Here is a 72089-nt window from a genome sequence, read left to right as displayed (position 1 = left end):
TGTGTGCAGATGAGTCTGCCCTCTTGGTTTCACAGTCACTGCTGTTGAAAAGAGCTTAAGCAGCAAGTGGTTATTATGAGCATCTGAGGAATTAATATAAGAACACTTATTTCACTCCATGCATCAACCATTGGTTGGGGAGCATGCTCTCGCTGCACAAATGTCAAACAATCTCCACAAGGAGAAGTGGGCGTGGAGTCAGGCGCAGGAGAGAGTAAATTTCGAAAAGGGTGTTTTATTAACAAGTCCCAAGAACAGGAAACTGGACTACAACAGTAGCCTCAAAACAACCGGACACCGTCCAGGAAAAAAACACCTGAACACAAGAAAACGCAACCCAAACTAAATGACAGCAACGTAACAATCCCGCACAAAACCCAGAGGGTATGGCGAGATAAAATACTCCCCCCTAATTACCCTAAATCGAACACAGGTGAAACATAAGACAGACATAACCAATTGAAAAGGAAAAAGGATCGGTGGCAGCTAGTAGACCTGCGACGATGATCGCCGAGCGCCGCCCGAACAGGGAGAGGAGCCAGCTTCGGTGGAAGTCGAGATAGCAACAGGTGACAGTCCGCCAAACTCTGTATGTCATTGCTCCCCAACCTTGTTCCTGCAGCTACCCCGTGCTTATTTTGGGAAACCAAGTGAAATCTGTTCGGGAACATCAATAGCAGCATGTTTTCGCAAGGAAACATATTTCACTAAATTGTTAACAGGAATTAACGAGGAAGAGGAGAAGGTGGAAACGCATGGTGGTGAGATATTCTGTATAGTTAATTACAGAGTAGTTGATGACAATTCTCCCGGATCCGGGATGGGTAGATCCAAGAATTAAAGGTAATGTGTCAACTATTTAATTTTGAAAGGTTTTATTTTATTTGAACTATTACTAGGCTTTTCATAATCGTCCTCCACAATCAATGAACCAACTGCATCACCTAGGGCTATACGTTCTCTCCCAGACTGGATATACATTTTGGAGCGTAGCATAAGGTAACCAGTCCACCTAGTATGCAGTCAACACTGGAATTAGTTTGATTTTGGAGTATAGGCGCACTAGACCAATAATGTACCAAATACATCTTAAATCAGTTTTGTTTTATGTTTCTCTGCCATGCGTGATATAGTATATTGTATCAAGGCATTAAGAACATTTTAATACCACGTTTTTTTTTCAGGCTTGGGTTCATAATTCATACATATGCATAAGGTCTAATATGCGTATGGGTGTTTTGAATTAATTATCACCTTAGAAAGAAAGCCCTGTCCATTTCGTTATGTTAGGTTTTGAAACAACATCCACAATGACCATGTATTACATTCAGTTTCAACCTGCTGTGAAACTTCCTTCAAATTGATCATCACAGTTTTAAAAGCATGATACTGTTTTGATGATGTGTTTGATGTGATGTTTTATTGCATTTGCAATGATGTCAGAGTGGTTAGAGGGACAATAGAGCCCTGAGTACTAGAGGTCGACCGATTAATCAAAATGGCCGATTAATTAGGGACGATTAATTAATTGTTTTCAACAATCGGAAATCTGGATTTTTGGCCAATTTTTTTACACCTTTATTTCTCCTTTATTTAACTAGGCAAGTCAGTTAAGCACACATTCTTATTTTCAATGACGGCCTAGTGGGTTAACTGCCTTGTTCAGAGGCAGAATGACAGATTTTTACCTTGTCAGCTCGGGGATTGAATCTTGCAAACTTACAGTTAACTAGTCCAACGCTCTAACCACCTGATTACATTGCACTCCACGAGCAGCCTGCCTGTTACGCGAATGCAGTAAGCCAAGGTGAGTTGCTAGCTAGCATTAAACTTATCTTATAAAAACAATCAATCAATCATAATCACTAGTTAACGACACATGGTTGATGATATTACTAGTTTATCTAGCGTGTCCTGCGTTGCATATAATCGATGCGGTGTGCATTCGCGAAAAAGGACTGTCTTGCTCCAATGTGTACCTAACCATAAACATCAATGCCTTTCTTAAAATCAATACACAAGTATACATTTTTAAACCTGCATATTTAGTTAATATTGTCTGCTAACCTGGCTCGTTGCGAACTCTGTGAAGACTATTTCTTCCGAACAAAGACAGCCAACTTCGCCAAATGGGGGATGATTTAACAAAAGCGCATTTGCGAAAAAAGCACAATCGTTGCACATTGTTTATCATCAATGCCTTTCTTAAAATCAATACACAGAAGTATATATTTTTAAACCTGCATATTTTGCAAAAATAAATGCAGGTTAGCAGGCAATATTAACCAGGTGAAATTGTGTCACTTCTCTTGTGTTCATTGCACGCAGAGTCAGTGTATATGCAACAGTTTGGGTCGCCTAATTTGCCAGAATTTTACGTAATTATGACTTAACATTGAAGGTTGTGCAATATAACAGGAATATTTAGACTTATGGATGCCACCCGTTAGATAAAATACGGAACGGTTCTGTATTTCACTGGGGCGGCAGGGTAGCCTAGTGGTCAGAGTGTTGGACTAGTAACTGGAAGGTTGCAAGTTCAAATCCCTGAGCTGACAAGGTACAAATCTGTTGTTCTGCCCCTGAACCCACTGTTCCTAGGCTTTCATTGAAAATAAGAATTTGTTCTTAACTGACAAGGCTGAGTCAAAGGTTCTTTGGTTGAAAAAAAGAATAAACATTTTGTTTTCGAGATGATAGTTTCCGGATTCCACCATATTAATGACCTAAGGCTCGTATTTCTGTGTGTTATGTTATAATTAGTCTATGATTTGATAGAGCAGTCTGACTGAGCGATGGTAGGCACCAGCAGGCTCGTAAGCATGAATTCAAACAGCACTTTCGTGCGTTTGCCAGCAGCTCGTTGCTGTGCTTCAAACATTGAGCTGTTTATGACCTCAAGCCTATCAACTCCCGAGATTAGGCTGGTGTAACCGATGTAATATGGCTAGCTAGTTAGCGGGGTGCGCGCTAATAGCGTTTCAAACGTCACTCGCTCTGAGACTTGGAGTGGTTGTTCCCCTTCCTCTCCCGAGGAGTGGGACGGAAGCTATACTGTTACACTGGCAATACTAAAGTGCCTATAAGAGCATCCAATAGTCAAAGGTATATGAAATACAAATTGTATAGAGAGAAATTGTCCTATAATTCCTATAATAACTACAACCTAAAACTTCTTACCTGGGAATATTGAAGAGTCATGTTCTGAGCAAGGAACTTAAACGTTAGCTTTATTACATGGCACATATTGCACTTTTACTTTCTTCTCCAACACTTTTTTTTTTGCATTATTTAAACCAAATACATTTTATTTGAGGCTAAATTGATTTTATTGATGTATTATATTAAGTTAAAATAAGTGTTCATTCAGTATTGTTGTAATTGTCATTATTAATAATTAATTAATTATTACAAATAAATGTAAAAAATAAATAAAAAATTGTCTGATTAATCTGTATTTTTTTCATTATAATCGGTCGACCGCTACTGAGTACCAGGCCATTAGGACCTGATGGAGGGACAATAGAGCAAATTCTCTGTCAAGTATAATGGTGTAGCGGTGAAGGAGAAATTCTCTGTTACATACTTGAGATGTGAACTGGACCACACATGACAGGTGAACTTTCTGAAGGTCATCAGGACCCTGGCAACATCTCTGATACAGTGCCACTGTGACTATGCCTCTATCTCATGGTTCAGTGGCATAACAAAAAATCTTTAGGACCAAGGCCCTAAACAAATTGATGAGAATTATACTCAAGCTCAGCCCTAGGATGCACATTGGTCCTAAGAATTGTAGGTAACTTAATTGGCTTCCAGTTGATCTCTGGGTGGTGCAGATTAACTATTGATGTTTTTTCAAGTTATACATTACCTTATCTGGTTATTTCAATTTCATTATAGACTCTCATAGCCATCACACCAGAGATAGTGTTGCCAGTATCCAACCGCTGTACTATAGGAGCATTGCTGGAAAAAGCTCTTTCCTTACACCGGTACAGAGGAATGGAATGGTGTACCAAACCATATAAAATCCATCACTATGCTAGGGAGTTTTAAGATAAACCTGAAGAAATGGGTTATGGGCTAAATGCTTTAAAACTGCATCAAGAAAGTATAATTGTATCAATGAACATTACTGGGTCATCTGCTTTATTCCTTCACCCGTTTCCTCCCTATTGATGACATGTATTTTAGATGTATTTTGTTTTCATGTTATAATCTTGTCTATATTTTGTTTTCATGTCTTTTCAAGAGGACCACAATGGAAATATGTTATAAAACTTTTTTTGTGTCATCTTTGATTATTTGAATGGCATTATACAGTATCCACCCATGTGGTTGTATTGTGTTTAAAATTGTCAAATACATCAAATACCTTTTTGTTTAACAATCACTATATTTTGTTATTTTGATACAGTAAAGGTACAGATTACCTAATTGAATACCATGTATCAAAAATACTATCCTGAACAAAGACCTTACTGTCTAAATATAAAAACAGAAGTGTGTGCCTAGGTTTTGATATTCAGCTTCAAATTGCAGCTTGTGAAATATAGTAAATTGGTTTCCTTCCCTCTGAATTCGATGTAGCACAAGGTACACGAGAGGGGGGTTTGGTAGTAAATTACAGCACTTTCCTCCCCTGAAGGTAGTGGACTTGTGTTGGTAAATTATTGGTCCAGTAGCTGACATAAAACATTATTCAAATCATGCTTATCCCCGGACCGCTAAAATCTGTTATTTAGCTGCAACATGAGCCAGTTCAAAGAGTAATAACACACAGGAACACAGAGGGTTTGGCCAATGTTTGTGTTGTCATATCAAGACTCTCTGGTGGAAGTTCCCTCCAGACCCTTGCAAGGTGCTCTTATTGCTGTCCGCTTATTAATCAAATATTTGACATGGAGCTGGTCCAGATTTGAGACAATGAAAAATGACTTTCTCTAGCTAATAACACACACACACACACACACACACACACACACACACACACACACACACACACACACACACACACACACACACACACATCATTTTCTCTACTCTTCCTGTGTACACTTTGGAGAAGAGTTGGGTTCGACATCAGCTGAGGGGTATCTTACGAAGCAGGTTTGAGGCGTCAGCGAGGTAACTCTGGTCAACTATGAGTTCAACTCGGGATAACAGTTCCCACGAAAATGGCTCACCTTTTAGCCAGGTACATTTCTATGGCAATGAATCTTTCAGAAGTAACTCCACTTACCCTGAATGAAATGACTGAGCCGCAAGTTGAGCACCAACGAAATCAGATTCCCTCCCCTTCATTTGAGGAAGACGACTGATTAAAAATTGTTTTAATCAAATGTTTTTTTGTGTTAAATAGTAGTAATGTCCAAAATATATTGATAGATGTGGGAAAAATAGGAGCTCGTGCATTGATAAGCACACATTAACGATACGTAATAAAATGAAGACGGCACTTCTAAAAATCCTCTTTCACACCATAGCCTGCTGAATTTGCAAGCTTTCTTTTCTTTCATTTTGATTTCGGCACAAAGGAAAATGTGGCATTGACTTAACCCATGGATTGATGGTTCAGCATTGTCGCAATGAATATTTTGGCGTCCCACTAGCCACGTGCGAAACATGCACACACAGTTACAAGCCTGCTCGAGTTAGCGGTAGGTGGACGAGCAATATCCACCGTTAGTAGTATGGATGAAGCCCGAGCTGGAATGTGAAGCTAAATGAAACTGGTTAGCTTTAGAAAACCCTGAGTAGATATAGCTTGCTTCACAGGATGCCCCTCTGGTGTCTAAGCCTACGGATTTCTCAAGATGACAAAACATATGAATTACCATACTGCTTCTTCTACTTTCTCTCTAAATAATAAGGTCAACTGAAGTTAATGTCAACAAGAAAAAGGCTCATGTATAGAATGGGGTATGGTCCTCAACAATGCACATGGTACTTGCACATGGTACTGTAAGTACTGAAGGGATCAGAGTCAAATCCCCAACAGATGACAATCTCTAAATGCTGATTCCCCAGCTGCCTGTAAAATGCTCTGGAATGTCTGAGTAGTGTGGTTCTGCCATAGCCTAATATGTCATCATCACAGGACATTCACATCCAACAGTCAGAACCAATGGTTTGTTTATGTTCAAAAGCACCTCTGTTATTCAAGTTACCCTTTCCAAATGTAATATGATTTTTTTTAAATGGTTGAATGTAGGATTGTATTTTGGTTTATTAAGGACCGCAGCGCTACAAGAGTAAGAAAAAAAATGAATTTTATGTCAGAATAAAGAAAATGGGAGGCCAAGTGTAACGACTTTCCACTGTTGCAAAAAAATAAAATCTGAAACAAAGCACATACTCCACAACCTCTAGGTTTTCCAAAGTTCAATACCCCACACACTGTACTACACTGTACTACACTGTACTACACTGCATTTCAGTACTCATAAAGAATGCTGCTATCTGTTCACACGTCTCTTCCTTTGTGGGCTGCTTCTATGAATAAGACAGAGGGGCTTTGGGTCAAGTTTGAAGGATTCCCCCATGTGTCATCCTCCCTTGCAGTTCGGGACAGAAGGAGAAAACAATAGCATTGTGACTGTAAACAGGTTGGTCGCATTCCAAACAGTACACTATTCCCTTTATAGTGCACTACAGGCCCAGGTCAAAAGTAGTACACTATATAGGGAATGGGGTGTCATTAGGGATGCAACCGCTGTCCACGAATCTGTCATCAGCCATCTGGGAGAAAAAAAGGCTTTGTTGCCATTGCAGTAAAGAACCAGTGTCTCAGTACTGAGTGAATATTTATTGATAACTATTGGAATGTATGTTCCAGCTGCATCCCAGCCATGCTTGTAAACATGGTCTCTAGAGGTACCCCCCCCTCTCTTTCTTTCGTTCTCTTCTATGAACATACTTTAGAGAAACCCCCTTTATTGCCCTTTCGATCTCTCGCACTTCTATTTTCTCTCTTTTTCTCACTCTCAGCCTCTACACCTCCACATCAACACTAGATTTTAAATGTGAAGAAGAAAGAAGCGGCCTCACACTGCCTCTCTGCTGTACACTCTTAGAAAAAATGGTTACAAAAGGGTTCTTTGGCTGCACCCATTGGAGAACCCTTCGAAGAACCCTTATTGGTTCCAGGTAGAACCATTGTTGGTTCAGGTAGAACCCTTTTGGTTCCAAGTATAACCATTTTAGGTTCCATGTAGAACTCTACGTGGAAAGGGTTCTACCTGGAACCAACAAGGGTTCTTCAAAGGGTTATCCTATGGGGACAGCCAAATAACCATTTTAGGTTCTAGACAGTGTAGATTATATAATTCATGGGGATGAATGGAAGTATTCAAAAACTACTAACCCTCTTGCCACACATACACACACACACACACACACACACACACACACACACACACACACACACACACACACACACACACACACACACACACACACACACACACACACACACACACACACACACACACACACACACACACACCTGATTAAGCTGGGCAAAGGGTGCAGCCAATGGATGTCTGCACTCTGCATGCTGGCTAGGGCCTAACCCCAGAGGGATGTTTCATGGATGAGATCACTGCCTTTTTTTTTTAGAATGACCCCCTTTGTACTGGTGCTGTTAGGGGGCAATGAATAAATCAAATGTGGGAAATACAATCCAGTCAACAATAAACTGGAGCCAATTATTATCTTTGTCTCTCCCTTGGGCTGCTGACAGGGCAGGGATGGATGGGGGCTGGGCTAGCACAGTGCAATGACCGTCCTGGGAAAGCCCATTCACCTATACGTCCGTGGCTCACTTGCTCTACTATAAACAACATGCAAGGGTTACTCCATACCAAATGTATTTCCATAACAGCAGCTTACTAATAACTATTAAGGGCGATCCACGTCTGCCATTGACCAAGCCTGCCGTTGTCATAGAAACGTCCAATAAAGGAGGCTGTGATTGTGGATCTGTGGAGAATTCAGCCTGAACCTGGGGGTCATAGTTGCAATATATTTATGTCTCTATTGGTTGTTTGTGTTGACCTTCACATTAATGAGACAGAAACAGAAAAGGCAACAGCACTATCATACAACTGCCCTGATTCATGTGCCACGTCTGTAAACTGACTGTCTAGCTATACCGAGGCTTGATATATTTCAATGGAATTGCTCAAGTTTAGGGCATTATCTGAAGTTTTCAATTTAGTTACCTGTTAGAATGTAACACATTTTGTTGTGTTACAGCCTGGATTCAAAATGGATTAAATATATTGTGTCTCACCCATCTACACACAGTACCCCATAATGACGAAGTGATGACATGTTTTTAGACAATTGTGCACGTGTTGAAAATAAAATACAGAAATATCAAATTTACGTAAGTATTCACAACCCTGAATCAATACTTTGTAGAAGCACCTTTGGCAGTGATTACAGCTGGGAGTCTTTATGGGTGGGTCTCTAAGAGCTTTCCACACCTGGATTGTGCAACATTTGCCCATTATTATTTTCAAAATTCTTCAAGCTCTGTAAAATTGGTTGTTGATCATTGCTAGACAACCATTTTTAGGTCTTGTCATAGATTTTCAAGTAGATTTAAGTCAAAACTAACTCGGCCACTCAGGAACATCCACTGTAGATTTGGCCTTGTGTTTTAGGTCACTGTCTTGCTGAAAGGTGAGTTAATCTCCCAGTGTCTGGTGGAAAGCAGGCTGAATCAGGTTTCCTCTAGGATTTTGCCTGTGTTGACCTCCCCAGTGCCTAATGATTACAACCATACCGATAACATGATGCAGCCACCACTATGCTTGAAAATATGAAGAGTGGTACTCAGTAATGTTTTGTATAGGATTTGCCCCAAACATAACACTTTGTAATCAGGACAAAAAGTTCATTGCTTAGCCACATGTTTTGCAGTTTTGCTTTAAGGCCTTGTTGCAAACAGGATGCATGTTTTGGAATATTTGTATTCTGTACAGCCTTCCTTCTTTTAACTCTAACTTAGTATTGTGGAGTAACTACAATGTTGTTGATCCATCCTCAGGTTTCTCCTATCACAGCCATTAAACTCTGTAATTGTTTTATAATCACCACTGGCCTCATGGTGACATTCCTGAGCGGTTTCTTTTCTCTCCGGCAAGTTAGGAAGGACGCATGTATATTTGTAGTGACCGTCCAAAGTGTAATTCATAACGTCACCGTGCTCAAAGGGATATTCAATGTCTGCTTTTTATTTATTTGTACCAATCTACCAATAGGTGCCCTCCTTTGCGAGGCATTGTAAACCCTCCCTCCTCTTTGTGGTTGAATCTGTGTTTGAAATTCACTACCCGACTCGAGGGAACTTACAGATGTTTGGGGCCAAGAGATGAGGTAGTCATTCAAAAATCATGTTAAGCACTATTATTCCACAGTCTGTGCAACTTATTTTTGCTCCTGAACTTATTTAGGCTTGCCATAACAAAGGGGTTGATTACCTATTGTTTCAAGACATTTCAGCATTTCATTTTTAATTAATCTGTAAACATTTCGAAAACATAATTCCACTTTGACATTGTGGGGTATTGTGTGTAGGCCAGTGGCCAATTATTTTTACATTTAATAAAACATTTATTCAGACTGTAACACAACAAATTGTGGGAAAAGTTAAGGAGTGAATACTTTCTGAAGGCAATTACATTTGACATGTTTAGCTTTTTATTGTATTAGTTATTGTATTGTACTATTGTATATATTTTTGCTGGATACAGTATGTTTTTTTGCAGTTTGTTTGCTCCCATGATTCTCTGTTCTGTTTCATTTCAGTTAAACATCGAGTCTGTTATTTGTCAATACTTCCGAATTAAGTTATTTGTCTCGGGCCTACAACACCTGTGCAAATATTATATCCTCCAAACCACGGTTTCTCTGGCATTATCACTTAATTAATACACAGCTTCAACTGCATGTCTTCTGTGTTGTCTTTGCTCTTCAATCCTCCCTGCTAGCTATCTGTTTGTCTCACCAAGCTATCTTAAGATGAAGGCACTAATTGTAAGTTGCTCTGGATAAGAGCGTCTGCTGAAAGACTAAAATGTAGAATGTAATTACCCCTGAGGTTCTACACAGTAGGGTCTCTGCCGGGTGGAATCAAGCATGAGTGCATCCCATTGTTGCCATAGAAACCCTGTAAGCCACCAACAGCTATGGGACCGGGGAACTTAGGCTTGCTGTATATGGATACATAGTTAAAACTCTAGCTCAAACGGCAGCATAACATGGTTGACAATAAATCAATTATTGAAATAGTGTTTTGCGTCTCCATGTATAAATGATTAATTCACTTAAGATTCTATTACTCAATATATGCCATTTAGCAGATACTTTTATCCAACCCAACCTACAGGTGTGCATACATTTTTTAAGTATGGTTGGTCCCATCGGGAATTGATCCTACGACCCTTGGCGTTAAAGTTGTCTTTGATTGGTATGTCACCTGGGTTTTGACGATAGCTACACTTCATGGCCCAAGTAGGTTGGACACGTGCTCGTCAAACATCTCATTCCATAATCATGGGCATCAATATGGAGTTGGTCCCCCCTTTGCTGCTACAACAGCCTCCACTCTTCTGGGAAGGCTTTCCACTAGATACTAGAACATTGCTGCAGGGACTTGCTTCCATTCCACCACAAGATAATTAGTGAGGTTGGGTACCGATGTTGGGCAATTAGGCCAGGCTCGCAGTCGGTGTTCCAATTCATCCCAAAGGTGTTTGATGGGGTTGAGGTCAGGGCTCTGTGCAGGCCAGTCAAGTTCGTCCACACTGATCTTGACAAATCATTTCTGTATGGACCTCGCTTTGTGAACAGGGGTATTGTCATGCTGAAACAGGAAAGGGCCTTCCCCAAACTGTTGCCACAAAGTTGGAAGCACAGAATCGTCTAGAATGTCATTGTGTGCTGTAGTGTTAAGATTTCCCTTCACTGGAACTAAAGGGCCTAGCCCAAATCATTTAAAACAGTCCCAGACCATAATACCTACAACACCAACCTTCACAGTTGGCACTCTGCATTGGGGCAATTCAACGTCCTGGACTTTGACGGGCCGCCCCAGGTGGTGAACGTAGAAAACAACACCTCCCCTACACTGATCCTCAACACAGGGGCCCCACAAGGGTGGGTGCTCAGCCCCCTCCTGTACTCCCTGTTCACCCATGACTGCGTGGCCACGTACGCCTCCAACTGAATCATCAAGTTTGCAGACAACACAAGAGTCATTGGCCTGATTACCAACATTGATAAGACAGCCTACAGGGAGGAGGTGAGGGCCCTGGCGGAGTGGTGCCAGGAAAATAACCTCTCCCTCAACGTCGACCAAACGAAAGAGCTTTTCATGGACTTCAGGAGACAGCAGAGGGAGCACGCCCCCATCCACATCAACGGGACTGCAGTGGAGCAGGTGAAAAGCCTCAAGTTCCTTAGCGTACACATCACTGACAATCTTAAATGGTCCATCCACACAGACAGTGTGGTAAAAAAGGTGCAACAGCGCCTCTTCAACCTCAGGAGGCTGAAGAAATTCGGCTTGTCACCAAAAACCCTCACAGACTTTTACAGATGCACAATCGAGAGCATCCTGTCGGTCTCTTGACCGTAAGGCTCTCCAGAGGGTAGTGAGGTCTTCACAACATATCATCGGGGGCAAACTACCTGTCCTCCAGGACACCTACACCATCCGATGTCACAGGAAGGCCAAAAGATCATCAATGACAACAACCACCCGAGCCACTGCCTGTTCACCCCACTATCATCCAGAAGGCGAGGTCTGTTACGGTTTTCTTCCGTCGAAGGAGAGTCGGACCAAAATGCAGCGTGGTAATTTTCATACATGTTTAATAATGATGAAAAGCGAACAATACAAAAACAACAAACGGAATGTGAAAACCTATACAGCCTATCTTGTGACAACAAACACAGAGACAGGAACAATCACCCACGAAACACTCAAAGAATATGGCTGCCTAAATATGGTTCCCAATCAGAGACAACGATAATCACCTGCCTCTGATTGAGAACCACCTCAGGCAACCATCGACTTTTCTAGACAACCCTACTAAGCCACAATCCCAATACCTACTAAAACCCCAATACAAAAACACACCACAAAATAAACCCATGTCACACCCTGGCCTGACCAAATAAATAAAGAAAACACAAAATACTAAGACCAGGGCGTGACAAGGTCAGTACAGGCGCATCAAAGCGGGGACCTAGAGACTGAAAAACAGCTTCTATCTGAAGGCCATCTGACTGTTAAACAGCCATCACTAACATTGAGTGGCTGCTGCCAACATACTGACTCATCTCTAGCCACTTTAGTAATGAAAAATTGATGTAATAAATGTATCACTGGTCACTTTAAACAATGTCACTTTATATAATGTTTACATGCCCTACATTACTCATCTCATGTGTATATACTGTACTCTATACCATCTACTGCATCTTGCCTATGCCGTTCGGCCATCGCTCATTCATATATTTTTATGTACATATTCTTATTCATTCCTTTACACTTGTGTCTATAAGGTAGTTGTTGTGAAATTGTTAGGTTAGATTACTTGTTAGATACCAAAAACCCTCACAGACTTTTACAGATGCACAATCGAGAGCATCCTGTCGGGCTCTTGACCGTAAGGCTCTCCAGAGGGTAGTGAGGTCTGCACAACATATCATCGGGGGCAAACTACCTGTCCTCCAGGACACCTGCACCACCCGATGTCACAGGACGGACAAAAAGATCATTAAGGAAATTAACCACCCGATCCACGGACTGTTCACCCCGCTATCATCCAGAAGGCGAGGTCAGTACAGGTGCATCAAAGCTGGGACCGAGAGACTGAAAAACAGCTTCTATCTCAAGGCCATCAGACTGTTTAATAGCCATCACTAGCCGGCCTCCACCCAGTACTCTGCCCTGAACTTAGTCACTCTCACTCGCCGGCTAACACCCGGTTACTCAACCCTGCACCTTAGAGGCTGCTGCCCTACGGTGCCTTCGGAAAGTATTCAGACCCCTTGACTTTTTCCACATTTTGTTAGGTTAAAGCCTTATTCTAAAATTTATTAAATTGTTTTTTTCCCCCTCATCGATCTACACACAATACCCCATAATGACAAAGCAAAAATAGGTTTTTAGAATAAAAAAACAACAGAAATATGACATTTACATAAGTATTCAGATCCTTTACTCAGTACTTTGTTGAAGCACCTTTGGCAGCGATTACAGCTATAAGTCTTCCTGGGTATAATGCTACAAGCTTGGCACACTTGTATTTGAGGAGTTTCTCCCATTCTTCTCTGCAGATCTTTTCAAGCTCTGTCAGGTTGGATGGGGAGTGTCACCGCACAGCTATTTTCAGGTCTCTCCAGAGATGTTTGATTGGGTTCAAGTCTGGGCTCTGGCTGCACCACTCAAGGACATTCGCACTTGTCCCGAAGCCACTCCTACGCTGTCCTGGCAGTGTGCTTAGGGTCGTTGCCCCGTTGGTAGGTGAATCTTCACCCTAGTCTGAGGTCCTGAGCGCTCTGGAGCAGGGTTTCATCAAGGCTCCCTCTGTACTTTGCTCAGTTCATCTTTCCGTCGATCCTTCGACCTCATGGCTTAGTTTTTGCTCTGACATCCATTGTCAACTGTGGGACCTTATATAGACAAGTGTGTGCCTTTCCAAATAATATCCAATCAATTTAATTTTCCACAGGTGAACTCCAATCAAGTTCTAGAAACATCTCAAGGATGATCAATGGAAACAGGATGCATCTGAGCTCAATTTCGAGTCTCATAGCAAAGGGTCTGAATACTTAGGTGAATAAGTCATTTCTGTTTTTTCAAAGCATGTCACGTTCTGACCATAGTTCTGTTATTTTATTCTTTGTTTAAGTATGGTCAGGGCGTGAGTTGGGGTGGGCAGTCTATGTTAGTTTTTCGATGTTGGTTTTTGTGTTCGGCCTAGTATGGTTCTCAATCAGAGGCAGGTGTCGTTAGTTGTCTCTGATTGAGAATCATACTTAGGTAGCCTGGGTTTCACTGTTGGTTTGTGGGTGTTTGTTTCCGTGTGAGTGTTTGGGCCACACGGTACTGTTTCGGTTTTGTAAATTCACGTTGTTATTTTCTGTTTAGTGTTCTGAGTTTTAATTAAAAATCATCATGAGCACTTACCAGGCTGCGCTTTGGTCCGATCCTTCCTCCTCCTCAGACGAAGAGGAGGAAATCCGTTACAAAGCATTAATGAAACCTGGTTTCGCTTTGTCATTATGGGGTATTGTGTGTAGATTGCTGAGGAATTTATTTGATTTAATACATTTTAGACTAAGGCTGTAACATAACAAAATGTGGAAAAAGTCAAGGCGTCTGTATACTTTCCGAAGGCACTGTACATAGACATGGAATCACTGGTCACTGGAATAATGTTCACATACTGTTTTACTCATTTTATATGTATATATTGCATATACATTTCTACTCAATGCCACTCCGACATGCATTTATTTTACCTTTATTTAACTAGGCAAGTCAGTTAAGAAGAAATTCTTATTTACAATGACGGCCTAGACCGGCCAAATCCGGAAGACGCTGGGCCAATTGTGCGCTGCCCTATGGGACTCCCAATCACAGCTGGTTGTAATACAGCCTGGATTCGAACCAGGGTGTCTGTAGTGATGCCTCAAGCACTGAGATGCAGTGTCTTAGTCCGCTGCACCACTCATGAGCCCCATACATTCCACCTCCTAATACTGATATATTTCTTAATTCCATTCCTGTATTTTTAGATTTGTGCGTATTGTTATGACTTGTTAGATACTACTGCACTGTTGGAGCTAGGAACACAAGCATTTCGCTACAATAACATCTGCTAAATAAACTCTGCAAAAAAAGAAACGTCCCTTTTTCAGGACCCTGTCTTTCAATGATAATTTGTAAAAATCAAAATAGCTTCACAGATCTTCATTGTAAACGGTTCAAACACTGTTTCCCCTGCTTGTTCAATGAACTATAAACAATTAATGAACATGCACCTGTGGAATGGTCATTAAGACACTAACAGCTTACAGACAGTAGGCAATTAAGGTCACAGTTATGAAAACTTAGGACACTAAAGAGGCCTTTCTACTGACTCTGAAAAAAACTAAAGAAAGATGCCCAGGGTCCCTGCTCATCTGCGTGAACGTGCCTTAGGTGTGCTGCAAAGAGGCATGAGGACTGCAGATGTGGCCAGGGCAATCAATTGCAATGTCCGTACTGTGAGACGCCTAAGACAGTGCTAGAGGGAGACAGGACGGACAGCTGATCGTCCTCGCAGTGGCAGACCACGTGTAACAACACCTGCACAGGATCGGGACATCCGATCATCACACCTGCGGGACAGGTACAGGATGGCAACAACAACTGCCCGAGTTACACCAGGAACGCGCAATCCCTCCATCAGTGCTCAGACTGATCGCAATAGGCTGAGAAAAGCTGGACTGAGGGCTTGTAGGACTGTTGTGAGGCAGGTCCTCACCAGACATCACCGGCAACAACGTCGCCTATGGGAACAAACCCACTGTCGCTGGACCAGACAGGACTGGCAAAAAGTGCTCTTCACTAACGAGTCGCGGTTTTGTCTCACCATGGGTGATGGTCGGATTTGCGTTTATCGTTGAAGGAATGAGCTTTACAACGAGGCCTGTACTCTGGAGCGGGATCAATTTGGAGGTGGAGGGTTCGTCATGGTCTGGGGCTGTGTGTCACAGCATCATAGGACTGAGCTTGTTGTCATTGCAGGCAATCTCAACGCTGTGCGTTACAGGGAAGACATCCTCCTCCCTCATGTGGTACCCTTCCTGCAGGCTCATCCTGACATGACCCTCCAACATGACAATGCCACCAGCCATACTGCTCATTCTGTGTGTGATTTCCTGCAGGACAGGAATGTCAGTGTTCTGCCATGGCCAGCGAAGTGCCCAGATCTCAATCCCATTGAGCACGTCTGGGAGCTGTTGGATCGGAGGGTGGGGGCTAGGGCCATTCCTCTCAGAAATGTCCAGGAACTTGCAGGTGGCTTGGTGGAAGAGTGGGGTAACATCTCACAGCAAGAACTGGCAAATCTGGTGCAGTCTATGAGGAGGAGATGCACTGCAGTACTTAATGCAGCTGGTGGCCACACCAGATACTGACTGTTACTTTTGATTTTGACCCCCCCCACTTTGTTCAGGGACACATTATTCAATTTCTGTTAGTCACATGGCTGTGGAACTTGTTCAGTTTATATCTCAGTTGTTGAATCTTATGTTCATACATATATTTACACGTTAAGTTTGCTGAAAAGAAACTCAGTTCGCAGTGAGAGGACATTTCTTTTTTGCTGAGTTTATGTGTGTGACCAATAAAATTTGATTTGATTTGATCTGGCATCCACCAATCCAGATTCGTCCGTCGGACTGCCAGATGGTGAAGCGTGATTCGTCACTCCAGAGAACGCATTTCCACTGCTTCAGAGTCTGATGGCGGCGAGCTTTATATCACTCTATCCCACACTTGGCATTGCATATGGATATCTTAGGCTTGTGAGTGGCTGCTCGGCTATGGAAAACCATTTCATGAAGCTCCCAATGAACAGTTCTTGTACTGAAGTTGCTTCCAGAAGCAGTTTGGAACTCAAGGGAATGTTGCAACCGAGGACAGACGATTTTTATGTGGTGCGCACTTCAGCACGGGGTGCGATTCTGTGAGCTTGTGTGGCCTACCACTTCGTGGTTGAGCCGCTGTTGCTCCAGTTGACCGGGGCAGATTTAGCAGGGCAGAAAATTGACGAACTGAGTTGTTGGAAAGGTGGCATCCTATGACGGTGCCACATTGAAAGTCACTGAGCTCTTCAGTACAGAGCATTCGACTGTCACTGTTTGTCTATGGAGATTGCATGACTGTTTGCTCGATTTTATACACCTGTCAGCATCGGGTGTGGCTGAAACAGCCAAATCCACTAATTTGAAAGGGCTTTCCACATAGGTTAATTGTACACTAAAAAGTGTCATATTGACACAGCATGTCACTTTTTCCTGGATTTACCTCCAATAATGTGAACTTTTCAGTCTACGGTCCAAATCGATGTAATCTCAGTCATAGCTGCTCCATGCACATGTTCCCTGAGTGCCAGCTGCTACCGACACTATCACAGTCAATCTTTAATTTAGCAACAGGGTTATAAATCTGTCAGGACGAAAAAGACTGCTGGTATTTACAGGGGAATCACACAGATAAGCCTATCACATGGACACCCTATAAATTGGAGTCCCAAATGGCACCCTATTCCTTATATATTGCAATACAGCAGACAACCTACAATGAACAGTTGATAATACTTTAGGATATGGGATGTCTAATGTCTTACTAATATTTTTTACAAGCTAATTGACCATGGCTTCATGAATATGTATCTAATTCATTACCTGTTAATTGGTAGTTAATTAGCCTTGTATATACATACAATTAGACTCAGGCACTTACAAAGCTATTTGGAGACTGACTAGTCATTAGTAAATCACGCAAACTAGGCCTAAATGTTGACCAAAAAGAGACCCATCTGTCAATGCAAAACATAAGATACTCTAGTGGATTTCTGACATGCTGTTATTGTTACTGCAATGGTTCTGTATCACAATCAGAAATTAACGTTTGTATTTCTGCAGAAAAAATAATGTGCTAAAACAATTATTTTGTATTAGCCCAGGTATTCAATGTGACCTGGAAATAAAATAGCATTCTGTCTGTCTTTCGAAACAAAAAAAATTGGGGTGGGGGGGATTTTTTTTCTACTAATGCAAATAAAAATCCCAAATAAATGTGTTCTTTCATCAAAGCGATATGTAAATGTTGACACTCCAAGGATATGGTTCCTTGAGGAATGCAAGCAAAGCGAAGTTGGTTTCATCAGTACTGTGCCTTTATGGAAGCAGCAAGCGTCGCTGCGGAGAACGAACTGTTTGTTGTTCTTGTGGAAGAGAAATGTAGCCTTTAATTAAGAACAGGGTGTGTGTGGCCTCGCAGGAATGGTATTATTGCTGTAGAGCTACTCACCCCAGAGCTGTATGCTAGAGGGCTTCATGCAGCACGAGTTAAAGGGGCAGTCTGGGATTTAAACAACAACAGAGCAGGCACCCCACTACTTTTTTAGGTAAACAGCCGAGGGATGGTGCTGGAGAAATGTAACCACTCTCAAGATCATAAACAGAACTAGTTTTAACCATGTTTTAACGCTAAGCTATACAGTGTTTGTTTACAATTACATTGTTTACAAGCAATGGTGTCAAACAATCTTATATGTTTGGTTCTGATTAGGTAAAACAGTTGAGCTAAGCTCAAATCAAATCAGAAATCGAATCCAATTTTATTTGTCACATGCGCCGAATACAACAGGTGTAGGCAGACCTTACAGTGAAATGCTTACTTACAAGTCCTTAAATGGAACACTAGTCACTTTAATAACGCCACTTGAAGAATGTTTACATATCTCGCATTACTCATCTCATATGTATATACTGTGTCCTACACTATCTATTCTTTACTATCTATTGCATCTTAGCCGCTTTGTCACTGCTCATCCATATATTTTTATATTTATATATTCTTATCCCATTTCTTTACTAGATTATGTGTATTAGGTTTTGTTGTGGAATTGTTAGATATTACCTGTTAGACACTGCTGCTCTCACGGACCTAGAAGCAGAAGCATTTTGCTACACTCGCAATAACATCTGCTAACCATGTGCATGTTACCAATAAAATGTGATTTTATTTGATTTTATGTTACTCAGGCCTGTGGCTTTCTGTTTGTCAAGATCTTTAAGGATCTTTGCAACATCTGAAGACCGGTGAAAATGCAAACTGTCCTTTGGAGATGGCCTTGGCAAAATACATGTTTTATGTGATGGTTTCCAAAGATGCCAGAACATTCTGTGAGTTGGCCAACAAGGTTGCTGGCAAAGGTGGTGAAAGGCTCATTAAAATTATCAGACACCTGTGCCCTGTCAAAGGTTACAGTATCATTGATGTTCTGTCCTATGCTGTTTGACTTTGTTTTCAGCTTGTTGCAGCTGCCAGAGTTCCCTAGGCTCGGTCTTATTGTCCTGGATCTCGTTCTTATAGAAAGACTGATTCGATTCGTCAACCAGCCTTTGAATTGTATTCCTTAGGTGTTTTTTTATTGAGTGAAGTAATCTGGCAAGTCTTTTAGAGCATTGCTTCTCATGATGATGGAATGAAGGATTTCCCTAGTGATCCAGGGTTCTGTCCTTTGTCTGATCCTCATCAGCTTGTCCACGGTACTGAGAAGTTTACATGGGAAGAGATCCCATACTATATCAACATCCTCACAACATCCAACAGCATCATCAGACCAGTCTACCTGTCCTAGCAGTTCAGTAAACTGGTCTTTGTCATAGTTTTTGAGGGATTTGGTCCTTATGGTATTGTGACAATTTACCAGGTTTTTTGTATCACTTTCCTAGTGCTGTGTATTACGAAATGGTCTCTAATTCCATATGCAATTACACCACTTTGGGATATTTTGTGATTATCTGATACCATAATGAGATTAATGGCAGTCTGACTGGTGTCAGATTCTTGAAAGCTTATCAGCTGAGTCAAACAAAGTTTTGCAAAAGCTAGACAAGGCCTTATACAGGGGGCAGCTCAGGTTCAGTACATCAGTATTTACATCATCCAGTAGAATCAGTTTAGAAAGTCACAGTAGGCAGTACACATATTTTCAAGGATCTCATTAAAGTCACTCTGGTCTGGAGGTCTATAGGCTACAGAGCACCTACCAAGATTGGCTCTCTCTTTGGTAATAATATGTCCAGCCAACCTGCTTCCATGCTGTCATAGTTGAATCAGTTCATATTTTAAAACCAATGTCTGTTCTGACAGATGCACACACCACCTCCTCTATGATTTCTGTCCTTTCAGGTAATTAGGAAGTTTTCAATTAATTTGAATGAAGGATCTAAACAAATCCCTGTGAAACATAAAACCCCTGCAGTACTCTTTCTGGTAAGCAAGCGAATCTCATCTTTTTTTGGCAGTATACTGGATACATTAAGATGTAAACAATGCAAATCTCTCAAGTTGAGGGGCTTGAAAGAGTCTACATCAGGAAGATTTGTTTGGGTCACTTGGTTGAGTTCTCCCCCTGAGTTTTCCTCTTCAACAAGGAGACTGCTGACTCAATTGAATGGTCCATTGTCCACTCTCCCACAATGGGTTCAGCCCTGTCCATCTCCAAGCTGGGTTGGGCCTCCGCCTCGGATGGTGGAGCCACCACCTCCACCTGGCACCTGCCGGTGTTGGTAGGCTGCCCGACGCATGGAATGTCGCAGCGAGTCTCTTGAGTCTCTGCCTCACTCCCCCTCTTCTCCCTCACTTCCTGAGATGTTCTGGTGTGGCTTGACTATTTCCAGCATACCCTCCAGTCCTGGTGGTAAGTAGTACTGTCTTAAAAGAAGCTGCCTCTCCAGTGTGTATCAGTGTCTAGTTGCATCTTTTGTTCCCATGGTTAGCACAGGTGAGATGCACATCAAAAGCAGCAGAAATGCAGCTAAAAGACCCCTGATCGAGAAAACCCACGTCCAGCAGCCGAAGCAACCATTCTAATGCAATTCACAGAAACCTGCAAGCATGAAAAACACCACGGTGCTTGGCCCCAGGAGATGAGATGACCCAGGAAGATGTAGGAACATCTAGGCTGATATTTAAAATCCAAACAACTAGCTAGTTGATTGGAGAAGTAGTTTGGAAAAGTAGTCAAATATCCAATGTTGTTGGTGAAAAACAAATGACATTTCTGTATTCTATGCTTGAATAGCTATCAGAAAAACAAAAGGTTGATAAAAACAATGCACATGAAAAACACCTAAAACAAATAATTATAGAGACAATCGCAGGAGTAGATTACAAAGGTCCCACTAGGTGCCATGGCAACCATGGAACCAATCACAACATTTTTTAGGAAGTAACATTTTGCATATACATATCCTTAAAATATGAAGTATGTTCCTTTTATTAGCATCAGTTCTTCTTGTAAATCTATGATATGCTATTAAAAATGAACAGATAACACACATATTATTCACATACATACATTCACATACACCTACATGTGCAAAATGTCAAATGACATGAAAACAAAGCAGGTGATAGGGTTGAAAAGTGTTACAGTAAACTATGGCATAGAAAATAAATGGAGCTGCACGAGATGTTCTGGCACTGCTGTTACGTAATTTGGACGTCAAGCTCAGGACCCAGGGGACAAAAATAGTGCTGTCGCCTCGCTTAGGGGGGTAGAAGCCTAACATAACACAGGGCTAACAGTGTCAGTCTTGCCTGGGTGAAATTTCTCAAGTCAGAAGCAGTTTAGAGACTTCAAATCCCTGATAAAGCAGCACTTTGCTGACACGACACAAAGCACGAATAGAGCTGATCACTTAGTATGGAGACAACATTCACAGGTTAAGTTGTAACTGTAAGAAATGAAGATTATAGAAGCATCTGTTAGGGGGTTGTTCCTTTATTTATTATAGGCCGCAATCTTCAGATGACCAAATTTGACATTTGGTAAACATTAGGCAACCTTAAAAAACTATTGAGATAGTATTGTAAAAACAATAGTCTTTCCTGCTTTTTATTTGAGTTGTGTTCACTCACAATTTCCCTCAACATTTCATCCTTTACGAACAAATCGTATCAACAATGAATGAAGATACGAGGCCAGGAAAACCACGCCTTCTTTTATCCACTGACAGAACAGACATTGATGGAGTTGTCTTTCCTCTTGATTAAGCATGACCCATTTTGTGTTACACACTTTCAATAGAGAAATCTGTCAAGCCGAGGCCTCAGATAAGACATGGATCGTCACAGCCTTCTAATCGTCCCTTTGTGATGCAATTCCCTGCTACTCACACAGTTCAAAATCGTTGTCAATCAAAAACCAAAGCAAAGCATTGTCAGAGGGAAGCACTGTCACTATGGAATTATCACGCAAAACAAATTATATCTCTCAAGTAGTCACTCAAAGAAATCCAAAACCGAGTCTCGTCTTCATCTGTTTGATATTCAGTCAGGGTATCTATCCTCTTGTGCGTTCAAAAAATATTTGAATAATTCTGTTATTAAAAGAACAGAGTTAATTCAAATGTCATCGTTTAGTGCTGTGCACTTCCCTCCTTGTATCCATACTTACAATCTGCATTTTACTATACCATGTGCCATGGTTACTTAGGATAAGATTAGGATGTTGCCCTGTACATACCCTGTGACATAATAGGGGTTTCCATTTTCAGACCTCAATGAGACACACACACAGAAAGGCTGACTATACATGCATCCCAAATGGCACCCTATTCCCTATATAGTGCACTACTTTTGACCAAGGCCCACACTATCCATACAGCCTACAGTAATACTTTACCTTGATGGTAACCATAGGTGTAAAGCTCATAAACTGCCGAGCACTGAGACCTCCATCGTACTGCACTTGTCAGATAGTTAACATTGCTGCTCTTTTGATTAAGTTCCCAACACTACTCTATAGACACTGAGTGTGCAAAACATTAGCAACAAGATTTAAGTGCCTTTGAACAGGGTATGGTAGTGGGATCCAGGTGAACCGGTTTCAAAAACTGTAACGCTGCTGTGTTTTTCACCCTCAACAGATTCCCGTGTGTATCAAGAATGGTCCACCACCCAAAGGACATCCAGCCAACTTGACACAGCTGTGGGAAGAATTTGAGTTCACATGGGCCAGCATCCCTATGGAATGCTTTTGACACCTTGTAGAGTCCATGCCCCGATGATTTGAGGCCGAGGGCAAAAGGGGGTGCAACTCACACTGCAAAAGGGGGTGCAACTCACACTGCAAAAGGGGGTGCAACTCACACTACAAAAGGGGGTGCAACTCACACTGCAAAAGGGGGTGCAACTCACACTACAAAAGGGGGTGCAACTCACACTGCAAAAGGGGGTGCTTCTCACACCGGCATGCAGGGCAGCCTTTTTAAAAGCCTGTTCAAATAGCAGTGTGTTTATATAGTAGGTTATGTTTTGTGTTCTGGTACCCACTGCCTGCTTTCCTATTCCTCCTCCATTGTGAGTGTCAAATCCCCCCGCCAGATGACGAATGAGTGTGCAAAAACCCACATCTATAAAATAATAAAATGGGCGGGTAACACAACTCTCTCTATCTCAATAGACTTATATCGGCTGGCAGCCAAAGTACAAATTTGGCCAGTTACATAAAATACAGATAAGTCGGTATAATGTTAGACAGAGCCAAGGAACTGCATATTATTGATGCTTAAAAGTGACACCATCATCATATACATACTAAACATGGCTTGCGATCCAGACAATGTGATAGAGTAGGTTGCTATTTCAGGGTGGAGCCTCGATCGATGTCCAAAGTACACCCTATTCCCCATATAGTGCACAACTTTTGAAGAGAGCTCTATGGACTATAAAGGGAATAGGGTGCCATTTGGCCTGCAACCTGGGAAATATAACGAAAAAAGGTGCATTCTTGATCTCCTTGCAAGCATAGACTGATTTGACACGGGTCATTAGCCTAAGAATGTTGAAAACAACCATAATAACTCTACAGTTGAGCCTAGCGAGCCAAATCAAATACATTATTTTATGAGAAATTCATTTCTCAGCATGGTTTTCTTTCAACAGTTAAGTGGAGAGTTGAGTCCTAGTATGTTGATACTGTCTGAATGAATCCTTTAATGGCCATGTATCGTGATTTATGGGGCCTTATTGGAATTCCTTTACAAGAGAGTACCTTAGATGAAAAGGGACGTATTTCTCAACAGAAGATTGTTTGCTGATAAGGCCTCTGTGAGAGAGAGATAGCGATCTGAAAGGAAAGGACTAGGAATCTTTGTTATGCCTAGGATTAAAAGAAATGCAGCCCTCAGTATTATGCAATACTAGATAGGTAAACGCTACCAAAGAGAAGAAGGTTTGTCTAGGAGGCCTGTACTCATGAGTTAAATGTACTAAAGGACAAACATAATCACTATTCACAGAAATATCAAACGTTTATGTAGTTTTAAGTTTATTAACCAGTGGTAATTCTGTATGTCATGTACACTATGAAACCATGACGCGACTACATGTACATGTTATTGGTTAGGGCTCGGATATTCTCAGGGTCAGGTCAGGAAAACCTTCTAGTGCTTGTTATGTTCTAGGACAGGGTTTTTTACATTTTTTCTTATTGTTGGACATAAAAGAACAGCAAATCAGCTCCCATGTGATTTTAATTTTGGAAATCTGTTCCAAAGTATTCCCACACATAATAGAGAGATATAGTACCAGTCAAAAGTTTGGACACACCTACTCATTCAAGGGTTTTTCTTTATTTTTACCATGTTCTACATTGTAGAATAATAGTGGAGACATCAAAACTATGAAATAACACATATGGAATCATGTAGTAACCAAAAAAGTGTTACGCTTTCTGCCAATATCAGATATGTCTATGTCCTGGGAAATGTTCTTGTTACTTACAATCTCACGCTAATCGTATTAGCCTACGTTAGCTCAGCCTTCCCGGGGAAGGGACACCGATCCCGAAGAAGTTTTAAGAAAAACCCTTGGATGAGTTGGTGAGTCTGAACTTTTGACTGGTACTGTATATATGATCGTATACAAATGCAAGCAAGATTTGAAAGGATTATGTTTTAGTCAAATATTTTATCTGTTTGGGCTACTTGTGGTTAATTTGCAGTCAACAAATTATTTTTCATTACGTTCTGGCCCACTGACCATCCGCTCAATTAAGAATCAGCCCGCTGCTGAATTTAGTTAATCTCTGATCTTGGATATTTCAGCTCACAGAGGACTACACTTGACTCTGAGAATGGACATGGTGGTTGTATTAAATCACATTAATTGGAATGACAACAGTTCCATGAGAAGACTTGTGGATATTGTAATTCCACTAGTCTTCCATTATCCGATCTTCCCTTGTCCAATTACCCAAGCATTTCCTTTGTTTTCGTATTTTCTTTTATCTGTCTGACTCTTGCTTTTCAACTTTTCTAATTAACAGGCTTTTGTTCACATGCCTGTTCTTAGGCAAACCATGCTGTTCGCAGTTAGTAGCATTTCCACCAATCACTTGGCTAGCATTCACTGAAAACACCATGTACACACAGGTTACCTTCCAATTGAGTTTTAAATCTAATTTCCTGCAACTTTACAGATTTTACCATGATGTGGAAATAATATTTGACAGTTTTAAAGCTAATTTCCTGCAATTCTGCACATTTTGACATGGGGCGGAAATAACATTTTGCAGTTTGAAAGCTAGTTTCCTGCCATTCTACCCATTTTGCTATGTGGTGGAGATAAAAATGTACAGTTTTAAGGTTCATTTCTTGCAATTCTACACATTTTGAGTTGAGAGTGACTAACAAAATCAATGAGCCCCTCCTGGAGTGTCCTGCATTTTTCATACCCCCACGGTTATCAACATAATTTTTTCTATGAAACCATAACTTTTTTTGCTAGAAGGTGTATATTCAGTGACACAAGTTATAGGTTTGGTACATTGCTCTCAATAATATATAATACATGCCATTTAGCAGACGCTTTCATCCGAAGCAACTTACAATTATGTGCGCATACATTTTACAAATGGGTGTTCCTGGGAATTAAACTCACTACCCTGGCGTTACAAGCGCCATGCTCTACAAACTGAGCTACATAGGCCTCAATAATAGGAAAGCTGTGCTACAGACATAACATACACACCACCCACTGTGACCCACTGTGATTGCCCTTTAGGCCTTTAAGCTCTTTTAACTTGCACAACTTGTTCACTTTTGTTAGCTTTTGTAGAAAGAGCAGCTACTCTTTCTGGGGTCCAAACCCCCACAAAACAAGACAACAAAACACTGATACACTGATAGACAAGGACAGTCACACACATTTTCAATACAGCGATATACAAACAACACAACAACAAAAATGATGTGTGTGTTAGTGTCTGTGTGCGTGTGTTTGTGTATGTGTCCCCTCACAGTCCCCGCCGTTCCATTAGATGTTGCTTAATAAAATTTTTGAAGGTCGTTTAGCTGTTTTGCTTGAGTAATTGACAATGGAAGGGATTTCCATGCGATCATGGCTCTGTATAATACTGTGCGTTGCTGTGAATTCGTTTTGGACTTGGGGACTGTGAAGAGACCCCTGGTGGCTTGTCTTGTGGGGTATGTATGGGTGTCTGAGCTGTATGATATTTGATTGTGCAGACAATCTGGTATTTTCATCACTGTACTATTTCTCATAAACATTTCGACAGAAGCATTTAATCTCTCATCAACCCTCAACCAGATAGACTGGCATGCATGTTGTTTCTGTATGTGCAGTTCAGGGCAAGGCATGCTCTGTTTTGAGCCAACTGCAGCTTTGCTTGGTTTTACTTATGCCTGCACCTGACCATATTACCGTATAGTAATCAAGATGGGACAAGACCAGAGCCTGAACTAGTACAGTTGATTTGTGTAAAAAAACACCAAACATCTTTTTATAACAGATATACTTGTACCCCTCTCCATCTTCATAACTTTGTGAGTATGACTTGACCATCCAATGTTATACCTAGGAGTTTAACTTCCTCAATGGTCACATCCTTTATACACATCTCCAGTTGAGGTTTAGGTCTGTAACGGTCGTCGTGTGAAGAAGGTGTAGACCAAAGCGCAGCGTGGTAAGTGTTCATGTTATTTTTTATTTAAACTGAACACCAAAGAAAATAACAAAGCAAATGAGCGAAAACAAAACAGTCCTGTCAGGTGCAGAAACACAAAACAGAAAACAACTACACACAAAACACAGGTGGAAAAAGGCTACCTAAGTATGCTTCTCAATCAGAGACAACGATAGACAGCTGCCTCTGATTGAGAACCACACCCGGCCAAACACACAGAAATAGAATACATAGAACACAAAACATAGAATGCCCACCCCAACTCACCCCCTGACCAAACCAACATAGAGACATAAAAAGGATCTAAGGTCAGGGCGTGACAAGGTCTTAGAGAATGTTTTGAACAAAATACAATGCTTTTAGTTTTAGATGTATTTAAGACCAGTTTATTTTTAATCACCCATTCTGATAAAGACTGTAACTATCCAGGCTTACCCGTATTAGGGAAGCCTGGTTCTCAACGAGGTCAGACTGGCCTTTGCCTGGTGCCTCCAAATCACTAAGTCCGCCCCCGTATCTATAATCTCTATTCAGGTTTCCATTATTTATTAACCCATTATTCTTCTTCAAATTCAAAAATCCAAACAAATGTCTAGAAAATCAGACTGAATCAGAAGTCTTGTGTGTAGGACTAGTGCATTGTTTAATTTGAGTACTGCTTAGAACTCACTTACACTCTCAGACTGTATAAAGAGTAACTCACCTTAATGGACTCACATTGACATTTGCCCAACTATATACATAGTGGAAAAGGAAACAATGTAAACAACAACAGCCTGTTCTTGAAATGGAGGCTTAAGGACAAGCTGACTTCATTTTTTTCCTGTTTAAATGACTGTTTGGATGTTGATCCTGCATGTAACACTCCAAATCTTTTGCTCCATGATTATTTTTCTTGCGTCCCAAATGGCACCCTCTTCCCTATGCACTGCTACCCACAGGGCTTTGGTCAAAGGCATGTAGGGAATAGGATGCCATTTGGAACACTGACTGTGTTTAGTCTTTGTTTATCTCTTGTCCTCAAGATACATTTGGACAGCCTGTTTTGTTGTGGGAGCATTTCATCTTGGAATTCCTCAAAATGTTAAACTGTTTATTAAGTGACAATGATCAATAATGACTGATGTTGTTATTGTGGGCTAATACTAGTTCTGGATGACATTGGCTGCATCCGAGATGGCACCCTGTTCCCTATGTAGTGAACTACTTTGACCAGAGCCCTGTGGGCCCTGCTCAAAAGTATTGCACTCTGTAGGGAGAAGGGTGCCATTTGTGACACAACCGTTGAATGTTAAGTACCCTGGGAGCCCTCCACAAATAATGCAGAGGGCCTCTCAATCAACTACATGCGCATGGAAAGATCTCTCTATTGCGTCATTCATCTTCGTTCCAAGGAATACTCCTTCTCTGGCCTTATCACAAAATGTGCCTTTAGCTTTTCTCTACGTGTTTTGTATAGCTGTACTGTACACAACAATGACGATAAGACATTGAAATACTGCGTCTAGCCCGTTATAAGAATATGACCAAGCTTATTATAGCACAGATACCTGATCAACATGTTTGCATGAACTGTTATCATTTCATTTAAGTCATTCGTATAAAAATGTGTTATTGTGATATTAGTGCACTACATTTCCTGGCATACTCAAAAACAAAGGTGTATAGTTTAATATCTAACTTTAATTTGGGGTGTACAAACCTGAAAATATGAAAATGGACTCTTCAGTTCTCTTCCACGCCCACACATCAGACAGAGTAAATCAATTCACTCAGCCTGTGATTGGTTAGGGCTGTGATCCATTGTTCTGCTGGACCTCTTTTCAATACACCTGCAATCTCTTTTCCTTCCTGGTGCATGGTTCCCACCACACCTAACCAAGGGATTTGGGAAAGGGGGATGGCACCAACACTCTCAAAAATTTATGTAACCTTTATTTTAGCAGGGAAATCCCATTGAGCCTCTTCTTCTCGTGAGCCCTGCATGTACACAAATTATAGAAATAAACCAAATATAGAAATACAACACAATAAAAACATACAATATTTACAAGCAATTTAGTGCATGTCAGTAGCCAAGGAAAACTGGGGGAAGCAAAATAGAGTGTGCTAAAAGGCACTTGGATGGTTTTCTTGTTTTTGGAGCTAATTATTATGGTCAAGGCGTAATTGCTGTTTCCGTCTTTCTCTAATGACTCTCTCTATATCTCTCTCCAGAGCTCTTACACCAACTAGCTCAATGTTGTAACTCCTGTTCTAAGATCAGAGAGAGAGAGATGCACTGCACCAGGGGCTGCTTGCACCAGTTGGACGTACGCCTAGTCGTAACTCTACGACTAATTGAGCATTGAAGACTAACTTCTTTACACCCAGTTGGTGCAACCTCTGGTGCTTCAAGATACTGTAAGTGCTGTGCTGTCTGAGACAGACCATGCAGAAACAGGTGGCCTCCTTGTGGACCGTTTCTAACATTTTTGATTACGATGTTTCTATGTTTCCCTTGCAGCTTCATGTAGCTCGGTACAACAATAATGACATAGTCTCTAGATACGTAATGTCTCAACTTCTCCCACCAGCTGCTTTCTTCAGCTGACAAACAAGTTTGCCCATTTTGTTATGCATGTGCCCTCTCGTTACGAAAATATTGTCACATAAATAATTTGCTGAGGCTAAAACCCTTTTCCCCTTATCTCTCGAATTGTCCCGGATTCTATTCATGTACTTACAGGATGCGTCCCAAATGGCACCGCATGGGCTTTAGTCAAAAGTAGTGCACTATAAACGGAAGAGGCTGCCATTTGGGACTTAACCACAGCTGTCCTCCACTCTGCTGTGGGAAGGAAACCACAGTGGCCCTGCAGACAAGCTCATTATAAATAATACATGCATTAAACAGAGACGTGTCTAATTTAGAACGCCATCATTTAACAACAGCATTAAGACTTTTGGCCCTCTCATTAGTCAGCAAAGTGCTCATTGGAATTTCAGATCAGGCACAAGTTTTGAGGACATCCCTCTCTGCTCTGCTCCGCTCCGCTCCTTTGCAATGAAAACGAGCTGCCTGCCTGCAGACATCAGGCTCAATCAGATCTCATTACTCCTCTGACTTCACCCGCTGGTGATATTTACTGTGTTTGCCTGGCTGGTAGTGATGGCTGGGTCCTCCACTGGGTGTCAATGCAATGACTGCCTTATGTAGGGATTTAGTAGGTAAAACTCAGGTCTTCAAGAAAGAGCAAGAGCTGGTATGATAAATCAGGTTTAATATGATATGACTTTCAACTAGGGAACAACAATCCACATCAGAGCAGAAAGATTGTCCATCTTCCCATAGACAAGCTGCACACACGGAGTGCTCAGCACCATATAATTAGAATCACGGACTTCCCATTCTAGTAATCATAATTCAATACTCAGCACTCTCATACTGTCATGGTGACCTGATCTGCTTATTTGTCTTACCACTGGAGAAATTAGAAGGTATTCTCCACTGGGGTTCTCCTCCTCCACGGTTTGCTTGTTTGTTTACTTCAGGTTGACAGCAATCTTACATCATACTTGTCATAACAAATACAGATGTTCCTATCAAATATTTAGTCCAAATATGCTAAATGAAAAGCATTATGCAACCTAGTAACAGTTTAACCTAATGTGTTATTATGGTTTGTGACCCTAATAATTTTTGTTTGGTAATTGTAGGCTAGTTGATACCGTCCTATCAAGACCCAACACACTGAGACTCATCCAATTGAGAAACATGCCATTACTTTCAGCAGTCAATTATAGATGCAGATGTGTGTGTGTGTGTGTGCGTAAGTGTGTGTGTCTGTCGTCAGCTAGAGCCCACAGTGCACACACACTTTGTTTAGTGTCAATAGTGATGGGAAATTCAGAGTGCAGTGCACTGTGGTTCAAAGAGGAGAAGAAGCCTCTCTCTCCGTCATTCACAAGATCACTGGAGCATGGCATGCACCCACATATCTCATAGCTTTCATTAGGCCGGAGCTGTGGATTTCAGCACAGCATGCCAAATAGCTTTGCACGGCTCTCGGACATCTGCAACGGAAGACAGCAGACAACTGGATTATGGTCATGAGCCAGGGTAATCTCAAATGTAGTCATCCGTCAATCCTAGACCGCCATCATTCTGTGTTAATTGGCAAAGAACACTCGCTTCTCTGGCAGAAATACATCCCGACTTTCTATTTTGTAATGTTTTTTACAACAAAAGCCAAAAAGTACTAGCTAGTCCTGGGAGTATACTGTTGCAGGAGATGCCTTGAAACTCCCTCCCTCCCTCCCTCCCTCCCTCCCTCCCTCCCTCCCTCCCTCCCTCCCTCCCTCCCTCCCTCCCTCCCTCCCTCCCTCCCTCCCTCCCTCCCTCTCCTCTCCTCTCCTCTCTCTCTCTCTCTCTCTCTCTCTCTGCTCTATACAGTGCTACTGCTAACAATGCTGCTTTCTACATCTCCCATGTGGAATAACTTTGTAGTTTTTCCAGTGCTTGCTACTTTTGCTAATTAGATGACAGTTTTTCTTTTTCTTTTTCAGAAAATGATCCCCCGAAACCCAAGTCAAAAAGCTATGCTTATCAGCCTGGAGTGTATCACCCCAGTCACAAACCTCAGGAGCTCCATGAGGCTGAGATCAAACACTTTCCAATGAAACATTGTTTACATGTAGCTTTGATTTGCAATGTTTGGGTGGCCAAATATTATGGGGATGGGAATATGTCAGATTTAAGCATAATTTCATGAACAACACATTTTTGCCATTTTTTTCAATCAAGCATACATGCTATATCCCCAGCAAGTGTTACTTATTTTTTTTAAATTTGATTTCACCTTTATTTAACCAGGTAGTCCAGTTGAGAACAAGTTCTCATTTACAACTGCAACCTGGCCAAGATGAAGCAAAGCAGTGCGACAAAAGCAACAACACAGAGTTACACATAAACAAATGTACAGTCAATAACACAAAATAAAATAAAAATAGAAGAATCTATGTACAGTGTGTGCAAATGTAGAAGAGTAGGGAGGTAGGCAATAAATAGGCCCTAGAGGTGAAAATAATGACAATTTAGCATTAATACTGGAGTGATAGATGTGCAGATGATGATGTGCAAGTAGAGATACTGGGGTGCAAAACAGCAAGAGGGTAAGTAATAATATGGGGATGAGGTAGTCGGGTGTGCTATTTACAGATTGGCTGTGTACAGGTACAGTGATTGGTTAGCTGCTCAGACAGCTGATTCTTAAAGTTAGTGAGGGAGATATAAGACTCCAGCTTCAGAGATTTTTGCAATTCGTTCCTGTAATTGGCAGCAGAGAACTGCAAGGAAAGGCGGCCAAAGGAAGTGTTGGCTTTGGGGATGACCAGTGCAATATACCTGCTGGAGCGCGTGCTACGGGTGGGTGTTGCTATGGTGACCAGTGAGCTGAGATAAGGCGGGGCTTTACCTTTACCTAGCAAAGTCTTATAGATGACCTGGAGCCAGTGGTTTTGGTGACAGATATGTAGTGAGGGCCAGCCAACGAGAACATACAGGTCGCAGTGGTGGGTAGTATATGGGGCTTGGTGATAAAACGGATGGCACTGTGATAGACTACATCCAGTTTGCTAAGTAGAGTGTTGGGGGCTATTTTGTAAATGACATCGCCAAAGTCAAGGTTCAGTAGGATAGTCAGTTTTACGAGGGTATGTTTGGCGGCATGAGGGAAGGAGGCTTTGTTGCAAAATAGGAAACCTGATTCTAGATTTAATTTTGGATTGGAGATGCTTAATGTGAGTCTGGAAGGAGAGTTTACAGTCTAACCAGACACCTTGGTATTTGTAGTTGTCCACATATTCTAGTTCAGAACCGTCCAGAGTAGTGATGCTAGTCGGGCGGGAGGGTGCGGGCAGCAATCTGTTGAAGAGCATGCTTCCTGAGGAACAAAGGAGGAGTAGGACAAGAGTACAGGTAAAGGCTAAAAGAACTGCAGGTGGTTGATTTGTTGATCTAGATTGATCCACACATACACACATTAGCATGAGCATTATACAATCATCTAAGTTTTGAATGTAGGCGATACGTAACTTTTCAGGGAAGTCAGGAACCAATATACTCAGTCAGTTAGGAAAGCTAAGGCTAGCTTTTTCAAACAGAAATTTGCTTCCTGTAGCATTAATTCCAAAAAGTTTTGGGACACTGTAAAGTCCATGGAGAATAAGAGCACCTCCTCCCAGCTGCCCACTGCGCTGAGGACAGGGAAAACAATCATGTCGTAGTGCTAAATATAAAAAAATAATAACAGGAAGGGTTTATGCTAATGAAGAAGAGGAGCAAGAAATGGTGAAATATGGCCAGGACACTTATAAACTACAAACCCAATGCAGGGCAATGTTCCAATAGGAAATGAAGGTGTTTATAAAGGTCATTGGAATATATTAATGCTCAGTATGCTACAGAAGTCACCAATTGAAATTAAATGAAAGAATAAAACATTGATGTAAGGGTTGTTTAAACATTTATAAACACATAAACTCATTGAATAAAGAAACTAAACAGTATTGTGTGTGTGTGTGTGTGTGTGTGTGTATGTGTGTGTGTGTGTGTGTGTGTGTGTGTGTGTGTGTGTGTGTGTGTGTGTGTGTGTGTGTGTGTGTGTGTGTGTGTGTGTGTGTGTGTGTGTGTGTGTGTGTGTGGACAGAACTATTCTGAGCTTGCCTGGCATATAGCCTACAGTACTGCATGCTGCCCTTTCTGTGGGTGGTGTCAGTTCCTAAAAGGGTTTTCAGAACCACCACAAAGGAAATGCACTATTAGATCTACCACAAGATTTGTTCACTCCATTTCCCTTCCATTACACAAATGGAGGAACTGTGTGATCGTTTTCAACTTTCACAAACTGCACAAATTGTTCTCTATCTTAACAAGATAAAGAAAAACATATATATTTTTTGTTAATGTGAGGGGAACGGCGTCAGAAGGCCATTCAAGTGAACCTCTTTAGGTTGTTAGGCAGCTATGGAGCAATGTAGCGATATGAGAAAAACACATTTCTAAATGTGATGAAACTAGCCTGAAAACCTACATTCAAAACTTGGATGATTGTATAATCCTCATGCTAATGTGTGTATGTGTGGATCAACCTAGTACAACAAATCAGCCACCTACAGTACATATCAACTAATCATTCAAAGCCTTGGATCCATTGTCAGGTATAGCCATCAACAAGATATCATTGTCTAGCTCTGTTTTGCCTTGGCCACCAGGCTGAAGCTGAGGCCTCCAAATTGCAGTATGGTAAACACTAGCTAAGCTGGGCCATTGTTTACATTGAATAAACCAGTTTGTAGCCACGTGACCTCTAGAGCCCTGAGAAAAGTTCAATGGCTTTGTAAAAACAATCTAGTAAAAACAATCCATTTAATCAGGATCACATTTTAGAAAGAGGAAACATGTTTTCTATGTATCGGCAGGACAGAACGTCAGCATTGGGTAAGCTCAAGGGGGGAGGTGTGTGTCTCTTTGTTAACAACAGCTGGTCCGTGATCTCTAATATTAAGGAAGTCTCAAGGTTCTGCTCGCCTGAGTTAGAATACCTCATGATAAGCAGTAGACCATACTATTTACCAAGAGTTTTAATGTATCTTTTTTCAGAGCTGTCTATTTACCACCTTAAACCGATGCTGGCACAAAGACCGCACTCGACGAGCTGTACAGAGCCATAAGCAAACAAGAAAATGCTCACCCAGAGGTCGGTGCTCCAAGTGGCCTGTGATTTTAATGCAGGAAAACTGTAATCCGTTTTACCTCATTTCTACCGGCATGTCACCTGTACAACTAGAGGTGAAAAAGCTCAGCTTTACTCCAAGCATAGAAACTTATACAAAACTCTACCTCACCCTCCATTTGGCAAATCTGACCATAACTCTGTTCTCCTGATTCCTGCTTACAAGCAAAAACTCAGGAACAGGAAGTACCAGGGACTCGCTCAAAACGGAAGTGGTCTGATAAAGCTACAGCAGATATAGCTACAGGACTGTTTTGATAGCACAGACTGGAACATGTTCTAGGATTCATCTGATGTCATTGAGAAGTATGTAATACCTGCAGACCACCATAGTCCATGTGCCCAAGAACGCCAAGGTAAGCTGTCTAAATGACTATCGCCTTGTAGCACTCACATCTGCAGCCATGAAATGCTTTGAAAGGCTGGTCATGGCTCACATCAAAATCCTCATCCCAGACACCCTGGACCCACTCCAATTTGCATAACGCTCCAACAGATCCACAGATGATGCAATCTTTATTGCACTCCACTCTATAATTTCCACCTAGACAAGAGGAACGCTTATGTGAGAATGCTTTTCATTGACTAGTGCACTCCTAGCTCATCACTAAGCTAAGGACCCTGGGACTGAACACCTCTCTCTGCAACTGGAGTTTGGACTTCCTGACGGGCTGCCCCCCAGGTGATGAGGGTAGGCAACCCTCAACATGGGGGCCCCTCAAGGGTGCGTACTTAGTCCCCTCCCGTGCTCCCTGTTCACCCACAACTGAGTGGCCATGCACAACTCCAACACCATCATTAAGTTTGCTGAAGACATGATGATGGTAGGCCGGATCACCGACGACGATGAGACAGCCTATAGGGATGAGGTCAGAGACCCTCAACATCAGCAAGACAAAGGAGCTGATCGTGGACTACAGGAAGCACACTCCCATTCACATCATTGGGGCTGTAGTTGAGCGTTCAAGAGCTTCAAGAGGCTGAAAAGATCTGGCATGGGCTCTCAGACCCTGAAAAAGTTCTACATCTGCACCATTGAGAGCATCTTGACTGGCTGCATCACCGCTTGGTAAGGCAACTACCTTGGCATCCGACCGCAAGGAGCTACAGAAGATAAATCATATGGCCCAGCACATCACTGGGGCCAAGCTCCCTGCCATCCAGGACATCTATACCAGGTGTCAGATGAATGCCCTAAAAATTGTCCAGCCACTGAAGTCATAGACAGTTTTCTCTGCTACCTCACGGCAAGCAGTACTGATGCACCAAGTAAGGAACCAACAGGATATGTTTTTCATTGAAAAACTATTGCAATGTGCTACAGTGAGTGCATGAGATAAAAATGAGGGGCATAGACAACAAGGAACACAACCTTACAAGGGCAGATACATCTTTTCTAGGTAAAGCTCCTCCTTATCTCAGCTCACTGGTCACGATAACAAGACCCACCTGTAGCACGTGCTCCAGCAGGTAAATCTCACTGGTCATCCCCAAAGCCAACACCTCTTTTGGCCGCCTTTCCTTCCAGTTCTCTGCTGCCAATGACTGGAACGAATTGCAAAAATCGCTGAAGCTGGAGACTTATATTCCCTCACTAACTTTAAGCATCAGCTATCTGATCAGCTAACCGATTGCTGCAGCTGTACATAGCCCATCTGTAAATAGCCCATCCTACCTACCTCATCCCCATATTGTTTTTATTTACTTTTCTGCTCTTTTGCACACCAGTATTTCTACTTGCACATCATCATCTGCACATCTATCACTCCAGTGTTAATTTGCTAAACTGTAATTACTTGCTACTATGGCCTATGTATTGCCTTACCTCCTCACGCCATTTGCACACACTGTATATCGACTTTATTTTTTCTATTGTGTTATTGACTGTACGCTTGTTTATTCCATGTGTAACTATGTGTTGTTGTTTGTGTCACACTGCTTTGCTTTATCTTGGCCAGGTCGCAGTTGTAAATGAGAACTTGTTCTCAACTAGCCTACCTGGTTAAATAAAGGGGAAATAAAAATATTAAAAAACATTTAAAACAGCAAGAACAGATAACTCTGATAATGTATTGAATAATCCTGCTGAGATTATTTTCATTCCTGGTGCATTTAGTGCATTCTGAGCTGCATTATAGTACTTTATATTTACATTTTTGTATCTAATACCACCTTCCATACATACTGTATGTATATACTATATATGGATATGTCTATGTGATTGCTAACCGATAGTGTTCATTTTCTATTTACATTTTTTGAATCACTGGCAATGCAATCAGACTTGATATAATGTGACTTTTTGGTCCAGCCAATTTGGACAGCTTGGTAGAGGTGAAGAGAGTAGCCACAGCAGACCAGAGCCCAGAGACATGCAAATGTCTGCATGAATAATGCATTTTTTTCTCTTTCATGTGTCGTCTCTGACCTGGAGCTTTCTGGAAAAACCAGTCACTAACCTCTAACTTATCACCAGACCATAGACAGTCGAGTAGAGATGCAGGCAACTGGGGTGACATCACATGCCCGAGAACATTGGCAGCTTTTGAACTACTCAGTGGCATTTTGGGCCAACTGACAAACTGACATATCCTGGCTCTGTGTTACCAAGTCAAGTGTTACCACTTAAGACCTTTTTACCCTTTAAAGGAGCAAGGGAAGTGGTACTAGGCTACTTCCTATTCCTCTCCCTTGTTGTTTAGAGGTAGAGTAAAAAAAAAGATCTCAGCTCATCCTTCCAAATAATTGGATTTTGGGCCTTTTACTCAGGCTTTGTGTGTGTTTGTGTGTGTGTGTGTAAGAGAAACAGGGGGGGGGGGTGTTTGGACATTTTGAGCTTGTATATTCATCAACATTTTCTGGACATATAAAATTAGAATGGATGGGATTCTAATTACTGAACGGAGAAATTCACATACTGTGAAATTAGAAAATGCTGTGTGAAACCTCCCACAGGCATGACAAGTCAAAAGCAAGTAGTTGTCATGGTGACATTCAAATTGAGTCAAATAGAGTTAGCTAGCCTACCAGAAAAAAGGTGGCAATGGATTTTCTATTTTCTATAGAAAATGACTTTACAGCCGTTCGATAATCTATGCTCCCACAAGTTAAATTCGAACTGCCGTTTTATGTAACACAATGAAGTTCTTAACTTGGCACAAGTTGTCAAATAATGGAGATATGTTATTCAATCTCATTATGACAGAATCCATCTTATTCTCTCTCTTTCTGTCACTGTACATATCAAACCCATATGTTTAACACAAATAATGCAGTGGCACTATGTGTGTGCACCTCAACACAACTGCTATTCCTTTACATCTATAATGAACAAACATATAAATAGATAAAGTGCTGGTCCCATGTTTTATGAGCTGAAATAAAACATCCCAGAAATGTTCCACAGGCACAAAAATCATATTTCGCTCACATTTTGTGCACAAATCTGTTTACATCTCTGTTAGTGAGCATGTTCCTTTGCCAATATAATCCATCCACCTGACAGGTGTGGGATATCAAGAATCTGATTAAACACCTTAAACACCTTGTGCTGGAGACAATAAAAGGCCACTCTAAAATGTGCAGTTTTGTCAAACAACACTATGCCACAGATGTCATTTGGCATGCTGACTGCAGGAATTTCCACCAGAGCTGTTGCCAGAGAATTGAATGTTCATTTCTCTACTAAAAGCCGCCTCCAACGTCATTTTAGAGTTTTTGGCAGTACGTCCAACCGGCCTCACAATCACAGATCACGTGTAACACACGCCAGTCCAGGACCTCCACATCCGGCTTCTTCATCTGTGGGATCGTCTGAGACCAGCCACCCAGACAGCTGCTGAAACTGGGGGTTTGCACAACCAAAGAATTTCTGCACAAACTGTCAGAAACCGTCTCAGGGAAGCTCATCTTCATGCTTCCTCACCAGGGTCTTGACCTGAATGTAGTTTGGCGTCATAACTTTCTTCGGTGGGTTCTTCACGGAAGAACCCTGGTTTCAACTATACCGGGCAGATGGCAGACAGCGTATATGGCATTGTGTGGGCGAGGGGTTTGCTGATGTCAACGTTGTGAACAGAGTGCCCCATGGTGACGGTGGGATTATGGTATGGGAAGGCATAAGCTACGGACAATGAACACAAAGAGATACTGTGACGGGATAATCAAATCAAATCAAAAATCAAATAAATGTTTTTGGTCACATACACATATTTAGTTGAAAGATTTTGGCCTAATGCATTCATTTAAATTGATTGATTTCCTTATATATACCTTAATACTGTAAATTGTTGCACGTTGCCTTTATATTTTGTACAGTGTATCTGTATAATAAGTCTGTAATGGCTGTTGAAATATTTTCATGTGGATATTCAATCCACAAAAACTGTGCAGTGATCTGTTTTCATCCAACCTTGCAGCCTACACTATAAATCACCAGGTTTGCTGACGACACCACCATTTATTCTTCCCTGCATCCCTAACATTCAACCACACTAATCAAACCTGTGTGGCATCATTGAGCGATCCAGTGCAGCCTATCACACTGTGCGAACTGGTAGAGACAAATACTGCCTGCTTGTTCTCCAATGCTGCTGCTATGGGTTCAGTTAGGTAAGACAGTAGGTTGCATCTGAAATGGCACCCTTTTCCCTATTTACTTCATTATTTTTGACCAGTGCCCATAGTGCTCTGTTCAAAAGTAGTGCACTATAAAGAGATGTAGGGAGATTCCTCTGGAGTTCAAAGTGCGATGTGTGTGTGAATGGATAATAGGCCCTTTTATCAGGCCGTTGTAATGAGCTGCTGTACATCAGAGGAGAGGAGGACTGGGGGGAACCAGAGGGCCCAGCCAAAGCTGAGAAATGTCCCTACATCAGACCAATGACAGGCCCTGAACCAGACCTGGGTTCAAATACTGTATTTATGTTTGATTTGAGGTTGCCTGTGCAATGGAATCAATAGAAAATTGTAAAAAGTGTAAACACTGCCTACCTGTCACTCCAGGAAGACTAGAGCAAACTTTCCAAAGCATTTGAAAGATTTCAAATTGTATTTGAACCCGGGTCTGGCCTGAACCCAACCTCAAGCCCCATTGGCCCACTGCCTGTAGCCTGTACACAGAGTGGTGAATTAACCCTTGACGTTCAGCCCTCAGGGAAAGAGCAAAGAGCCACAAGACTGTGTTGTGAAGTGCAGAGAGGTACCAATTTAATGGATGACTTTAATGATGTTTGCAATAAACGTGATGTAAACATGTAATTTGCACCATGTGCTTTCAAACCGTGTAACGTCTCAGTCCAAACAAACAATTCAAGATAAATAAACAGTTGAAGTCGGAAGTTTGTATACACTTAGGTTGGAGTTATTAAAACTCGTTTTTCAACCACTCCACAAATTTCTTGTTAACAAACTATAGTTTTGGCAAGTCAGTTAGGACATCTACTTTGTGCACGACACAAGTAATTTTTCCAACAATTGTTTACAGACAGATTATTTCACTTACACTTCACTGTATCGCAATTCTAGTGGGTCAGAAGTTTACATACACTAAGTTGACAGTGCCTTTAAACAGCTTGGAAAACTCCAGCAAATCATTTGAGTCAATTGGAGCTGCACCTGTGGATGTATTTCAAGGCCTATCTTCAAATTGTAGACCTCCACAAGTCTGGTTCATCCTTGGGAGCAATTTCCAAACGCCTGAAGATACCACGTTCATCTGTACAAACAATAGTACGCAAGTATAAACACCATGGGACCACACAGCCGTCATACCGCTCAGGAAGGAGACGCGTTCTGTCTCCTCGAGATGAACGTACTTTGGTGCGAAAAGTGCAAATCAATCCCAGAACAACAGCAAAAGACCTTGTGAAGATTCTGGCGGAAACAGGTACAAAAGTATCTATATCCACAGTAAAAACGAGTCCTATATCGACATAACCTGAAAGGCCGCTCAGCAAGGAAGAAGTCACTGCTCCAAATCTGCCATAAAAAAGCCAGACTACGGTTTGCAACTGCACATGGGGACAAAGATGGTACTTTTTGGAGAAATGTCCTCTGGTCTGATGAAACAAAAATGGAACTGTAATGACCATTGCTATGTTTGGAGGAAAAAGGGGGATGCTTGTAAGACGATGAACACCATCCCAATCATGAAGCACGGGGTTGGCAGCATCATGTTGTGGAGGTGCTTTGCTGCAGGAGGGACTGGTGCACTTCACAAAATAGATGGCTTCATGAGGGAGGAAATTATGTGGATATATTGAAGCAACATCATTGAGGAAGTTAAAGCTTGGTCGCAAATGGGTCTTCCAAATGGACAATGGCCCCAAGCATACTTCCAAAATTGTGGCAAAATGGCTTAAGGACAACAAAGTCAAGGTATTGAAATAGCCACCACAAAGCCCTGACCTCAATCAGTTCCACATTTGTGGGCAGAACTGAAAAAGCATGTGCAAGCAAGGAGGCCTACAAACCTGCTTCAGTTACACCAGCTCTGTCAGGAGGAATGGGCCAAAATTCACCCAACTTATTGTGGGAAGCTTGTGGAAGGCTACCCGAAACGTTTGACCCAAGTTAAACAATTTAACGGCAATGCTACCAAATACTAATTGAGTGTATGTACATTTCTGACCCACTGGGAATATGATGAAAGAAAGAAATGCTTAAATAAATAATTCTCTCTACTATTATTCTGACATTTCACATTCTTAAAATAAAGTGGTGATCCTAACTGACCCATGACAGGGAAGGTATATGTAAACTTCCTTCTTCAACTGTAGGATGCGTCCTAAATGGCACCCCATCCCCTATATAGTACTTTTGACCCGAGCCCATAGGTCAAAAGTAGTGCACTTTGTTGGGAAAAGGGTGTCACTTGAGACGCTGTAATGGTTTTCTTCATCTGAAGGAGAGGCGGACCAAAGCGCAGCGTGGTGGTTATTCATATTCTTTAATTTATAAAGAAACTACACATGAGATAACTAACAAAAACAACAAATGTGAGAAAACCTACAACAGTCCCATCTGGTGCAAAACACAAAGACAGGAACAATCACCCACAAACACACAGTGAAACCCAGGCTACCTAAGTATGATTCTCAATCAGAGACAACTAATGACACCTGCCTCTGATTGAGAACCATACTAGGCTGAAACATAGAAAACCCCAAATCATAGAAAATCAAACATAGACTGCCCACCCAACTCATGCCCTGACCATACTAAATAAATACAAAACAAAGGAAATAAAGGTCAGAACGTGACAGACGCAGGCATCCATTTGGAGGTAAATATAGATTTCCATATAATCAGCTAGAGCAGCAGGTCTCGATGCCTATTCCCCCTGTTCTCCCATTCCGCTTTGTCTGTGTGTTTGAATGTGAACCGTCTGGAGGTCTCTACGATACCACTGAGTTGATGGTCTACCATCCTCATGCTGGGGTCAATGACCTTTCAGTTTACTCCGGTTTTAGAAGGCGCCCCCTAACACCCTGGTCATATGAGATGAGCTGTGATGTGATGGGTGGGGGAGGCGTATCTGTATGTCTGTTGAAACCAGGCAGGGGCCTGTGGTGGATGTTCTCGTTGTACTAGTAGACCTTGACTGGGAAGAATTGGTTTGATGTGCTTAAGAATGTGCTGTTTTGCTAGTGTTAGAGCACAATGATGTGACATAGAAATGTAATGTGTAGAAGGGGCTTGGAACCTCTGACCATTCTAATTCTATGTGCTATAAACTGCATGAAAGTGAAAGGAGAACATACTGAACCATCGCTATCCACAATGCTGTATGGCGTACTGGTATTTGGTATTTGTTGTAACCTGTATGTCTTCACATTAAAAGGATAACATTGATCATATTTATGATGCGCTGCAGGTAGCCTAGCGGTTAAGAGGTTGGGCCAGTACCCGAGCTGACAAGGTGAAAAATCTGTTGATGTGCCCGTGAGCAAGGCACTTAACGCTAATTGCTCCTGTAAATCACTCTGGATAAGAGCATCTGCTGAATGACAAAAATATCAAACGTAAATGTTACTGTATGCAGCTCAGTCTCAAATAAGGCCAATTCAATCCGAATGCTCCTTTTCAGCTATGCACCTTTTAAATGCAATGTTCCCGGAGACGTCTATGTTAATATGGCTATAATTAGGCTAGCTAACGAACAATTGTAACAATGCATTTGAGGGACAACAAGTGCTTATTGGGCAAATTTGTTTATGTTTTCAATTGACATTTAAACAACCCACCCGTCTGTAAAGTGAGGTGGATCCGATGAAAATGACAGGAACCTGAAGGAGTATGATAATATCACTGTCCTATGTCAAGATCCCACTATGAGGATGCAAGAAGCAAAAACACCCCAAAAAATTATAATTTTTTTTTAATCGTTATTCCAATAAAAATACATTCATACAGAGATAAATATTTTACAAAACAATAATAAAAAATAATGAAAAAAAAACAACGTTGTTACGCCATAAATCAAACAAAAATCAAACATAATAATTTCTTTTTTTTTCTTCTTCAATAAAGATACTCTTTAGTTAAAGATTGGGTGGGTAACATAACATATGTGGCTTGTCCAACACCTAACATTGGCGGAAGTAATATAGGCTGACAAAACTGCTGTTTTGATTTTGATTACAAAAAGCTGTTCAGTGTGTAATCTCTTCAACAATCAGAGTTTTTCATTTCTCTTTGCTGAATCATTCCCAACTCAAACAAAAAAAAAGGCAATCTTTCTCCCGACACTGTAGAAGTGAACAATATGTCATTTGTTTTCAGTTTATTGGGCCATTAATACTCACCCAAGTTAAATCGGTAGTCTTGTCTTTATTGTTTTTCTTAGAAATGTACACTGGGGTCCTGTACCCTGAAAAATATAAGCTTCTTTACAAAACCTTTTTAAACAACACTTATATCTTTTGCATGGTTTCGATATCCACAATGTATATTTTAAAAGGGGACCTTTCGACAGCGACGTTGACCAGATCGCCGGTACTGTACATTGGTATGGGGTTAAACCATGGCAGTCCATACAGGTCAGTAAGAAATAGGCATCCACATCCACTGTCAGTTTGAGAGCACTCATGTCAGGTAAGCATTTAACAGTTCAACAAACATGCCATGGCCTGACCAGAATGGGTTATTTGTAATAACTCTTCATTTATCATGGCCTTGGTGGACGAGCAGATCACGTCACGAGAACTCAACCCCATAACCAACCAATAGAATCTGTACTTTCAAAAGTAATTCACCGTCACACATTCCATTTGAAGTGCATAACGTACCACATTACACTACTACACAGTAGTAAACCTTTTAAAATGGAATTTGTTTGAACTGCTTCTAGAATTCTGTCTCAGATCAAGGATCATTTTCAAAACAGGATTTTTGTCCGAATAGATAGATACAGTATGTATGTTGACAAATAAAACACAGAAATGTCAATAAGTATAAAGCTTAACTTTTATTCAAGAGTCTTCAGACCAACCATCATTCTAGACAAAGGGAAAAAGGTGCAACCATATGAATCTGAGCCTTAATAAAGCTATTCAATCACACACTACCGCATTTAACCCCCCCCCCCCCCTCCCCCCCGTGAGTGATCTATTTATCTGGACAAGGCCACTTACATAAGGCATCATTAAGGTCACAGTGTATTTACAGATATAGAAAAAGAGAAGAGCAAGAGGACAAAAATAAAGAAATGAGTTATTAAACTGAATATAAATAAAACTATCCCATGATCAACACAGTTGCCAAGCAATAGTGGTATCTCCAAACATAGAAAAGAAAAGAAGGAAACAAATACATCACTGCTTTATGTTTCTGTACAATACTGTGGTATCTACGGAGTAAAATGGATGCATAGCTGCTCATTATTGGGATTTGCCTGTGTTATAAGTAGGCCTAATCGAGTGACAAACAAACCCAAGATCATGCAACTTCTGGTATAATGATATATCAATGTTGTGTACAGCCTTTAGATACTGAGCTTACACAATGGACAACAAATTAGCTTTGTAGCATGTACTTTGAGACAAGCTACTTAATACATTGCACATTTAATAGCTGCACCAAACATCAACCCCCCTCCCCTCCCCAAACCTCGTTTAGGAGCATGTACCACCTCAGTTCGGATGGTGGTGCTCTCTCTCAAACCTCAAAACTGACGGCTGAGACGCACACACACTGCCAAACCCAGCCTAGACTCAACCAGTGCTCCACACAAGAGCACAACAACTCCTTTGCTTGCATTCATTCATGACCACGAGACAATAAAACCTCAGTCAAAAACTCATCATCCCCTCAATGCCATTCAGGTCACAACACAAGCCATCTACTCAGGAGTCGTACATCCACAGGGCAGGCACCCAGTTACAGGCATTCTAAGACAGGCACCCAGTTACAGGCATTCTAAGACAGGCACCCAGTTACAGGCATTCTAAGACAGGCACCCAGTTACAGGCATTCTAAGACAGGCACCCAGTCACAGGCAGTCTGACAGCAGGCTCACAGTCAGTCAGTCCACATGCTCACAGAAAACAACACACGTTTATTGGAGTAGTACCACTGCATATTTTCAAACCAGGAACTAACTCCGCAAAGCATCAGACACCATACAGAGAAAAAAACGTTCTTTCTTGTCCTCTCAGATATTTTCTTTCTCCTCTCTCTAGTGAATTTCTTAATTCTCCTTCATCCATGGTGGTTTTCGTGATATTTTTCAGAATGTGTCGACCTTTCAGAGCTCTTTCCTCTGAGAGGTCTTGGAGGCACTAAGTATGGTGCAAAAATGGCCTGCATGCTTTTCACTGGAGCACGCTCCCCTCGCTAGCCTTCCTCCCCTCTCAGGGCACTGCAGCCTCCCCACAGACAGGTTAGGAGACAGTCAGGACCATCGCTCAACACCGCTCTGCTCTCCTCTGCCCCGGGGCCCACCGCTTAGATGTGTCTCTTCATGTGAAGCGCCAAATGGTCTGAGCGAGAGAAACACCTGCGAGGAGAGAGAAAGCATATCAGGCACAGTGTTTTTAGAATAGGTAAAAGACGAATATAACAGCATTGATATTCAAGTCCCCTAAGTCAGTATTTCAGGTGCATGGATTTACCTTTAGTTGCCCAAACATTCAAAAGTGTTCATGACCTTCACAATCTTCCTCAATAAAATAATGAAAATAAACAATACATACATCCATCCCTAAACACTTATCTTACCTGTCACAGTGACTGCATTTAAATGGCTTTGCCCCAGTGTGCTTCCTGAAGTGTCTGGTTAGCTCATCACTCCGTGCAAAACGCCACTCGCAGCCTTCCCATGAGCACCTGTAAGGCTTCTCACCTGCAAACAGAAAACAAATGATTTTATTGCTGTGCTCTATTGTTTCCAAATGAGAAATAGACATAACATACTATAAGTGCTACATATTAGAAGATAGAGTACTACAACTTGTAAATATGAGCTGTGGTATACTGCTTAAAAGTAGTTGAATAAGCAGACATAGTGCTTATGAAGTGGCTGGGTGAGAAGGAATAAATGTAGGGGATTTCTAATGGTGAAAATTCCATTAGCTCTGGTAACAGTTTGGTTGGAATGTGGAGCCTTGCTAATGTGCAAGACAGCTGTAAACAGCTTGGCAAGCCGAGGTTAGAGGTGACGAGGGAAACTGCTCGCATAACTCGGTAACGAATAACAGTAAATGTAAAATTCCCACCGCACTTTAAATGTAAATGATTCAGTCGTTTTCTTTTCCCATTGTGAAATGTGATCTGTTTTCAAGATCCAGTCCACATCCTCTGTGGCTGGCTTGGCCATGCCCACAAAAGGTTTTTATGTCGGCCCTCCCCCATTCAACGTGAAGTCACTGCTGCTACTGTGTGAATTAGGTCACAGTTTAGACACTACGTACTAGCGAACTATTCCAAGAATGCAGAGAGAAATGTCATGAAAATAACTTTTAAAAAACAAGACTCTCTTGTTAACATATTAAAATGTAATTGTTTGATGAGGTTTAAATTTAGTCTCCCCTGAAACTGAATCATCTTCTGAATGTTCTTTGTAAAGTAAATGCCTGCAGATTCAGAACACTAATGACATCATAACCAGCTGGCCTGGATGTCTTTCCCAAGGCCTCTCTGCTGTGACAGCAGCATTAGTATTTGGGTAACAACACGCACCTCCACTCTTTGGACTAGCTTGTTTTACCTGTATGATATTACTACTAAGACTCGGGTCTGGTCGGATAGCTCAGAGCTTCTGCTTTTTTCTATACATATACAGTATACACTTGTTTGGGAAGAGGTGCTGTGGGGTTATGCAGTTTACCTGTAAACAATCAACTATTTACCTGTATGTGTACGCTGGTGTGCTTTCAAGTGGGAACTTTTCGTGTAAACCTTTCGGCATCCGTTGAAATGACACCTGTGGACCCGCCTCCTCCCGTCTGGAGAAGCCTCCCCATTGGCTAAGCTTCCCCTCTCCACCGTTCGTCCACCAATGCCCCCTGTCCGTATTTTCCCTGGCGAGTGCATCACTGTCTGTATACCGCTCCACACCTGGGAGGATATGGAGGGGGCCTCCTTGTTCACCTCAGGAGAAGATGGCGGAGTGCTGATAACCATGGAACTCAGGTCCTCTCCCATAATGTCACTTAGTGGGTTTGAGGTGAAGTCGAGGGGAGGTGAGAGCTCCTCGGAGCTGTCAGACGCTTCACTGCTGGCGTCGGAGTTAAAGCTGTTGGCCTCTTGATTGTCCTCCTCCTTAATGTGAGTGTGGATCTTTGGGTCGGACTCGGCCTTGTCCCCGCAGGCCAGGATCAGTTTGCTCCAGAGATCCTCTTGACTCGTCTCAAACTTGATGTCTGTGGCCGAGACGTAGGGCTCGCTCTGGAGGTACCGCTCCAACTCCAGACATGTCTGATGAAGGAGAAAATAATGAGTACAGCATGTAGGAGCTAGGAATAAAAACTACCCACAGTATACGGTACATATACACAATGTACTATTCTGAGGGCAGTGGAGTGGATGTAATGGTTGTCCTCCGAGACTCTAAGGCTGCTGCTTCCCAAATGGCACCCTATTCCCTTTATAGTGCACTACTAATGACTAGGGCCCATAGCCCATAGGGCTCTGGTCAAAAGTAGTGTACTATATAGGGAATAGGTTACTACCTTTTGAGAAGTAGATTAGATCAAGGAAGGTTACATGTAAACACACTTCCTCAGTTGGTGGCGTGCTCTTTCCACGACATAGCTGTCGTCATGCGCAGTGATTACATTTACATATGCTACAGAGCCCCCCTGGTGGTTAGAGAAGTGCTTGTAGATATTTTAAATGTTTCAATTATTCAGCATAAGTTGGATTTAATAATGCATCCAGTGGCATAGCTAGAAATAACATAGCACACAAGGGAATGGAGGAGGTAGGCCTGGTTCAAGCAGGTCCACAAAAAGCTTTATGTATGAATACTGCAAGAGTTTCATACTGCAAGAGTTATTTTCAGCTTCTAAAAAGGAAGTAAAGGACACTTCCTGAAAGCTTGACAATCAGAGAGTGGACGCTAACTACAGTATATTAAAAGCTATGACATGCATCTAGCATTCAAAATAATGAATTCCAAACTATAATGGGTATAGAATACAAATTAAAACAAATATTCATTACAGTGTAAGTTGTTTTGTAATATATTTCTGGCGAACCTAAAAACGTTATTAGTAAGCCAATACTTTGTATTCATTGCAAACATTTATTTTCAATAGGGCAGAATGCATCTCTGGCGAGCTTTGAATGTCTCAGGGCATGGAGACGGAATTTGGCCCCAAGCCCGCATATCCATGGGAAACTTTGTGTAGTGAAGCCTATTTATTTCAATCACCCTCAAAAAAACAAACCTAGTTTCTCGACTATTATGTAATTCTTATAAAATGACTGCGAGTTAGTGGGAATTTTGAACAAAATCTGTTGCACATAGGCTACTCTTCTCCGGTAATTCCGAAAACGATCGTCTCTCTCGTCTCTCTTGCTCTCTAACACACGCACGTACACACAACAACTCTCTTCACTAGAATGAACGGCATAATCCGTCTACAGAACTGAATATAAACACTGTTGAGTCTTGGTTCATTCATTCGATTAGGCTATTACATTGTAACGACTGTATATAATTGCAACATGCGTTCAATAACAGTCTTACGTCAATTCAACTATGTGTCAAGAATGTGCTACAAGTTCAATCCAATAGCTCAACTTTTTTGTTGTTCTGCATCACTTAGTCACGTTCTGCATTCCTGACAGCTTGCAGGGACACTGACAGCAACCTGGGTTTGCGGACAAGTTTATGTCGATGTACATACATAAGCATTATTTTTCATTCATTTTAGAGTGTTTTCTATATCTAAATATGACTATTTATAAATGATCATATATAAATACCTGCTGCCAGTACTCCTCAAGAGATGGTAAAGCTGAAAAGTATCCGGTGTCATGTACTATCTGGAGCTCCTGAAAGATGCTGCACATAGGAATAACATCCATCTCACTCCTATAAATGCCGCTGCAATTACAACCAAAAATCAAGGTAGTTCAATTGTCTTGTTTTCTTTTTCAAGAAAACTTGCGACTTCGATGTATTTGCATGTATAATATGCTGTAGAAAAGCAGTTGGGAATAGTAGGTATGTTTATCACCTTACAGCAGTGATAGTGCAAGTGTTCTTCCTAGAGCGATCTTCCTTGCTTGCTCTAATAGCAAACAGTGAACTCGCTGAAAGTCCGTCGACGCTCTGTAAACTTCACTATGCAATGTCTTACAGACGGCCTTCCCCCCACGTGATTGCATTACGCTGTCGTGATGCCGACCAATGGGTGCGCCAAAGTGTAACACCCTCCTACCTTGACCATCTTCTGTGATTTGGTTGGTGAATTGACCTAAGTCTCCTTCATTTCCATTGGACCATGTGGGCTCTATTTTTAGAGCGCTATATAAAGTGTTCACCGCTTACTACAGCGAAGAACCACGTCTCTATCGGCCTAGTATGGTTTCAGTCTACCTTCTGAGCAGCAGTATTGCTTACAGTTTACTATTATTATGGCACGCACGAGTTGGGAAATAGAATAATATCTTAACATTTATGCTTGGGTTTGAATTGATATTTTAACCATTCTTATGCATTAGTTTCCTAAATACAATAGGGGAGAAATGGATGGTTGTCTCAAGGGTTGGTTCAGGCCTGGCTCCAGGGTGTGGAGGGGGTGGGGTGTTAAAAGGGGACTTAGCCCCCTCAGTTGAAACTTGTACCACCTCAGTTTTAATTTGATGTCCCTATAAAATAATAGCAACAATTTCAAGTGATTGAGTGACAGGTTGGCGCGAAATCTGTATCTCCACTGCGCTGTATCAGCACCATGGACAGAGCGAGCCACATAATGTGTGTGTGTGTGTAAGTGTGTAAGGGGGCCATGGAAAGTAACTGGGCAGTAGGTATGACTCCTTTGCATTTCCATAAAAAGCGGGAAAAACGCTTCTCATCTGTGGTAGGCTGTGGTAGGCTACGTAGGCTACGTGAGTAAGGAGATATACCTCTAATATTGGATTTTGATTTATTAGGAAGATGCCAAGTTTACGGTTGAAACCGTTGCACTTAACTCTGCCTCACGCCCCACCACTACAGATTTTAGTTAGCTTCTTAGCTAGCGGTAAATGTGTTATTAGCCTATTTAGCTCTAACCAGCTAATCTACCACTGCCACGATGAATATCAGAAATCAAACCACGAGGCCACCGCCAAGCCCAGCACGATGATGCTGTCGAGGTCCAGCTAGCTTCTCGTGAAGAATTTGAATTTGGGTAAAATTTGAACCACAGAATTATATTGTGCCATATCGCAACGCGTTGTTGAACTCGTGAGCTGCAGGATTTCCCATGTTTGAAGCGGGCCTATAGGCGTATTTAGTTGGGAAGACAGCTGTGCAAGGCTGCCTCTCACTATGGTAAACTATTGGCTATGTTTTGGTTATTTGCATTCGCCTTTTTGTTTACTTCTTTTGTTCACTGTTAATGTTAACTAGCCTAACTAGCCCAACTAATCCTAAACCATCTCAATTGGGTTGAGGTCGGGTGATTGTGGAGGCCAGTTCATCTGATAAAGCACTCCATAACTCTCCTTCTTGGTCAAATAGCCCTTACACAGCCTGGAGGTGTCTTGGGTCATTGTTCTGTTCAAAAACAAATGCTAGTCCCACTAAGTGCAAACCAGATGGGATGGTGTATTGCTGCAGAATGCTGTGGTAGCCATGATGGTTAAGTGTGCCTTGAATTTTAAATAAATCACTGACAGTTTCACCAGCAAAGTGCCCCCACGCCATCACACTACCACTTCCATGCTTCATGGTGGGAAACACACATGAGGATATCATCCGTTCACCTACTCTGCGTGTCTCAAAGACACAGCAGTTGGAATCAAAAATCAAAGATTTGGACTCATCAGACCAAAAGACATTCTAATGTCCATTGCTCATGTTTCTTGGCCCAAACAAGTCTCTTCTTATTATTGGTGTACTTTAGTAGGGGTTTCTGTGCATCAATCCGACCATGAAGGCCTTATTCACGTATTGTCCTCTGAACAGTTGATGTTGAGATGTGTCTGTTACTTGAACTGTGAATAATTTATTTGGGCTGCAATCTGAGGTGAAGTTAACTCTAATGAACCTTTCCTCTGCAGCAGAGGTAACTCTTGGTCTTCCTTTCCTGTGGCGGTCCTCATAAGAGCTAGTTTCATCATAGCGCTTGATGGTTTTGCGACTGCACTTGAGGAAACTTTCGAAGTTCTTGACATTTTGCAGATTGACTCACTTTCATGTCTTAAAGTCACGATGAACTGTCATTTCTCTTAGCTTATTTGAGCTGTTCTTGCCATAGTATGGATTTTATTTTTAATTTTTTTACCAATTAGGGCTATATTCTGTATACCACCCCTGCCTTGTCACAACACAACTAATTGTGCAAAAGAGTGTGCAAAGCTGTTATCAAGTCAAATGTTGGCTACTTTGAAGAATCTCAAATATAACATATATTTTCATTTGTTTAACACGTTTTTGGTTACTACATAATTCCATATGTGTTATTTCATAGTTTTGAAGTCTTCACTATTATTCTACAATTTAGAAATAGCAAAAATAAATAAAAACCCTTGAATGAGTAGGTGTGTCCAAACTTTGACTGGTACTGTATATTTACAGTGCCTTGGGAAAGTATTGAGACCCCTTCACTTTCCCACATCTTGTTAAGTGACAGCCGTATTCTAAAATGTATTCAATTGATTTTTTCCCTCATCAATCTCCACACACCCTATTTTGTCCTCTGAAGGATTAGCACCTTTTTTTCAATTTTAGCCTAAAATGACATACCCAAATCTAACAGCCTGTAGCTCAGGTCCCGAAGCAAGGATATACATATTCTTGGTACTATTTGAAAGGAAACACTTTGAAGTTTATGGAAATCTGAAAGGAATGTAGTAGAATATAACGCAATAGATCTGGTTAAATATATTTTTTTCTTTTGTACCTTTTTTGTACCATCATCTTTGAAATGTAAGAGAAAGGCCATAATGTATTATTCCAGCTCACGTGCAATTTAGAGTTTGGCCACTAGATGGCATCAGTGTATGTGCAAAGTTTTGGACTGATCCAATGAACCATTGCATTTCTGTTAAGAATTTTGTATCAAGACTGCCCAAATGTCCTTTATTAGTTTATTAATAACTTTTCATGTTCAAAATTGTGCACTCTCCTCAAACAATAGCATGGTATTATTTCACTGTAATAGCTACTGTAAATTGGACAGTGCTGTTAGATTAACAAGAATTTAAGCTTTCTGCTAATATCAGATATGTCTATGTCCTGGGAAATGTTCTAATTACTTACAACCTCATGCTAATCGCATTAGCCTACATTAGGAAGGGACACCAATCCCGAAGAAGTTAACTAGACAAGTCAGTTAAGAACAAATTGTTATTTACAATGATGGCCTACCCCAGCCAATCCCAGATGACGCTGGACCAACTGACAAATGACAAAGCAAAACAGGTTTTTGAAATGATACATTTACATAAGTATTCAGACCATTTACTCAGTACTTTGTTGAAGCACCTTTGGTAGCGATTACAGGCTTTAGTCTTCTTGGGTATGACGCTGCAAGCTTGGCACACCTTTATTTGGGGACCTTCTCCCATTCTCTGCAGATCCTCTCAAGCTCTGTCAGGTTGGATGGGAGTGTTGCTGCACAGCTATTTTCATCTCTCTCCAGAGATGTTCGTTCAGGATCAAGTCCAGGTTCTGGCTGGGCCACTCAAGGACATTCAGAGACTTGTCCCGAAACCACTCCCGCATTGTCTTGGCTGTGTGCTTAGGGTCATTGTCCAGTTGGAAGGTGAACCTTCTCCCCAGTCTGAGGTCTTGAGGGCTCTGGAGCAGGTTTTCATCAAGGATCTCTCTGTACTTTGCACCGTTCGTCTTTGCCTCGATCCTGACTTGTCTCCCAGTCCCTGCCCGCTGAAAGACATCCCCACAGCAGGATGCTGCCACCACCATGCCCCACTGTAGGTGGATGGTGCCATGTTTCCTTGAGACCTGACAGTTGGTATTCAGGCCAAAAAGTTCAATTTTGGTTTCATCAGACCAGAGAATCTTGTTTCTCATGGGCTGAGAGTCTTTAGGTGTCTTTTGGCAATATTGACAATCTGGGCTGTCTTGTACCTTTTACTGAGGACTGGCTTCCGTCTGGCCACTCTACCATAAAGGCCTGATTGGTGGAGTGCTACAGAGATGGTTGGAAGGTTCTCCCATCTCCACAGAGGAGCTCTGGAGTTCTGTCAGTCACCATCGGGTTCTTGGTTACCTTCCAGACCAATGCCCTCCTCCCCCGATTGCTCAGTTTGGCCAGGCCGACATCTCAAGGAAGGTTCTTGGTGATTCCAAACTTCTTCCATTTAAGAACGATGGAGGCCACTGTGTTCTTAGGGAGCTGCACTGCTGCAGACCTTTTTTGGTACCCTTCCCCAGATCTGTGCCTCGACACAATCCTGTCTCGGAGCTCTACGGACAATTCCTTTGACCTAATGACCTGTTTTTTTCTTTGACTCTGGGACCTTATTTAGACAGGTGTGTGCTTTTTCAATCAATTGAATTTACCACAGGTGGACTCCAATCAAGTTGTGGAAATATCTCAAGGATGATAAATGGAAACAGGATACACCTGAGCTCAATTTCTAGTCTCATAGCACAGGGTCTGAATACTTATGTAAATAAGGTATTTCTATTTTTTAATACATGAGCAAAAATGTCAAAATACTTGTTTCACTCCATCATTATGGGTTATTGTACTTAGATTGCTGAGGATTGTTATTTATTTAATACATTTTAGAATAAGGCTGTAATGTAGCAAAATGTGGAAAAAGTCAAGGGTTATAAAAACCTTCTGAAGGCACTGTATTCTAGTCAAGGCTTATCCTTTGTAACTTCTGCTGTACACACCTTTTCTAATCACATACTGTCCATACTGTCTACACACAACATCATATACAGTTGAAGTCGGAAGTTTACAAACATCTTAGCCAAATACATTTCAACTCAGTTTTTCACAATTCCTGACATTTAATCCTGTCTTTGGTCAGTTAGGATCACCACTTTATTTTAAGAATGTGAAATATCAGAATAATAGTAGAGAGAATCATTTATTTAAGCTTTTATTTCTTTCATCACATTCCCAGTGGGTCAGAAATGTACATACACTCAATTAGTATTTGGTAGCATTGCCTTTAAATTGTTTAACTTGGGTCAAACGTTTCAGTTAGCCTTCCACAAGCTTCCCACAATAAGTTGGGTGAATTTTGGCCCATTCCTCCTGACAGAGCTGGTGTAACTGAAGCAGGTTTGTAGGCCTCCTTGCTTGCACACACTTTTTCAGTTCTGCCCACAAATATTCTATAGGATTGAGGTCAGGGCTTTGTGATGGCCACTCCAATACCTTGACCTTGTTGTCCTTAACGCATTTTGTCACAACTTTGGAAGTATGCTTGGGGTCATTGTCCATTTGGAAGACCCATTTGCGACCAAGCTTTAACTTCCTGACTGATGTCTTGAGATGTTGCTTCAATATATCCACGTAATTTTCCATCTCATGATGCCATCTATTTTGTGAAGTGGCCAAAGTTATATTTTTGTTTCATCAGACCAGAGGACATTTCTCCAAAAAGTACGATCTTTGTCCCCATGTGCTGTTGCAAACTGTATTCTGGCTTTTTTATGGCGGTTTTGTAGCAGTGGCTGCTTCCTTGCTGAGCGGCCTTTCAGGTTATGTCGATATAGGACTTTTTAAAATTGTGGATATAGATACTTTTGTACCTGTTTCCTCCAGCATCTTCACAAGGTCCTTTGCTGTTGTTCTGGGATTGATTTGCACTTTTCACACCAAAGTACGTTCATCTTTAGGAGACAGAACGCGTCTCCTTCCTGAGCGGTATGATGGCTGTGTGGTCCCATGGTGTTTATACTTGCGTACTATTGTTTATACAGATGAACTTGGTACCTTCAGGCGTTTGGAAAAAGCTCCCAAGGATGAACCAGACTTGTGGAGGTCTGCATTTGTTTTCTTGGTTGATTTCTTTTGATTTTCCCGTGATGTCAAGCAATGAGGCATTGAGTTTGAAGGTAGGCCTTGAAATACATCCACAGGTAGACCTCCAATTGACTCAAATGATGCCAATTAGAAGCTTCTAAAGCCATGACATCATGCCAGGTCGCAATTGTAAATGAGAACTTGTTCTCAACTTGCCAACCTGGTTAAATAAAGGTAAAATAAATAAAATAAAATTTTCTGGATTTTTCCAAGGTGTTTAAAAGCACAGTCAACTTAGTATATGTAAACTTCTGACCCACTGGAATTGTGATACAGGGAATTATAAGTGAAATAATCTGTCTGTAAAGAGTTGTTGGAAAAATCACTTGTGTCATGTACAAAGTAGATGTCCTAATCGACTTGCCAAAACTATAGTTTGTGAACAAGAAATGTGTGGTGGTTGAAAAAGGAGTTTTAATAACCCCAACCTAAGTGTATGTAAACTTCTGACTACAACTGCATATTTATATTTATTATCCGGACTCTGAGTTTTTTATTCTGATATTTCTTCATTTCTTTCATTATATTTGTGGGATTTGTTTGTGTTGTTGTGTATGGTCGGTATTGTTGGAATTAGAAACATAAGTATTTGTACATGACCAATAAACTTTGATTTGAAGAGTCTTGTAAGATATACTGGTGCTGAAAAATACACACAAGACTAAAAAGAGTGACAACCACTGCCGGTCTCCCCTTTATACAGATTATAACTTGTCATTTTCGGGTTAATTGAAAATGAAACCTTGTTCAACGTATCACCAATTCTGAAACAAGCCACACAAAGCTGGTTACAATATAAATGTGATCCTCCAGAAAAGACAGAACAAATATAACAACAAATATTATGGTTAAACTCAAATGTACAGATTTTTATAAAAATGCAGCTATCTAAAATATGTTTACTGAATCGAAAGTTACAACAAACTGATTGCAACATTACCACAGAAATGGAGGAAGCAAGTGGAAGAGTGAGAAGGTAGGGAACTTGTTTGTCTGCCATATATTAAAGACCCAAATGAACTGAAAAAGAAAAATATATAAATAGAAAAATATACCAGTTTCATTTAAGGACAAAAATGCTGACAGCTGCACATACAGGTTGCAAAAAAGCTGGGAAAGATGTTCAATGTACCGGTATTATAGCACATGGTTTATGAACTGCTACTCAAAACAAAGCTGGATTTAACACTTCATGTTTTTCAATTTCAATTATTATACAAAATTCTTGCCACCAACAGAATGTTATATACAGTGCATGGGGCATACAACAATCTCGGCAATGCAACTATTAAATCATTTATTCTGGTATTGCCCCCATGTAGCTTGATTCTGGTCCCAGGTTCAAGAATGGCTGAATAATCACAACATTTATACAAATTAACACTACAAATAGCAGTGTTCTGTGGTTTGTAAAACAATAGTCAACAATCAAAATATAATACTCTGTCACGTTCTGACCTTTATTTCCTTTGTTTTGTCATTATTTAGTATGGTCAGGGCGTGAGTTGGGGTGGGCAGTCTGTGTGTTTTTCTATGTTGGGGTTTTGAGTTCAGCCTAGTATGGTTCTCAATCAGAGGCAGGTGTCGTTAGTTGTCTCTGATTGAGAATCATACTTACGTAGCCTGGGTTTCACTTTTGAGTTGTGGGTGTTTGTTTCCGTGTGAGTGTTTGTTGCCACACGGTACTGTTTCGGTTTTTGTTCATGTTCACATTTGTTTTGTATTTCATAGTGTTCAGTTTATGTCTTTTAATAAACGTTATGGACACTTACCACGCTGTGCATTGGTCCTCCGATACTTCTCGCTACTCCTCCTCAGAAGATGAGGAAGAATGCCGTTACATACTCTCTGGAAAAATATGGATCTTTAACTTACACTCTGTGGATACGATGCCATTGGAAAGGTTGAAAAATCACAGTTGAAATTTTCACATGAAAATCAAAAGATGGTGATTTACAGAGATAGGTGGGATGGACTGAAGAGTAGCTGAGGGATGGGATTAAAAAGCTCAAGATCTGTGATAGTTATTACTGAAAACACTATATTTAATATACACTGGAGATGTCGGAGTACTATCTATCCGACATATAATGTGTATGTTAAATAAATCAGTGTTTTTGTTATGTAATAACAACTGTGTATAAAAGTACCATGCACGGTGCCTTCAGAAGGTATTCACACCCCTTGAATTTTTCTACATTTGGTTGTGTTACAGGCTGAATTTAAAATGTATTCAATTTAGATGTTTTTGTCACTGTCCTACACACAATAGCCCATAATGTGAACATGTTATTTATTTAAATTAATAGCTTTTGTTACGGCAAGCCTAAATAAGTTCAGGAATCAAAATTGTAACGATCGTTTAGAGATGGATTGGACCAAGGTGCAGCGTGATATGTGTACATTTTACTTTTAAATAAACAACAAAATACAAAAACGACCGTAAAGCTACATGCAGTGCAGAAAGGAACAACACACAAACAAGATCCCACAAACTAAAGGTGGAAAAAAAGGCTGCCAAGGTATGATCTCCAATCAGAGACAACGATAGACAGCTGCCTCTGATTGGGAACCATACCCGGCCAACAAAGAAATAGAAAAACTAGAATGCCCACCCAAATCACACCCTGACCTATAGAGAAATAAAAAGGCTCTAAGGTCAGGGCGTGACAAATTTGCTTAACAAGTTGCATAATAAGTTGCGTGGATTCACTCTATATGCAATAATAGTGTTTACCATGATTTTTTTATGACTACCTTATCTCTATACTCCCATACAAAGCAAAAGAGCGGTAACTGCACATTTGTTCAAAAAATGTGTACATGCTTTATCATGTGGACAAATATCCTGCCTCCACTGTGTTGTGTTTTGGAGAAAATGGGGGGGTCATGTTTGCAGTAACTGCAAAAAGTTACAGTGAATCCAAGGAAAAAAGCTGAAAAAAGCAGTAACTGCTTTTTACTTTGGTTTCGCTGAGCTTTGGGCTGCAGTTACTATGGTTTACCTTGGTATTATTGATTGTTCTTTGCTGATACAAGTATCAAACTATATGACACATAAAAATAAATCTATGAACACAAAATAAAAATGTATAAAAATGTACTGGCATGGAAACGTATTCCAGTGGGTTTACCAAGCAAGAAAGCAGTAACTGCTGTCTAGGGTCAAAGGTCATGTCAGGATCAATATGAATAAAATATAACCTCATAGCAAGTCAACAGATTGAATATCCCTTTGAGCATGGTGAAGTTATTAATTACACTTTGGATAGTGTATCAATATACCCAGTCACTACCAAGATACAGGCGTCCTTCTTAATTCAGTTGCCAGAGAGGAAGGAAACCCCCCAGAGATTTCACCATGAGGCCAATTGGGACATTAAAACAGATACAATTTAATGGCTTTGATAGGAGAAAACTGCGGATAGATCAACAACATTGTAGTTACTCCTCTGTCACACCCTGACCTTAGAGATCCTTTTTATGTCTCTATTTTGGTTTTGTCAGGGCGTGAGTTGGGGTGGGCATTCTATGTTTTGTGTTTCTATGATTTTCTATTTCTATGTTTTGGCCGGGTATGGTTCTCAATCAGGGACAGCTGTCTATCATTGTCTCTGATTGGGAACCATACTTAGGTACCCTTTTTCCCCAACTGTGTTTGTGGGAAGTTGACTTTGTTTAGGGCACATAGCCTTTAGCTTCACGATTCGTTTTTGTAGTGTTTATTGTTCGGCGGCATTTTTATTTGAATGAAGAACATGTACGCTCACCATGCTGGACCTTGGTCCAGTACCTTCAACAGCCGTGACATCCTCACTACTAACCTAACTAACCGGGTGAAAAGGAAGCTTTTATAGAATACAAATATTCTAAAGTACTAAGGTAATACTGCAAATAATTTGGCAAAGCAATTACATTTTTGTTTGGGGCAAATCCAGTACAACACATTACTGAGTACCACTCCATATTTTCAAGCATATTGGTGGCTGCATTATTGTCACTCCCTGACCGTAGATTGCTTTGTATGTTTCTATTTTTAGTTTGGTCAGGGTGTGATGTGGGTGGGTATTCTATCTTTGTATTTCTATGTGTTTGGCCTGGTGTGGTTCCCAATCAGAGGCAGCTGTCACGTTCTGACCTTTATTTCCTTTGTTTTGTCATTATTTAGTATGGTCAGGGCGTGAGTTGGGTGGGCAGTCTGTTTGTTTTTCTATGATTTGGGTATTTCTATGTTTCGGCCTAGTATGGTTCTCAATCAGAGGCAGGTGTCATTAGTTGTCTCTGATTGAGAATCATACTTAGGTAGCCTGGGTGTCACTGTGTTTGTGGGTGATTGTTCCTGTCTCTGTGTGTTGCACCAGATAGGGCTGTTTAGGGTTTCACACGTTTCTTGTTTTTTTGTAATCAGTTGTTCATGTGTACGTTTACGTATTAAAATAACCATGGACACTTACCACGCCGCATATTGGTCCTCTGATCCTTTTCGCCTCTCCTCTTCGGAAGAAGAGGAAATCCTTGACAGCAGCTGTCAATCGTTGTCTCTGATTGAGAACCATACTTAGGCTGTTTTCTGTTTTGTGTGTATCACCTGACAGAACTGTTTCATTCTCGTTATTCCTCGTTATGTTTTGTGTTCAGTTTTGATTCAATTTCCAACATGAACACTTACCACGCTGCGTTTTGATCTACTCCTTCTTCCACCAACGAAAACGGTTACAATTATGTTATGCGTGTGCCTGTAATCGTTAAGGACTGGGGAGTTTTTCAGGATAAAAATAAATAGAATGTAGCTAAGCACAGGTAAAATAAAACCCTAGAGGAAAACCTTGTTCAGTGTGCTTCCATCAGACACTGGGAGATGAATTCACCTTTCAGCAGAACAATAACCTAAAAGACAAGGCCAAATCTACACTGGAGTTACTTACCAAGAGGACAGTGAATTTTCCTGAGTGGCTGAGTTACGCATTTTCAGGTATATTTAAGTAAAAACTGTGTCTATCAATGATCAACAACCAATTTAACAGAGCTTGAAGATCTTTGAAAAGAATAATGGCCAAATGCTGCACAATTCAGGTGTGGAAGCCAAAATTTTAAACAAAGTTATTTTTGTCCTCCGAAGAGGAGTGATGGTAGATGGGCCAATAAAAAAACAAACAATACCCTGGTGTCCCCTACTTATGTCTATGTGACTGAACTGATTTTATCTATCTTGCACTGCTTGGAACACCAGCCTAACGGTTCCGCGGCTTTTGTGGAGCGATGGGTAACGATGCTTCGTGGGTGACTGTTGTTGATGTGTGCAGAGGGTCCCTGGTTCGCGCCCGGGTATGGGCGAGGTGACGGTCTACAGTTACACTGTTACAGAAGCTTTCAAAAATAGTCCATATATCAGACCGCTATAATTCCAAATAGTTAATTATTTAATTATCAATTTTATCAAATTGAATATAGGTTGTGGAGAGAGATCGTAACTATAGTAGTCTAAATATCCTGAGTGGCGCTGTGGTCTGAGGCACTGCATGTCAGTGCTAGAGGCATAACTTCAGACCCTGGTTGGATCCCGGGGTGAATCACAACCGGCCACGATCGGGAGTCCCATAGGGCGGCGCACAGTTGGCCCAGCATCGTCCGGGTTAGCGGAGGGCTTGGCCGGGGTAGGCCGTCATTGTAAAATAAGAATTTGTTTTTAACTGACTTGCTTAGTTAAATAAAGGTTCAATTTAAAAAAATAAAGGTAAAAGAAAAGTATAATATATTTATAGTCTAGCTAGGCAGGACACCCACTAAGCTTGATAAACATTTCTAACAGATTTCTCTCACTGTTCTAGAATGACAATCAGACATAGCCTGTCATTTCTCCAAAAGGTATGTTTTGCGTTGCTCTCCTTTGCATATAGTACAAGCTTATTGCTGTGTCTACAGTGGGATGATTTTATAAACATGGTGGTAGCCGACATTAGCCTATGTCCCAACAAACAACAAAATAGAACGGCTATTCATATTTTTCCTTAATACAATTCTAATACAAATGTTTACAGATAAATGCTGCAACATTGTAGGGGTGAAAAAATGCATCCACAGAATTGCATAAGATCTGGGATAGAGTTGAATTCCACGGAAACAAACAAGCACATTGATTAAAGAAAGCTGCGACCAAACAACATTTTTGGAACAGAACCCCATTGTCTTATCCACCAGCCTAGTCAGTCTGCTGCCTGATACCCTCTGCCCTACTGAGTCTCTTTAGTCAGTCTCAGCTGTAGGCATTTGCAACACTTAGCATCAGAATTTGTCATAAGCCGGTGTTTTAGGGATTTATTGAATATTGACTAGTCTTAATAGTGACTGAATATAGAAAAATAAAGTAATATCGTATATAATACCAATGTAATTTGGTACCACAATACTGCGTCATTTGTGCGGTGATATCAGGTTGATAATGCCCTCTTTATTGGTGTTATCAAATGCAATAAGATGAAATAGACCTCGCTACATCATCCTTTGATCTGGTACAAGAGTTGTCTCAGTCCAGCCACCGCCCCATTCATACATTCAGTATGTAGAGTCGGATTTTATGTTCCGTATTTCAATCGGTTAAAGAATGAAATTCACCCGTCTTAAAAATCTCATGAAACTGACAAGATAAATCCATTTAAAGGAGTACAGTTTATTTGTGTCATGAGACCAGTATAATCTGCTTGGAATGGATCAGATGTCAGCGTCTGTTTTGGAGATGAACAAGTAAAAGAGCTTGAGTCTAAACAGCCTTTGCTTGCGACTAAATACCCAATAAAAGTAGACGATCCAATGAATCTGCCACAATGAACAGCCCTTAATGAACCTTTCTGAAAATATTTTCATCAAACTGTAAACCCAGACTCTGCAGAAAGGACAAGTTCAAAACATGTTCATGGTGGGGTCAAGTTGGATAACAGACAGCAAATATGTTTATTTGATTTGATAGAACATGAGGTCTCTGCAGAGGAACTCTCCAGGTCTGCGTCCCCAATGGCTCCCTATTCTCTACAGCTGGGCGCCAGATAGCTTAGCTGTTAAGAGGGTTGGGCCAGTAACCGAAAGATTTTTGTCCAGGTCAAAAATCTGCCGATGTGCACTTGAACAAGGCACTTAACCCTAATCGCTCCTGTAAGTCGCTCTGGATAATAGCATCTGCTAAGTGACTAAACTTTAAATGTGGGCTGTGATGAAAAGCAGTGCACTATCTACAGAATAGAGTGCCATTTTGGACGCAGACCACATTGTTTCTGTGTGTATAGACTTTAATCTCAGAGCCATATACTGAGTTGAATGGATGGCAGTGGCTTGTGTTCAGGAAGAGAGTATGACTCACAGTGTCTCATAACAGGCTCTCAGTGAAACAGATGCCTTCACTTTACCTTGACCAATAAACCGTGAAATATGTCAATGTAAGACCTTTTCCTGGGTTTGGGGCATGAAAAACAACATGCAGCATGTTGGTATCCTATAGGAAATATTGGAGATAAGATGGTGCATTGATATCTGATCTTACAGTTGCTGTGGATTTTAATATTTCATTTTGTTGTTTGATCAGTTCGTCCCTCTTTTTCACCTATTGGCGGTTGACTGTCGTCACATATAGAACTTGATTTATAGGTTTTCTGTATCGTCAACAACATTTTATTCTCAATTATTCATTTATATCCAAATGTGTCATCCTGAATGTTTCTGCATATCTGGGATATGCATAAATCCTGAACTCCCATACAAATATTTAACTTCCTTACAGTATTTCACAAACAGAGCTACCACTGTTTGCAGCAATCAAAACTACTGTTATAACACCTTAACCTGAATAATGAAATAAAACTTGATCATGACTATCATCAACATGTTATAATTTATGTAAATCAAATCAAATCAAATCAAATTTATTTATATAGCCCTTCGTACATCAGCTGATATCTCAAAGTGCTGTACAGAAACCCAGCCTAAAACCCCAAACAGCAAGCAATGCAGGTGTAGAAGCACGGTGGCTAGGAAAAACTCCCTAGAAAGGCCAATACCTAGGAAGAAACCTAGAGAGGAACCAGGCTATGTGGGGTGGCCAGTCCTCTTCTGGCTGTGCCGGGTGGAGATTATAACAGAACATGGCCAAGATGTTCAAATGTTCATAAATGACCAGCATGGTCGAATAATAATAAGGCAGAACAGTTGAAACTAGAGCAGCAGCACAGTCAGGTGGAAGTTGAAACTGGAGCAGCAGCATGGCCAGGTGGACTGGGGACAGCAAGGAGTCATCATGTCAGGTAGTCCTGGGGCATGGTCCTAGGGCTCAGGTCCTCAGAGAGAGAGAAAGAAAGAGAGAAGGAGAGAATTAGAGAACGCACACTTAGATTCACACAGGACACCGAATAGGACAGGAGAAGTACTCCAGATATAACAAACTGACCCCAGCCCCCCGACACATAAACTACTGCAGCATAAATACTGGAGGCTGAGACAGGAGGGGTCAGGAGACACTGTGGCCCCATCCGAGGACACCCCCGGACAGGGCCAAACAGGAAGGATATAAAAAAACATTACTTTTTTTTATTCACAAACATTCAGTAGTGTAGGATATAAATAATCTATAGCAGATTTGTATATATGTTTTCTCATCAGTGACAAACAATCCTGGTGATTTCCTAACATTTTCTATGTTGTCACATACTGCTAGTACCCAGTGGTGGATGTGCCTAATTGCAGCATGTAAGTGCACCCAACCTAATACAGCTGAGTGCTTCTCCTTTGCTTCCTCAGACTATAGTCTTTAAAGACAAGCATAATTTTTGACAAGCATAATCATTTCAATTGTTGGCACAGCACTTGGAAAAGGGCTCTATTTAACGAGTCGAATCATTAAAATCCTGACCTGACAAGACTTGATAAACATTTCAGAGCTGAGGTTTAAAAGTAACTGTGTGTATGAAATGTGGGTTTGGGTTTTAAAACAGCTACTAACTATTTACAGACATAAAACCATAGAGTTGTGGACCTTGCATGTAGGCCAGGGTAGCATGCATCCCATGTTCTTAAGATCAGGAAGGAAGCCACAAATGGGAAAAAGGATAGATACTGTAGGCCTTTGGAAAACATCACCAGAGCAAGGTAAGTATATGACAGAAATGTACCGTATAACTTCATTCAGCCCAGGCATTTATTTTCATAAATAAAAATAAATAAAAAGCTTTTCATTGACAGAATAATTATTCTCCTCTTTGACTGTGCATTTTCGGCAGTTCTTACTTTCGCTACTGGAGCGCGATCAGAAGATTTCTAGGGGTCTGTGCTCCTGAAGTTGTTGACAGTTTTTGTGCTTGCCAGTAAACTAGCAGTTATTAGCTGTTAACAGCCAATGGCTAGCAGTTTCTTACTGGCGATAAAAATGGAAGATTGACATAAATTCTTTCTAGTCATTGCTGAATTATTTAATGTAACAAATCAAACATTAAATCTCGTAAACAATTCATGGTAAAATTGTAAACAATTCACTTAGACCTGGAGTTTATTTGAAACAACCGTTTATTTGCTGAAATATGTGCCATTGCCTGGCTATTAAAAGAGACTCAGCGTTTTATTTGAAATTTTACAGATACGTTATATAGAAAATGTTCAGACTAAATTTCACAGAAATTGTCCTTGAATGTTCATAACTAATGTATTTTACTTGAGAGCAAAGGCTTTAAATGACTGTATACACATGATTATCTTCACTCAGTGGTCAGTTTATTAGGTACACCACCCCAGTGAGACACTTGGCCTTGGCTTTTTATGTAAAGCAGGCAGACAGGCATCGAGGCATTCAGTTACAGTTCGATTTAAAGTTAGAATGTGCAAAACGAGTGACATAAGATACTTTGAGTGTGGTATGATCATCGGTGCCAGGTGTGCCAGTTCCAGTATCTCAGAAACGTCCGGCCTCCCAGGCTTTCACACACGACCGTCTCTAGAGTTGACAGAGAATGGTGTGAAAAAACAAAGAACTTCCAGTCATCAGCAGTCCTGTGGGCAAAAACAGGTACAGTAGAAAGAGAATAACAATAATCGTGCAAGCTAACAAGCTTCCCACAAACAGGCCAATAACAGAGCAGTACAACAGTGGTGTGCAGAACGGCATCTCGGAACGCACAACTCGTCGGTCCTTGTCACGGATGGGCTATTGCAGCAAACGACCACACCGGATTCCACTCCTGTAAGCTAAAAACATGAAGTGGCTCCAGTGGGCACACGATCACCAACACTGGACAATTGAGGAGTGGAAAAACATCACCTGGTCTGACGAATCTCTGTTCCTGTTGCATCATGCTGATGGCAGAGTCAGGATTTGGCCACATCCTGCCTGTTGTCAGCAGTACAGACTTGTGGCGTGGTGTAATGGTGTGGGGAATGTTTTCCTGGTACCCGCGAGGTCCCTTGATACCAATTCAGCAATGTTTGAACACCACAGCGTATCTGAACATTGTTGCTGACCAGGTTCATCCCTTCATGGCTACAGGGGGGTCCGACCCAGTACTAGATGGGTGTACCTCATAAACTGGCATGTATAACTGGTGTGTATAAAAGTTCCCATGCAAGTGTTCCATTTCATTCATTCTGAAAAAAATACATTGGGGGGGGGGGGTGTATTCGTGCGCGCGTGTGTGTGTGTCATGACCTCCCATTCCAAGGCCAGGCAGCAACAGAGAGCAGCTGAGAATGTGATGATAACAGGACTGATCCCAGAGGAACCCCACATCCATACATTATCTCCCGGAATGTGACTTCTTCCCACTGCATCCCAGACCTGGAATGCATCCCAAATGCCAACCTATTCCCTATATAGTGCATTACTTTTGACTAGATCCCTATGGGCCCGGGTCAAAAGTAGTACACTATATAGGGAATAGGGTGCCGCTGGGACACAGCCCTGGAATACTCATCGTCCGCAGAGGCAAACCTCCTCCCTGGCTAAATTCCTCATTCATCCCAACTGACTCACTCACATGAGAACCACCCGTATAACTAAAACACCAGAGCTAATTCAAACCTCAGATTTACCTCATTTGAAAACCACATGTAACTGTCTGACAACATGTTTACAGTGTGAGTCTCATCTTTCATTACGTGCTGCTTTGATGAATCACCAGACCACAAACAGTGAATTAGTGTGCTCCGAAATAAAATAAATGTATGGCTCAAGCTGTGTATTTTAACGTCACAGTATTCTTAGGCTCCTAGTGTCTACAGAAAGTATTCATACCCTTAATGTATTCCACATTTTGTTGTGCTACAGCCTGAATTAACATTTTTTTTTTAAAATGCTGATATTTACATACAATACGCCATAATGACAAAGTGTAAACATGTTTTTAGATCATTTTGCTAATTAATTGAAAATGAAATACAGAAATATCTCATTTACATACACTACCGTTCAAACGACGTTCAAACGTCACTTAGAAATGTCCTTGTTTTTGAAAGGCAATTTTTTTGCCATTAAAATAATTAAAATAACATCAAATTGATCAGAAATACAGTGTAGACATTGTTAATGTTGTAAATGACTTTTGTTGCTGGAAAAGGAATATCTACATAGGCGTACAGAGGCCCATTATCAGCAACCATCACTTCTGTGTTCCAATGGCACTTTGTGTTAGCTATTCCTAGTTTATCATTTTAAAAGGCTAATTGATCATTAGAAAACCCTTTTGCAATTATGTTAGCACAGCTGAAGACTGTTGTTCTGATTAATTAAATAATAAAACTGGCCTTCGTTAGACTAGTTGAGTATCTGGAGCATCAGCATTTCTGGGTTCGATTACAGGCTCAAAATGGCCAGAAACAAAGACTTTCTTCTGAAACTCGTTAGTCTATTCTTGTTCTGAGAAATGAAGGCTATTCCATGTGAGAAATTGCCAAGAAACTGAAGGTCTCGTACAACGCCGTGTACTACTCCCTTCACAGAACAGCACAAACTGGCGCTAACCAGAATAGAAAGAGTGTGAGGCCCCGGTGCACAACTGAGCAAGAGGACAAGTACATTAGAGTGTCTAGTTTGAGAAACAGACGTCTCACAAGTCCTCAACTGGCAGCTTCATTAAACAGTATCCGCAAAACACCAGTCTCAACATCACCAGTGAAAAGGCCTTCTAGGGATGCTGGCCTTTTAGGCAGAGTTGCAATCTTCATCTTTGTAACCCACACATTTATCTATAAGGTCCCTCAGTCGAGCAGTGATTTTCAAACAGATTCAACCACAAAGACCAGGAAGGTTTACCAAAGCCTCACAAAGAAGTGCACCTCTTGATAGAGGGGTGAAAGAAAGCACCATTTAATATCCCTTTGAGCTTGTTAAAGTTATTAGTTACACTTTGGACGGTGTATCAATACACACTGTCACTGCAAATACACAGGTATCCTTGCTAACTCAGTTACCAGAGAGGAAGGAAACCACTCAGGGATTTCACCATGAGGCCAATTGTGACTTTAAAACAGTTACAGAGATGAATGGTTGTGATAGGCGAAAACTGAGGATGGATCAACAACATTGTAGTTACTCCACAATACTAACCTGATTGACAGAGTGAAAAGAAGGAAGCTTGTACAGAACAAAACTATTACAAAACATGCATCCTGTTTTCAACAAAGCACTAAAGTAATACTGCAAAGCAATTAACAGCAGGGTCAAATAATAATAATCACAGTGGTTGTAGAGGGTGCAACAGGTCAGCACCTCAGGAGTAAATGTCAGTTGGCTTTTCATATCAGAGTATTTCTACCACTCCTGCTTTCTCTAGAGAGTTGAAAACAGCAGGTCTGGGACAGGTAGCACGTCCGGTGAACAGGTCAGGGTTCCATAGCCGCAGGCAGAACAGTTGAAACTGGAGCAGCAGCACGACCAGGTGGACTGAGGACAGCAAGGACTCATCAGGCCAGGTAGTCCTGAGGCATGGTCCGAGGGCTCAGGTCCTCCGAGAGAAAGAATGAGAGAGAGAGAGAGGGAAAAGAGAGTTGGAATTAGAGAGAGCATACTTAAATTCACACACACCAGATAAGACAGGAGAAATACTCCAGATATAACAGACTGACCCTAGTCCCCTGAAACAAACTATTGCTGCATAAATACTGGAGGCTGAGACAGGAGGGGTTGGGAGTCCAACGATACCCCCGGACACGGCCAAACAGGCAGGATATAACCCCACTCACTTTTCCAAAGCACAGCCCCCACACCACTAGAGGGATATCTTCAACCACCAATTTACCATCCTGAGACAAGGCCGAGTATAGCCCACGAAGATCTCCCCCACGGCGCAATCCAAAGGGGGGAGCCAACCCGGACAGGAAAATCACGTCAGTCTCAACCCACTCAAGTGATGCACCCCTCCGAGGGACGGCATGGAAGAGCACCAGTAAGCCAGTGACTCAGCCCCTGTAATAAGGTTAGAGGCAGAGTATCCCAGTGGAGGGAGGGGAACTGGCAGAGACATCAAGGGTGGTTCGTTGCTCCAGTGCCTTTCCGTTCACTTTCACACTCCTGGGCCAGACTACGCTCAATTACAGGACCTACTGAAGAGATGAGTCTTCAATAAAGACTTAAAGGTCGAGACTGAGTCTGCATCTCTCACATGGATAGGCAGACCATTCCATAAAAATTTAGCTCTATAGGATAATTTTCTAAGAAGTTCTAGGGACAGTAAGGAGGCCTGCGTCTTGTGACCGTAGCAAACGTGCAGGCATGTACAGCAGGACCAAATCGGAAAGATAGGTAGGAGCAAGCCCATGTCGTGCTTTGTGGATTTTCAGTAAAACCTTGAAATAAGCCCTTGCCTTAACAGAAAGCCAGCGCAGAGAGGCTAGCACTGGAGCAATATGATCACATTTTTTGGTTCTAGTCAAGATTCTAGCAGCCGTGTTTAGCACTAACCTGAGGTTTATTTAGTGCTTTATCCAGGTAGCCGGAAAGTAGAGCATTGCAGTAAGTCTAACCTAGAAGTGACAAAAGCATGGATACATTTTTCAAAATCATTTTTGGACAGGAAGTTTCTGATTTTTGCAATGTTACGTAGATGTCCTTGAACCTGTCCTTGAAACAGTCTTGATATGTTCTTCAAATAAGAGATCAGGGATCCAGAGTAACGTTCTTCAAATGAGAGATCCAGAGTAACGCCGATGTTACGAATCCCTTTTGGCCCGACAGTCTAGGGGGGGATGGTAATGAGACCCGTAACATATCTCATGCAAATTATTATTGTGACAAAGTAAAAGTGTGAACGAAATAACCACGCAACAGAAATCTACCGTCAAACTCCAGGTTTATTTATAAACACACGGTAATTGGGGGGAGCAGGAAAAGGGGCTGAGCTGGACCCAAGGAAAGAAACAATAAATATACAAAAACACCCCTAAGCTAGACTAGCCTACTTTAACAACAGCTAACTAACTAACCAAAAATACAGTGGGTGGTCCGCCCAGTTCTAACTAGTGTATTTAACAAAGTTCACCTACGGGTAGTGTATGCCCATGGGCGACTTGTCTTGGTTTCCCCCTTTTCCCACCAGCAACAAACAAACACCATAACCAAAAACAATACTCACAGGTGATGACAAAGTGCTATGGAGGTGCTCAAACAAAAGAGAGGTTAAGACACAAAGCGAGAGTGAAACACAGAGACCTACAGACATGGCATTTACAGAGAGATTGAGCTCTAGATCAAACAAATTATGGGGGTTTTAAACCATGGGGAAGGAACTGTGATAGGGTAGGAAATAGGAGGAGGTGTGTCTTCTGATTGATGATTGGATTGGTGACTGATTGGGGAGTGATGATTTTCACCTGTGAGGGGAGAAGGAGAGAAAACAAACACAGGATACACACACACAGGATACCTGTATCCGTAACAGCCGAGGTCCTTCACAGTTTTATTTGAGACGACTGTACAACCATCAAATCAAATCAAATTTATTTATATAGCCCTTCGTACATCAGCTGATATCTCAAAGTGCTGTACAGAAACCCAGCCTAAAACCCCAAACAGCAAGCAATGCAGGTGTAGAAGCACGGTGGCTAGGAAAAACTCCCTAGAAAGGCCAATACCTAGGAAGAAACCTAGAGAGGAACCAGGCTATGTGGGGTGGCCAGTCCTCTTCTGGCTGTGCCGGGTGGAGATTATAACAGAACATGGCCAAGATGTTCAAATGTTCATAAATGACCAGCATGGTCGAATAATAATAAGGCAGAACAGTTGTTACTGGAGCAGCAGCACAGTCAGGTGGAAGTTGAAACTGGAGCAGCAGCATGGCCAGGTGGACTGGGGACAGCAAGGAGTCATCATGTCAGGTAGTCCTGGGGCATGGTCCTAGGGCTCAGGTCAGTTGAAACTGGAACAGCAGCATGGCCAGGTGGACTGGGGACAGCAAGGAGTCATCATGTCAGGTAGTCCTGGGGCATGGTCCTAGGGCTCAGGTCCTCCGAGAGAGAGAAAGAAAGAGAGAAGGAGAGAATTAGAGAACGCACACTTAGATTCACACAGGACACCGAATAGGACAGGAGAAGTACTCCAGATATAACAAACTGACCCCAGCCCCCCGACACATAAACTACTGCAGCATAAATACTGGAGGCTGAGACAGGAGGGGTCAGGAGACACTGTGGCCCCATCCGAGGACACCCCCGGACAGGGCCAAACAGGAAGGATATAACCCCACCCACTTTGCCAAAGCACAGCCCCCACACCACTAGAGGGATATCTTCAACCACCAACTTACCATCCTGAGACAAGGCTGAGTATAGCCCACAAAGATCTCCGCCACGGCACAACCCAAGGGGGGGGCGCCAACCCAGACAGGATGACCACAACAGTGAATCAACCCACTCAGGTGACGCACCCCCTCCAGGGACGGCATGAGAGAGGCATCAAGATTAATTGTCAGATTCAACACAAGATCTCTTTGTTTCTTGGGACGTAGAACTAGCATCTCTGTTTTGTCCGAGTTTAAAAGTAAAACATTTGCCTCCATCCACTTCCTTATGTCTGAAACACAGGCTTCCAGGGAGAGAAATTTTGGGGCAAGGTTTGGCTTTTTCAAGAGAGGCTTTATTACTGCCACTTTTAGTGAGTTTGGTACACATCCGGTGGATAGAGAGACGTTTATTATGTTCAACATAGGAGGGCCAAGTACAGGAAGCAGCTCTTTCAGTAGTTTAGTTGGAATAGGGTCCAGTATGCAGCTTGAAGGTTTAGAGGCCATGATTATTTTCATCAATGTGTCAAGAGATATGGTATTAAAAACTTGAGTGTCTACCTTGATCCTAGGTCCTGGCAGAGTTGTGCAGACTCAGGACAACTGAGCTTTGGAGGAATACGTAGATTTAAAGAGGAGTCCGTAATTTGCTTTTTAATAATGATCATGATCTGTTCATCAAAGAAATTAATGAATTTATCACTGCTGAAGTGAAAGCCATCCTCTCTTGGGGAATGCTGCTTTTTAGTTAGCTTTGCGACAGTATCAAAAATACATTTGGGATTGTTCTTATTTTCCTCAATTAAATTGGACAAATAGGATTATCGAGCAGCAGTGAGGGCTCTTCGATACTGCACGGTACTGTCTTTCCAAGCTAGTCGGAAGACTTCCAGTTTGGTGTAGTGTCATTTCCGTTCCAATTTTCTGGAAGCTTCAGAGCTCAGTTATTTTCTGTATACCAGGGAGCTAGTATCTTATGACAAATGTTTTAGTTTTTAGGGGTGCATCTAGGGTATTACACAAGGTTAAATTGATGTACTGGGCCATATGCACTACCCTCTTTAGCGCCTTGCGGTCGGATGCCAAGCAGCCTCC

The 72089-nt window shown here is 41.4% G+C and overlaps 1 protein-coding gene across 3 annotated transcripts; it reads right to left on the bottom strand.

Annotated features, from left to right (window-relative positions):
- Positions 1-43394: 43394 nt before the first annotated feature.
- Positions 43395-49374, bottom strand: LOC109874917 (Krueppel-like factor 6). Of its 3 annotated transcripts, none has more exons than XM_020466981.2 (5): positions 49270-49374; positions 49016-49136; positions 46933-47500; positions 45803-45926; positions 43395-45581 (listed from the first exon to the last, which is right to left on the bottom strand). In XM_020466981.2, the coding sequence occupies exons 2-5, from the start codon at positions 49115-49117 to the stop codon at positions 45530-45532; spliced, it is 846 nt and encodes a 281-aa protein (XP_020322570.1). In that variant the 5' UTR covers positions 49118-49136; positions 49270-49374; the 3' UTR covers positions 43395-45529. The 3 variants fall into 3 exon arrangements, with proteins under 3 accessions (XP_020322570.1, XP_031666348.1, XP_031666347.1); XM_031810488.1 differs by having other exon boundaries at positions 49275-49358; XM_031810487.1 differs by having other exon boundaries at positions 49016-49373.
- Positions 49375-72089: the final 22715 nt, after the last annotated feature.

Source organism: Oncorhynchus kisutch, linkage group LG30 (assembly GCF_002021735.2).
Source record: "Oncorhynchus kisutch isolate 150728-3 linkage group LG30, Okis_V2, whole genome shotgun sequence".
Lineage (NCBI taxonomy): Eukaryota > Metazoa > Chordata > Actinopteri > Salmoniformes > Salmonidae > Oncorhynchus > Oncorhynchus kisutch.
This window is presented reverse-complemented; position numbering and strand designations above follow the sequence as displayed.

Excerpts from the sequence above, each read along its gene's own strand:
- LOC109874917 (XM_020466981.2), bottom strand. The coding sequence starts at position 49,117 with ATGGATGTTATTCCTATGTGCAGCATCTTTCAGGAGCTCCAGATAGTA. Across the intron at positions 47,501-49,015 it reads TTGAGGAGTACTGGCAGCAG|ACATGTCTGGAGTTGGAGCG; the intron begins GTATTTATATAT and ends CTCCTTCATCAG. Across the intron at positions 45,927-46,932 it reads ACACCAGCGTACACATACAG|GTGAGAAGCCTTACAGGTGC; the intron begins GTAAATAGTTGA and ends TTCTGTTTGCAG.